Source organism: Rosa rugosa, chromosome 3 (genome assembly GCF_958449725.1).
Source record: "Rosa rugosa chromosome 3, drRosRugo1.1, whole genome shotgun sequence".
In the NCBI taxonomy this organism is placed as follows: Eukaryota; Viridiplantae; Streptophyta; class Magnoliopsida; order Rosales; family Rosaceae; genus Rosa; species Rosa rugosa.
This window is the reverse complement of record NC_084822.1, coordinates 42,429,392-42,492,568: the sequence shown is the minus strand read 5'-3', so window position 1 is coordinate 42,492,568 and position 63,177 is coordinate 42,429,392. Positions and strand designations below refer to the sequence as shown.

General features: G+C 38.2%; 3 protein-coding genes and 3 long non-coding RNA genes across 17 annotated transcripts; 4 read left to right on the top strand and 2 right to left on the bottom strand.

The window, feature by feature from the left end:
* Window positions 1-4,893: 4,893 nt before the first annotated feature.
* Window positions 4,894-8,291, bottom strand: LOC133739944 (uncharacterized). Of its 10 annotated transcripts, none has more exons than XR_009860908.1 (6): window positions 7,710-8,291; window positions 7,422-7,522; window positions 7,055-7,262; window positions 6,816-6,904; window positions 5,666-5,725; window positions 5,200-5,566 (listed from the first exon to the last, which is right to left on the bottom strand). XR_009860908.1 is itself a non-coding variant. In XM_062167767.1 (5 exons), the coding sequence occupies exons 3-5, from the start codon at window positions 7,166-7,168 to the stop codon at window positions 5,075-5,077; spliced, it is 315 nt and encodes a 104-aa protein (XP_062023751.1). In that variant the 5' UTR covers window positions 7,169-7,262; window positions 7,422-7,522; window positions 7,710-8,291; the 3' UTR covers window positions 4,894-5,074. The 10 variants fall into 10 exon arrangements, 1 of the variants encoding a protein (XP_062023751.1); XR_009860911.1 differs by having other exon boundaries at window positions 6,816-6,872; XR_009860912.1 differs by lacking the exons at window positions 5,200-5,566; window positions 5,666-5,725 and adding an exon at window positions 4,894-5,186 and having other exon boundaries at window positions 6,816-6,872.
* Window positions 8,292-11,864: 3,573 nt separating this feature from the next.
* LOC133740768 (laccase-14-like) lies at window positions 11,865-14,990 on the top strand. Its single transcript, XM_062168720.1, has 7 exons — window positions 11,865-12,012; window positions 12,165-12,319; window positions 12,423-12,673; window positions 12,779-12,910; window positions 13,444-14,068; window positions 14,193-14,542; window positions 14,645-14,990. The coding sequence occupies exons 1-7, from the start codon at window positions 11,908-11,910 to the stop codon at window positions 14,788-14,790; spliced, it is 1,764 nt and encodes a 587-aa protein (XP_062024704.1). The 5' UTR covers window positions 11,865-11,907; the 3' UTR covers window positions 14,791-14,990.
* Window positions 14,991-16,153: 1,163 nt separating this feature from the next.
* LOC133741369 (uncharacterized) lies at window positions 16,154-25,600 on the top strand. Of its 2 annotated transcripts, none has more exons than XR_009861853.1 (4): window positions 16,154-16,919; window positions 17,078-17,125; window positions 17,519-18,183; window positions 25,366-25,600. It is a non-coding gene; the product is annotated as an uncharacterized LOC133741369 (long non-coding RNA). The 2 variants fall into 2 exon arrangements; XR_009861854.1 differs by lacking the exon at window positions 25,366-25,600 and adding an exon at window positions 25,265-25,348.
* A 1,806-nt stretch (window positions 25,601-27,406) lies between these two features.
* LOC133740839 (uncharacterized) lies at window positions 27,407-31,377 on the top strand. 2 transcript variants are annotated; one of them, XR_009861458.1, is made up of 5 exons: window positions 27,407-27,509; window positions 27,906-27,992; window positions 28,225-28,327; window positions 30,893-30,948; window positions 31,161-31,377. It is a non-coding gene; the product is annotated as an uncharacterized LOC133740839 (long non-coding RNA). The 2 variants fall into 2 exon arrangements; XR_009861457.1 differs by lacking the exon at window positions 28,225-28,327.
* A 3,481-nt stretch (window positions 31,378-34,858) lies between these two features.
* LOC133735756 (uncharacterized) lies at window positions 34,859-36,665 on the top strand. The gene is made up of 3 exons (XR_009859253.1): window positions 34,859-35,212; window positions 35,294-35,480; window positions 36,374-36,665. It is a non-coding gene; the product is annotated as an uncharacterized LOC133735756 (long non-coding RNA).
* A 3,944-nt stretch (window positions 36,666-40,609) lies between these two features.
* On the bottom strand, window positions 40,610-42,421 carry LOC133740441 (hyoscyamine 6-dioxygenase-like). Its single transcript, XM_062168401.1, has 4 exons — window positions 42,066-42,421; window positions 41,662-41,915; window positions 41,251-41,569; window positions 40,610-41,161 (listed from the first exon to the last, which is right to left on the bottom strand). Exons 1-4 carry the CDS (start codon window positions 42,273-42,275, stop codon window positions 40,913-40,915), a joined length of 1,032 nt encoding a protein of 343 aa, XP_062024385.1. The 5' UTR covers window positions 42,276-42,421; the 3' UTR covers window positions 40,610-40,912.
* Between the last annotated feature and the right edge of the window lie 20,756 nt (window positions 42,422-63,177).

Sequence of the window (63,177 nt, the reverse complement as noted above, 5' to 3'; positions counted from 1 at the left end):
TGGCGGAACTAAAAAGTTGTCATTAGAGGGGCCAAACGAATTAACAATTACAAAGTTTTTTCATCTGTGATGTTTTATATTAGAAAATAAATTGATTAATCATAACTCTTAGAACAAAAAAGGAAATTAACTAAAAAATGGGAGTAAAGTGATATGTTTTAAAAATATTTAATGCCATTGATTTTGAAATTCTAAATATTATGGTTTCTAACCTCATTTAATTACAATTTATTTAAGAAAAAAATTAAATTAGATAGTTTCTAACTTTATTCTCTTATTAAACTGGGAGGCCATGTATAGAAATTTGTTGTGTTTATCTAACTATTTATTCGTAAATAGAATAATATAAGGAAAAAATGACTATTTTTTTCTTCTTCTAATATAATAGGGATGTGTATTAAGTGATTAGGAGTGTGTATTTAAAATTTCTTTTATATATATATATATATATATATATATATATATATATATATATATGCTTAAAAAAAAGATAGTAAAAGAAAAAAGACGCATAATTGCAATTTGTAGAAGACGACGTTGAGGCCAATGAAATCAAATCCGTGACTCCATGAGGCCTCAAAATTTCTTCTTTTTCTTTTGTATTTGTAAGTTAAACACCCCAAGCTTTCCTCTTTCTCCATCACTTTGGGATTAGAAAAGAAGCTAACCAAAAGTTTTGCTCTCACTTTCACTAATATGGGCAAAAATGAAACATTGGCTGCTGAAACATGAATTTTTAATTCCCCTCTGATTCTATCAAAGACAAACGGTAACATTTCTTCCTTTTATGTCTATTTAAGCCATTGACAGACTCTCATAGTCGCATAGAAGCAATCTTTTTCTTCCTCTTACTCAATTCTGAATTTCACCATTTGTTCTAATTTTGTAATCATAATTCAGATAGTTGATAAAATTTTAACAAACCGTCAAGGTCTGAAGTCCAAAATTTTGTGGTTAGAAAATCAAGTTCTAATGTTCTTTATTGGCATTGTTACTTTTTATTTTGTTTATATAATCTACTATGTTTTAGTTTGAACTTTGCTTTGCTGACATTTTTTTTTTCAATGGACAAAATTATTAGGAATGTCTCTCTAAATTTTGTCTTAGGCCTCACTTTGTCACGGGACGGCCCTGGTTTTAGATACTTTTAATTGAATCGGGAATATATTCTGCCAGCTCCAACCTTGATTAATAAAATCTCAGGTAAATTTATATATTGGACTAAAAAATAATTTAGCAATTGGTATGGTGAAAAAGCTCAAACCCTAATAAATTCTTAGATAAAGAGATTAACATTTTTTTTTTTTTTGAGAAAGAAAAGACATTTTATTTCAGAATAACATCATTACATAAAACAAGAATGATTGGTGGTGGACATAAGTTCCCCACTCTCCTCGCTAAGACCAACCTCAGTTACGGGTCCGTCATCCACGACGACATCCATGAGCCAAACGGGCCCAACCCCTAACCAAACTAACCGCCCCTCAACTCGAGCTACATCATAAGACCACTTTCGAGAGTCACGATAAATCTCTGCAACCAACATTACAACTAGTCACTTCCCCTTCATCAACACAGTGTCCCAAACTAACCAGACCACGTGCAAGAGCAAGTCACTACCACATTGACAACAAGAAAACACCGAGAGTAAAGCATGAAGTCCCCGAAAATAACGTCATATCAACGATACTTGATCCATACTAACCCAGGAGACAAAGTACATCCTCACAGCCAACCTTAAGAAGAAAGATACTCCCTTCAACACCATGACCTAAAACTGCCAGACCATGTGCAGGAGCTTCTCCCCATTATTTTGACCACAAAAAGGTAAATTGAATTCCTGGGAATAACACTACACACCCACCATACCAAGACTCCAAAACCCTAGCTCCAAAGAGTAAAGACTTATTAGACTAAGCCAAAAACCTAAACCAAAAACTAACTTAATTAGCATTAAAAAACAAAGAAAAACCACTAGAATCCACAGAACTGCAGAGGTGAACCACCGCCGAACTACCAGGATCAGTCACTGCCAGATTGGCACCGGTATCAATAACCACAGTGCTCCTCTTCCTTGTCATCAGGTGACCGACCGGCAGGCCACCACCGCAGGCCCATGTCTTCGAGCTCCACAAGCCGAAAGTGCCTGAACCATACAACAAACCACACCAACTCTATCACCAATAAATCGATGAAAGAATCACCGTGCCTTGCCTCCACCATGCCCACCAGCTTGAAAGCCCATATCCACCACAACTGCCGCCTCCATCTAGCTACCCACCGTAGAGTAGAAGTCAGCACCATACGATCCATGGCATGTTGTCGCCATGATCTGGCCTCTGACCACTTTCTCCACGCCGACCGCCACCCGTCCATCTTCCACACCGATGACACCGGCCACCTAAGAGAAGCGAAGAAGCGTACCTAGCCTTGACCAGCAAAACGGAGAACAAAGTAGGACCCCAAAGATCCCAAGATCCCGTCCGGCAACACCCGCAACTCGTCGATGAGGCAGGGAGCCATGGCTGATGCGGGGGTGCTGCCGGACCGGCTGAAAATTTTCGTTAACTCTCTCCAAAACCTAGTTCTCTCCTGACAGATCAAGATTTGGGGAAAAAACAGACCCTTTTGGTTTCTTACAACTAGGTTTTGATATAATCTCAAAGGGTTTTTTAGATAAAGAGATTACTCTATATTCTCGCACGTCGGAAATATTACTCTATAGTCTCGCACGTCGGCCTCTCGTATGTGATGGGATTTATAGCAACAACATCACAAGTGATGAAGCCGCCTATGTCAGTGGAGAAGACATGAATCGTCACTTTGAGTGGCATAAAAAATCATGGCTTGTCAGAAAATTAAAGTTGTCCAATATATGACACACTATGGTATATTAGAAAATTTGTTGACTATATGATACAATAAGCGTGTTCAATGAGTTTTCTGAGTTGCGTGACTGCGTCCAAAGGACAAGGCAAGCGTTTACTCTAATAACCCAAAAGTCTGCGGGCTCTTAGAGCAAGTTTACATGTTGGGTCACTGGGTTAGACATCGTTCATTGTTTTTTTTTATGCTTGTTTCCACTCATTGGGTCTGGATCACTAGATCAGTTTCTAAACTAACCTGGGTCACTCTTGGTCAGTTTTCTAACCTACAAACTGACCAAGTGACCCAGACCCAACGGGTGGAAACAACATAAAAAAACAATGAACAATATCTTATCAGTGACCCAATGATTGAGTTACCTTGACTCAATGACCCAACGGGTGAACTTACTCTTAACTAGCATTAGAAATAAGGATAGGTGGATGTTCATCTTTAACTATTTCGGTTCTAAATACTGTGATGATGATGTAAAATAATGTACGTTTGTGGTTTTAAATACTTTCAATTGAATCAAGACTCTATTCGGTAGCTAGCTCAAATCCTAATGGTGAACTTATATTTTCCCAACACGAAATATAACTCCACATTTTCATGCATGCCCTCATATGTAGCGGGAAGTGGACAACTTGTACCAGTGATATGAAGCAAATGTAGCCATGAACCTTCACAAATGTGAGGTAACTCGCTCAGATAAGATAATAACATTGGGATATCAAACCTAAAATAATTGGTGAATATTTTATATATAAACTCCTAGGAATTGTAAACTTATACTTCTCAAAGCAATTCCTTCTCATAATATAAATTTTGGAGCATCTTACTGTATCTTTTTTTTTGGTGAATACATCTTACTGTATCTTAATAACGATCAACGATGAGTAAAATATTTTCTCTTGAAAAGGAAAAAGAAAAACCCTCACCGAAGGCTCAAATAATATGCAGAAAGCTTTGTACTGATCCGGTCAACAGTGGATTGGTTATCGTTATCAGTATTCAAAAACTTTGTACTGCAGATTACCGCATTCACGTTTTGTGGGAGAAAAAAAAAAAAACAATTATATTGCACAGGCCACATGGCCGCATGTTACTGTTTGGAAGCACGTGTTTATTAATATTAATTTAGCCAAAAAGATGGACGCTTAATTTGGCTTATGTTTTGGCTAGTTTAAAGAACTTGTTTGTCATTGGCCAGAAGAAAATAAAAAAATAACTTGTTTGTCAGTGTTAGAAGCTGGATTCCGGATTTGGTGACAAAAGTAATTTCTAAGAAGATAATTTCAGAAAATTACTAAACCAATTTTCGCGCATGCTTTTTTTCATTTGTTATGCAGTGCATATTATAGTTATATGCCCCACGTTCTTTGTCTGCTCATTAATTCATTAGTTTCCCGAGGTCAGCAAATTGACTCAGAGTGATCCAGGTTAGTTTCTAAATTGATCGACTCAGTGACCTAGATCCAGTAAGTGGAAACAAACATAAAACACTACCAGAAAAATGGTCTTTTACGGCCCGCAAAGAGCGCCGTAAAAGACATTTTACGGCACACAAAAATGCGCCGTAAATGGACATGCCGTAAAAGACAAAACTCTTTTACGGCGTTTTTCCGAAATGCCGTAAAAGACCTCACCAGAACGCCGTGAAAGACATAAAAGAGCGCCGTGAAAGAGTTTTAGAAATTCTTAATTTCGATTTTCAAATACAAAGAGCGCCGTAAATGACCAAATATGTGCGCCGTAATTGATATCAAAAGTATGCCGTGATTGATCTCAAAAGCATGCCGTGAAAGACAACAATGAACGCCGTAAAAGGGTTTAGAGATTTTTTATTTCATTTTGAAATAACAAAGCACGCCGTAATTGATGTTAGAAGCACGCCGTAATTGTAATTTGAGGCACGCCGTAAATGTGGTTGTAGGATATATTTACAGCATGTAATATTTGCACCGATTTTTTTTTCCTGTAAATTTTGTGATACCATTTCAAAATCTATATAAATCTATCAAAATCTATATAAATCTATACAATTTATTGAGATGAAAAGCGAGATAACAAACTGCAATATCACATTACAAAATGTGAATTAATATGCCAACAACAATATTGTATAAAAACAACTTAATTAAACCAACAATTTATCATTACCGTCCTAAAATGTAAAACATTCTAGATTAACAAAGAGCATCCTAGATCAAAATCTTGAATCACTATAGCAATAGCATTGAAGACCCTTCCAAAGACGAACAACCAGAAGTTCATCATCACTGGATAGCTGGCTTTTCAACCCCATGATTGACAATGCTCTGAAATAAAAAAGCAGACGAATTAGTAAAAATAAATTGGAAGCAAATAACCTCCAGGAAATAACATACTCTAAGCATTAATCAACATGTACTTTAAAATCCATGTAAATACTCTAAGCATTAATCAACATGTACTTTGAAATCTGCAGGAGAGCAAAAAATCACCCTCAAAAGAACCAACAAGCAACTCAACAGAAGTTTAACGGCAGCAACTAAATAACAGAAATAAAAAAGTTGACATCAGCTACACAAGGCAGATTCCAAACATTCAAGACATGAAAGGTTCTTTTTTTTCGTTCATAAAGTGACACGGGGGGAAAATCCTATGCACCGAATGCCTCACATAGCCGGCGGGCCTTGTCACAATGGTGATGCAAGACCTATACCAGATGTAAAAAAGATGAGTAAAAAATAGACATCCATTGGAAAAAAGAAGACTGTATTCAGTGGAATACTATGCCTAGACAAGAAATACTTACCAATTTAAATCATGGAACTTTTATAAGAATGCAAGGGCTCCGTTTAAGAACCAGAAAGAACTAAGAAGCAAAGACTAAGCATCAAATTCTTTGTAAACAGATAACAATGAGAGCTGGAAATTCATAAAAGTAAATCAAAGAACTCAGACTCAAATTGAAAGACATAATCAATTCAATAAACAGAGCAGAGGAGAAACTATACCTTTGGATGGGAAGAGTTTGAGAGAATGATATGAACAAGTAGAGAGAGACTTTGGGAAAGGAAGAGATTAAGAAAGAAGTTAAATCGTCTGATCAAGATAAATCCTTGAGTAGTGGATAAGAGGAGAGATGGTGATGGACTGAAATGATAGGAATTGGCAAATACCGAGGAGGAGTTGCGCGCAGAGAGTGAAAATAAGAAGAGTAGGAGCTGTTGCATAAAGAGAACAGCAAATGACATATGATTCTTCCAACTCCATCAAAATCCATGCCATCTCAAGCTAAACCAATTTTTCCATTCCAATTGATTATCTACCAAGTACTTCTAAAGAAAGAAAGGGTCTGACTTAGAGTGAAACGATAGAATGAGCAAATAAAATGGATTGGGCAGAATTTTCTTACAATTTCAAATATATTAAGGAAGTTGGAATAAAAGAAAATATCCTTCAGTTATACGACTGAAAGGAAAGTAATCATAATTAAAAATAGTAATATATAAAAACAATATCATATATAAGAAATCATAATATATCTTTGAAACTTGGGTCTCCACAATGAAATTATTAACTTCAACAAAATAGAATACAGAACTTTATGTAAAAAACTAAAACAATCTTTATGAATGACAAGATCGAGTAAATAATACAACTACAATGAAATCATTTTTCTTAATGAACTGGAAGAAACCTACAAATTGGCAGACTGAATACCAGTAGGCCCCTGCTTAAATATAAGAAAGAAGACCACCTACAAATTAGCAGATGGGGAAAGCCAAAATAACAACTTCAATAACTCTCTTAAAAGTGAAATTATTGTAGAGTGAGACAATTGGTAAACCCTGCAAATTCCACACTCATTGTCTGCATGACTCATATACTATAAAAGTATAAACCACACTGTTTCAAACATGCCAACCGCTAGTCCTCTAAAGCTAAATGTACAAATTTACCTAAAAACATCAGCAGCTGCCTGAGAATCAGCACCCATTGCAAGTCCAAGATCGGACCTTCTCACCAGAACCAAGAGAAATATAAGCACCTAGAATATGATCACACAAAAAAAAAAAAACAGCCATATGATCCATAGGATAGAATCCATACAAATTAAATTGGGTCTAAATTTCCTTTCAAATGGGTGATTATAAAAACAAAAACAAAAAAAGAAAGATTGGTAATTTATAGGACTCACTATCTTCCCCTGCTTGAACCATTCATCAGAAGGGCTTGGTCCATATGAATACTTTCCTGTCAAAAACTTACCCACTTCCTCAGTTACTAGTACTGAAAAACTTGGAAAGGCCATTTAGCAAATAAAAGAGGTAGTGGAAAAGAGAATAGACACCTCCACTGAAAGAGAAGCCATCACCCACTTGATAATCAACATCTATGTAATAATCCTACCACAAAAACATGGTAACAAATCAATCAGATGTACGATCACATATCTTAAGGACCCCAAACGCTTGACCACCTCCAAATAACTAAACATATAGACCAATCAGAAACCCTAACCTATGAAATCAAACCAAACCAAAAGCGAAAGGGAAGGTACTCACCAGCCCCGAGTTGAGTTTGATAGACGGCCCGAGAGCACCGTCAGCGAACAGAAGTCATATCTCCACCGCAGCTTTCTCTATTGCAAAAACTACTTCAACCCCTAAAACCCAAACAAATACAACAAAATTAATCCAAAAACTGAACCACAGAGATAGAGATAGGGAAGCGGCGATGAGATAAAACCTCAAAATCCCTAAAAACCACCAAGTTTGAAGCTTTTGATTGAAAAATTAGATAAGGTAAATACAAACAGAGAAAGAAAGAGAAAGAGATAGCGGCCGGAGTACCTGAGAGAGGACGGAGAGAGAAGCAATTGATGCATACACGTCTGGCGTTGGAAGCCTCGAAGGGCCGCGCATAGCAAAGAAGAGAGAGAGAGACCCCAACTGAATTTGGGAGAGACATATTCACTCACCTAATGACAGGATTATTGGCTTCGGCCTTTAGATCGATGGGATGGCATCGAGCGAGGATGAAGAGAAGAAGAGGAAACGAGACGAGAGATGGAGAGTCTGAAGAGATCCGGGTTTGGCCTGAGTTTTTATCTTTTAAAAAAAAAATGTCAGAGTAAAAAGGTTTGGTGGGAAATTAGAATTTAGCTAAAAATGGCTGAGCGGGATTGTTAAGAAACACATCATTTACGGCACACGTGAAAAGCACGCCGTAAAAGATAAAAAATTAGTCTTTTACAGCGCACAAAAAAAGTATGTCGTAAATGTAATATGTCATTTACGGCGCACATGAAAAGCACGCCGTAAAAGACAAAAAATGGACGTCTTTTACGGCGCACAAAAAAACATGCCGTAAATGACCGTCTTTTACGGCGCACACGATATGCACGCCGTAATTTGCGCGTCGTAAAAGACAAGTTTTCTAGTAGTGAAAAAACAATGAACAGTATCTGACCTGATGACCTAGTGACCCAACTAGTGAACTTGCTTTTAATTAGATTTAGAAATGAGGATAGGTGGATATTCATCTTTACTGTAGTAATGCTGAGCGACAACTTATCGTCATTTCGAAAATTTGAGCGGCCTTAGCCTCAACAACATATTAAATGTCGGCAATGGGTACTTCACATATTTGCTTTGCATGTTTTTTGAATTCTTTTTTTTTTTAAGGACTGTTGGTCATGTTTCTCTTTTGTATTTCTCTTTTTCGTTTACTAAGGCCAAAAGAAAAGTAACTAGGCATTCATATAATTGCTAGAAATATATAACATTTTCAGTTAGCTCATTGATTTTAGACTGAAGTCAGCTTACAATAGAAATCTCTATAATTCTTTTCTAATGTATTGCTTAATTGTACTGAATAGCTTTGATAGGTACGTGTACAGTGTACTTCATATCTTCCCTTGTACTGCAACAATGTTTGTATATATATGCAACTCATCTACACCAGTATAATCCAATCAACGATTAATTCAACGGTGATAAACTCCTCTCTCTTTCGAAAGCAGCGTCTGAGCTCTCGATCAGTTAATTACTGTCCCAATCCCATCATAATTTTACTTCACTTTCAAGGTTATGGGATGGATCGGTTAGGTACCTCATTTGCAAGGACTGCTAGTGGTTAACATTTGCTGTCAATTACAGGTACGTACCTCACCACATATTTATGCTAGCTGATGAAGATCATAAATATCAATCACTTTTCTTTACAGCGAGATTTACGTGGATGCAAAGCTAAAATATGTAAGTTCCGTGACATGATCGAGAATTCAAAATCTAAATTTAGTAATCAAATTAAGTGATATTTTTTAAACTCAATGATGACTTGTCTTTTTAAGTTTTTTGCTTGTATTATATATGTACTAGCATTTCTTCACACATGCTCTGTATGTGCAATTATTATTTTTTTTTTCTGAAAATAAAAAAGAAAACGGTTATCGTAGAGAAGAGATAATAGGAGAGAAAAGTGGTTGTGGGTTATATTTTTATTTATTTTTTTAATAAAAATATATTTTGTAAATGTCATAACTGTCCTTATGATTTAATTAATTCTCAAAGTTTATTAATTTTTTAGGGTCATTTCTGTCAAAATTTTAGATTTTGGCTAACAAACCCTCTTCTCTTAATAATAGTATAGATTATGCAAATTATTACCACGTGCAAGGAAATGGGGATGTGAATTCTGACTTTAACTATATATTTATTTACTTCTGAAAAAAAATATTTATTTATTTATTTATATTTTTGGTGGTAGCGTCGACCTCATCTCTCTACGACCTAAAACAGTTGAACAGTGTCGACCTCATGTCTCTTCGACCTAAGAGACATTGCTTCCAATACCAGCATCACCATTTTGTCCTTGACGATCGATCAGTACGCAGTTAGGACACGAAAAAATAACAAGAAACAAGAATTAAGCAATAATTGGTCCTTAAAAGATAATTAGCGATCTCATGCATTGATGGCATGAAAATTAAAAACTATCAACGTGATACATATGCATGAGATTAACAAATAGAGACTGGGTAAGTTTATCCTGGAATCCTGGTGCTTAATTAATGTTCTGATCTAAGATTTCACATATCAAGATTTTTCGGAGGACGGCCGGCTCCTACAGTAAATGCACAAAGAAGACCTAGCTACCATTTTGCTTTGGCGGAACGCAACGTAAAGCCCCATCTACTAATTGTTCTTCTGGCTGTGAGTTCTCTTGTGTATTGATTTATGTAATATTGTAAGGTATTTTTTCCTTTAATAGAGAATAAATTCTGTAGTAATGTGATAATGTAATAATGTAAGTTTATAGTTTTAAATACTTTCAATTGAATCAAGACTATATTCTGCTAGCTAGCTCAAATTCTAACGGTGAAGTTATATTTTTCCGACTCGAAATATAACTCCACAGTTTCATGCATCCCCTCATATGTGGCGAGAAATAGACAACTTGTACCGACAATATGGAGCAAAACTGTTAGATCACAAATGAGGTAACTCGCTCAGATAAGATAATAACATAATTAGGATATCAAACCTCAACAATTGGCGAATATTTTATAAACTCCTAGGACTTTTAAACTTATATTTCTCAAAGTAATACATTCTCATAGTATAAATTTTTTGGACCATCTTACTATATCTTAATAACGTATCTTAATAACGTATCTTAATAACAATGAGTATAATCTTTTCTCTTGAAAAGGAAAAAAGAAAACCCTCTCCGAAGGCTCAAATAATATGCAGAAAGCTTTGTGCTGATCCCCGTAAACAGTGGATTGGTTAACGTACGTTGTCAGTAACTTAATATTCAAAAACTCTATTCTGCAATATACAGCATTCACGTTTTGTGGGGGAACAAAAAAAGAATACAAAACAATTATATTGCACATGGCCTCATGTTACTGTTTGGAAGCACGTGTTTTCTTTGACAAATAAAAAATGGATGTGTTTTCTCTTTGCTATTTATTTAGCCAAAAAGATGGACGCTTAATTTGGCTCATGTTTTGGCTAGTTTAAAGAACTTGTTTGTCATTGACCAGAAGAAAATAAAAAAAGAACTTGTTTTTCAGTGTTACAACAACTCCAACAGTTTCTTCATATATATATATATATATATATATATATATATATATATATATATTTTTTTTTTTTTTTGATCAGGTTAGTTGTTAGTAACTCACACACCCATGCAGTGGTATCCCAGCGCCAGGACACCTGCACCGACATTGCGGCAAAAGCCTGACAAAGCCAGACTAATCCACTGCACCGCAGACGCACGAACCCAAAGGGTCCCTCAAATCTGTTGGCCACGGGATGGAGCTGGGATTCGAACGCTAGACCTGAGGGTTCCAGACTAGGCCATTCGACCAACACACCACACCACGTGGTTAGTTTCTTCATATTTTGATTTTTCTTTATTTTAGAGAAAAATTAGTCTCTTTTGCTCCAACAGATTATCTATAATTATCCTCATTTTAAGGATAGTGAGGAAAGAGAAAACCAAATTTTATAAGTGTACAGCAATTTCTAAAATTTTAAGAAAAAAATATAGAGATTTTAGAGATTGCTGTAAAATAAGGAATCTGTTGGAGTTGGAGAAGAAAAAGAGGCTAAAGCTTTGATTTTTGCTTCTCTATAATATAAAAATTGTAGGGAAGCTGTTAAAGTTGCTCTTAGAAACTGGATTCAGGATTTTTTGAGAAAATTTAGCGATAACGATTAAAGGGTATAGGACAAAAGTTTATAAGAAGATAATTTTAAAAAATTACTAAACCAATTTTCATGCATGCTTTTTTTCATTTGTTATGCAATGCATATTATAGTTATATGCCTCACGTTCTTGGTTTTCTGCTCATTAATTAATTAGTTCCCGAGGAATTTTTCTTTTATAATTTGAAATTGTGATACGCATGCAAGCATGTGTTTGAAGTCTATAAATAGCGAGCTCACGAGCTAGTTCAAAATCACAGAAGGAAAGAAAGAAAGAAAGAAAAAGAGCAATATTATCGCTTGTGTACGTGATAATAATTCTGGAGGTATGGGAGTGAAACAGTCGATGAATTTTGGGTTGTTATGGTTTTTATGTTTGCAGGGAGGACTGCTTCTTTGCATTATGGCTCAAACTGATAACTTCCTCTTTATTGTAAGTTTTTTTCGATTACATTCTCTTTGTGGTAAGTTTATAGTAAGCTTAATTAAGTTCATTTGCGCGCATTTCATGCATGCATGCATAAGTTAGCGGCTTTCACTTTGTTGATGGCTGAGTTAGTTCGTGCATCATGACATCACGTACAGGTGGACGAGGCGAAGATTCCAAGACTGTGCCAGCCGGCGCAGATCTTGCTTACTGTAAATGGAACGTTTCCTGGCCCCAATATTACAGTTACTAGAGGAGCTACCGTAAATGTTACTGTGCAAAATAAGGGACCCTATCCTATCACCATCCACTGGTAATCATTCAATAACTAACGATACATAGCTAGTTCTATAAATCTATAATGATACATGTGCATCTTTTGTGTTATCTTATAATACATAGCCATTTATATGTAGGCATGGAGTGAAGCAACTCCGAAATCCATGGTCAGATGGTCCCGAGTACATTACACAAAATCCGATTCCACCATATGAAGGAAGCTTCAACTATACCCTTAGATTTTCAGATGAAGAAGGAACTTTATGGTGGCATGCTCATAGTGATTGGTCTCGTGCCTCCGTACACGGCGCCATCATTGTATTGCCGGCTCCAACTAAGAAGTACCCTTTTGAGCCTCAGCCTGATCATAATCGAACAATTATTCTTGGTATATATCTTTATTAGCTTATTGTACTTCTTTTAATTATGTATGCTATGATTTATTAGCCGGGTGTTGAAAACTAATTTGTGTCGGCACTTACTTTGAATTAAGGATCATGGTTCAAATATGATAGAAACTTGACGCAACAGTATCTGGACTCCCTAATCTCGGGAGGTGATGTTGATCCAGCAGATTCTTACACAATCAACGGTTATCCAGGACAACCTGGAGCTTCTTGTGACGGTACGTTCAAAACTCCAAAGTAGAATGCTCATAATGCTTTTGTCATACTTAATTATGTATCCCTTTATTTTTAATTAAATAGAATTAGGCGAGTGCATCATCACAAATTTCCAGTTAATGGAACTTAGGAAGAGCACCAATGCCGTCCATTTATTATGATGACGAAACATCCAAAAGAATGGTGACAATCATCCCTGGTCAGCTACTGACCAGGGGAACGGGATCGTGGTGACATAAATCCTTACACCTCTCAGACAAAACTGTCGAAAAGAAGAAGTAATAATCCCAGTAGAAACAGAAGGAGAAACCAATTAAAGGAGATTGTCTAGCTCCGAACTAGAGAAGAAATATGATCTCCATTGTCAAAGATAAAGACAGCCACGTTTAATAAATTGCAAATTAATTACATGCTTGAAAAAGTTAAGCACAATGGTCATTAATTACTGTCCATGATTACATACTAATATTTAACTCATAGAAATAGTTAGTTAATGCATGTGTTTTACGGTTTTACCTATATACGATGCGTGCAGACATAGACATATTGCAAGTTGATAGCGGAAAAACGTATCATCTCCGCATAATCAATGCGGTGATGGAGGAGGAAATGTTCTTTGCAATTTCCGGTCACACATTCACGGTTGTCGGACTCGACGGTGCATATCTCACTCCGATACCCACAAACCACATCATGATAACTCCTGGCCAAACAATGGACATATTGCTCACTGCGAATCAGTCTTCGGGTAATTACTATATGGGTGCAAGTGCTTTTGTCCACGCCGGACGTTCTGACCCCATCGACTTGCCGGTAACAAGAGCAATTATTAATTACAGCGACTATACTGGCTCTGTAATTCAGGATGATCTTGTTGGCCAGCTTCTTCCAACTGATATAAAAAATGTGAGTTATGCAAACGAATTCACCGACAGAATCAGGGGATTGACAGGCAACCCAGATTACCCGATTACGGTCCCCACTGTTATCAATAAGAACTTCCTCATCACAATTTCTGTGAATTCAGTTGCTTGTATATTTCAACCTAGCAATTGCACGGGGCCACCATACATTGATGGTACGGGCGGGATGCACACTGCATCCTTAAACAACCAACGTTTCGTCACCAAAGAAATCAATATACTGCAGGCATATCGCTGGTACGTATACCTACTTACGTGTGCGGTATGATTGATCTAGCTTGCTAGTTTAGCTTAACATATTGTGGAATATATCTGTGTTATATTATATGACGTACTAATCCATGCGCGGATGAACATGCAGCAAACTAGAAGATGTCTACACCGAGGATTTCCCAGCCACACCACCCAAGCCATTTGACTACAATGCAGCTGATACGGGTGATAATGAAGCAGTTCCAACTGTAGGTACGAAGGTGATGACTGTTAACTATGGAGATGCAGTTGAAATAGTTTTTCAAGGAACCAACGTTGGGAACGCAGAGAACCATCCGATGCATATTCATGGATATAACTTCTATCTGGTTGCTAATGGTTCTGGAAATTTCGGTTCTTCATCTGTAGAGTATAGGTTGGACAATCCAGCTCAAGCCAATACCTTTGGAGTCCCTAAGAATGGATGGCTCGCTGTTAGATTCCAGGCTAACAATCCTGGTATGTATATACATATAGTTATATAAATTAAACTAATTTCCAGAGTACACAAAAATAGATGTACAATCTAAAAAGATAACACGTCATAACTTATTTTTTCAGGAGTGTGGTTTCTACATTGCCATTTGGAAAGGCATGCTACCTGGGGTATGGCCGGAGTTCTCATCGTGAAGAATACAACTACTGACGTGGACCAGACTCTTACGGATCCCCCAGCAGGCTACCCTCCTTGTCCGCTCCTTAATTAACTCCTAATTTATTGTTAATTAGGAGGGCAATTGGTCAGGGCCTATCAAATAAAATGTTTTGTTTTTGCTTTAGTTATGTTGTTGGTGAAAACGAACTCAAGTTCCAGTCCATATCGATCAAGAAGCTGGCTACAATGGAAAATTTAAGTACTGTATGGTCCGACCATGCATGGTAGTTTGTAATCCTCCAATGTAAAACTATAATTGATCAATGTGTTTTTACTTTTTACCTAGATTATTGTCTTTATTAAACTAGTTTTCCTTCCATGAAAAACGACTACTACATCGGAAACTTCAAGTCTTCAACGCCATCCTTTATTTTATTTTTTTAGGCAAACATTATAAATGGTCCCATGATTTTGAGTCATGACTGCGTTTGCTCCTATGATTTAAAAATATCTAATTTTAGTCCTGTGATTTGATATATAAACTAATCTTAGTCTAATTATAACATACTGTTTAACATTGTTAGTGAGGCCCTCACGTGCGCGTCACATGCCAGATTAATTTTGTCTTTTGTCTTTAAACCACAATCACTTATTCCTTGTATACGACTACACGTTCCATCTCTCTGTCTTCCAGATGCTGAAGGACCTCAGTAACCTTGTTTACGTGTCCATAGTCCAGCATTCTCTGCTAGCAGTGGAGACAAAATATATGCTACAACTCAGCAAACTTCAGAGTTCAACATTGAGGATATGGTAATGCCTGAAAGTGTAGTTTCCAGTTTCATGGAGGCTATCCCTGCTCCTGAAATAATAGAGAACTTTGTTGGACGTACTACTGTCTGCTTTTGATGCCTCTGTGGGACTACTGTCTGCTATTGATGCCATCTTCCATCAGCCGCAGTTTAGTAAATCAAGTGAAGATGTAAGCATTTGCAACAAAACATAAAGGAGAAAATTAGATATAAACCAAAAAAAATCTGAGGCTGTATTAGAAAAAACTCATCCATATAACATATGGTGCATATAACATATGACATTCAACCAGTCTTATAGTATTATCAGAGCCACAAACAAGGCAACCGCCTTAAGCGGTTAAGCCTCACTTGAGTAAAAGCCTCACTTTAAAATAAGTCTTTGTATATATTATTTAAAGCCTAACAAAATTGTCCAGCTTTAACTAGTGCATACTGTTTATTAAAAAAAAAAAAAAACTAGTGCATACTGTATTTGTTTGAACTTAACTAATTTATATTAGGTCTCCCTTTACAGGTTATGTTATTCTTATTTTCATAGTTGAGACCCAAAATTATTTGGTATAAGACTTTATTCGTAAAATAGTAAGGATACACTAAAAAAAAAAAACACAGGTTATTATTTTCGTCTCGCTTGCCATCGAGAAGGCCCTAAGTATTATCAAATAAATTTCAAATAGTTGTTCTGTCTTTGCCTCCTCAGAAGTGTTTGGTAACCCAACTTATCATTAGCTTTTTCCAGAAGCTGCTACGCCTTCCGTCGAAAAGCAGAAGCGGCCTCACCCCCTCCTTTTAGAAGCCAGAAGCTGGGAGATCACTGTGGCACTGGTGACTGTAAATTAATGAAATTTCGATAATACCAGGCTCTACCCTCCCTTGGTTGAAGCAATTACTCGATTGCCATGAAACCCTCTTCTCTTTGATTGATATCTAGACGCCGCATCAATCTCTCTCCCTCTGACGCCTCCTCACCTGCCTCTCATCAGGATTTCGGGTTGGAAATCGAAGGCTGCGTTTGGGGGGGGGGGGGGGGGGGGGTTCTTTTTAGCTCCCCTGCTTATAAGCACAAGACCTTTGGTAACCCAGCTTCTTGTCTGCTTTTTCAAGAAGCAGTGGCTTCTTTCGACAACTGAAGCCGCCTCACCCCTGCTTTTAATGAGTCTTTTGAAATACTAATGGGTACGTACCCTCATGGATTAAGAGTAATTACGGCCCAATACCATTCGTGAAAACGCTGCTCTTCCATTCGCGTCTTCTCCCTCATCTCTGCCGCTCTCCTTCATAGACGTCGATCAAAACCCCAGGATGGTTGTCGGAGTAAGTAGAGAAGGAAGGAAAACCCGAGAAAAAGGATTAGTATTGGTTCAGAATCAGAGAAGGAAGACTGGAAGATAGAGACGCGATGGACTGACGTCATTTTGATTTTCTGGTGAGTTCTCTTCTTCTCCATTTCGCGCCGGAGCCATGCAAACGGCGCCGTTCTTGACCTAATAGAATGTTGAGTTTGGGGATTCTACTGCTTTAATCTATTGCCATTGATTTTAGTTCTTTCATCTAAAGCTGTGGAATTGTTTAATTTCGTTTCAGGTTGAGTGTTTTTGACCATGTCTTGGTGCACGATTGAGTCTGACCCAGGTAAAATTCTTCAGAAATTCATCAAATTTTACGTTTTGCACAGTTATTATGTGCTTTGAATATTTCTGTAAAATTTGATTTGGGACAGTATGATTGGGTGAGATTTTACCTTGAATATATGATTAAGTTTGGATTGCAATGACAACCGAAAAGAGGAAATAGTTATTGAACTACCTGAGTTTTGAAGTCTAGGTATAATAGCTATTGAATCAATATTGGAAGGCCACCGAATTTTTGATGTTATGGCTAGTATGGAACAGAGTTTTTTAGTATAAAGAGTTGAAATTTTGAGGAGAAGCATTAGCTTTGGAACGTAGAGTGAGAGTGGAAAGATTTGAGTAGTGGTTAAGAGGGAAAGATGTTTGAAACTCAAGGTTGTGCTTTGCATTTCAGGGGTCTTTACTGAGCTTATTTAGCAGACGCAAGTAAAAGGTGTGCAGGTATGGGTTCTTTGATGCCTCTGTTGTAGGTCCTTCTCTTGCTGCTGTGATCATAATTTGTTGCCAGTCCAATGGTACTGATGTGTGTGTCTTCTCTCATTTGACTAAGTTCAACTTATTTATATAGCTATGCAACTAGACAAGCACAATCCAAATGTGTTGGTTATGAACACTTTAAGATGTTGTAGGCAATCTGATAATTCTGGCAAAAATGAAGGTTATTTTATATCTTTTGTCCTTAAATCATATCCAGACATCTAGTATGATGTTATGTTTATGTCTTATTTGGAATTGGAACCTTTAATTTCTCATATGTTCTGCATTGATGTGGGTCATGGCCACCTTCAACTTTTATGCTTATGTTCAGTCCCTTTTTCGGCAATGGGAGGTCCTTTATTTTTCCTTTTGCTTCATTCTCTCATTTAATGCGAGGTTCCGTCCAAATTTTATTGATATGGTGGTGAGTACTATTGCTTCATTCTCTCATTTAATCAGCATTTAGGACCTGAGTTTGGTGGTGAAGCATGTTAGTTATCTTCAATTTAGAGGAAAGAACTAACACCTAGTACTGGTTTTGATTTACTATCAAGATCAGAGGAGAAAGTGAAGCTTCTAAAGGTAAAGAGTAACACATTAGTGATAGCTGAATTTATAAGCTATTGATTTTCCTTATTCACACTTAAGATTGTCAATTGTAGCAAGGGTAAACAAGGGTCTTTCCCGCAGAGGACTAAGGTTATAACTACTCAAAACAATGTCACAAAAGTGACCACTGTTCCTAGCGAACAGCAGTCGAAAACCTAATTAAAAACCTAATCTAAACTACTCAGAAAATTACGAAAATTTACAGAGATACACTACACACACAGGGCGTCTCGCACACAAAATTTGGTATTATTCGGATATCGTTTACTATATAAAATAATTACAAAAATATAGAGGACAGAAAGTAACGAAAACAGATTTTAAGATGGTTTGAAAACAATATGATAAAGATAGTTAGGGAAGATGCATCCACCCCGGACAATCACACACAAGATAATTTGTTCAATCCTAATTCAATTAATCTAGATGAAGATGCTCAGGTTGGCTCGGTACGCTTGAACACAACCTATTACCCTTTCTTACTTCGTACGCTAGGCAGGAAGTGCTCTACACCTAGACTATTCCCAAGCAATGCAACCTAAAGGTACGCTTATTAGATTAAACATGCAGAGATCATTAAGGTCTAAAAGAGTTTGAGACATCACTAGGCATCGCAATAAACTTAGCGCCTTGCTAAACCTAGGACTTAGTTTACTTGATAGTGAAAACTAACAATTGCTTCTCTAGAAGGTTTGAGGAATCCAACTATTGATCCAGGCATCAAACAATCAAAGCGGTAGAACCCTAACATGCATACTAAGCGTGCACTCAAAGCATACAAGCAAGAATTCATCAATGGAAAAGCAGTAAACAAAAGTCTCATCTTGAATTAAAAGAAAATAAAATCAAAGGTCAAATCATCTTGTAGTTCATGTCTAGGGGCTTCAAGCAGCCCCCTAACTAATAAAAACTAGTTAAACATAGAAGAAACAAAACAAACTAAAGAAGGGGAGGCAGAGAGAGCGAGAGAGAGAGAGCTGCTGCAGAATCATCTCCTTTTATATGGTTAGAGGTTGCCTCCATCTTTCTTGTTGTGTAGGAAATCCAAAACTTAAAAGAATTAGGGTTAGCGTGCTTAGGTGGAGTTTTCCTATTGGCTCTTGAACTTGATGACTCATTCCAACCATTCACATCATGCCATTTGTCTATATTGAGCTGATATATGAAGCACAAACTCGTCCTCGGGCTTTTCGGTGTGATTTGGGCTTCGAAACATAAATTCCCGTCCAACCTCAGATTCACGCGCAGCCTGACCTTCTTGTACTAAATCGGTCATAACTTTCTCTAGAAAAATGATATTGACGAACCGTAAAAAGATCTGGAAACTAGACATCCGAGGCTTTCTATAAATATAAAGATCATCATCTGGATCGTTCTGAGCTGGTCTCAGTGCTCTGTCGAAGTTAACTGATCTGCACAAGCAGATTTCCCGATTTTGCCTTTCAATCCCTCTTTTACTTCTTTTCTCCTTCTTTACTCCAAGATACCTATAAAACAAATAAACAACGTAAATAACTAGAAAATATACTAAACTAACAAAGAAAGTATAGAGATTAACGCTATTAATATCACATAATTATGCTCCTATCAAATACCCCCACACTTAAGCTTTGCTAGTCCCTAGCAAACAGAGAACTAACTAGACAAAAGACACGGACCTAATATCTTCCAAACATCTCAGATAATTTATAATCCCACCGGTATGGTCAACAAGATTCACACAACCACATGTCAGAATTCATAACCTCACTTAAAAGTTAATTTATTTTGATAACCATAGTGCTAAAGTTATAATACATGAACAATCAAACTAGTGCAACAAAGGAGAACCAACTTATTCATGTGTCAAACTAGCGTCAACTCAATTTCTCACAAAGATGCTCTCAATTTCTTTTCACTCATGATTTTCTGACTTGATGTATAAGCATATATTTCACTCAAGTTATATGTGAGAGGAATGATGTAATAAGACAAACAAATAGCTCACATATGATAACAAGAAAGAAAGGCTTTTTCTGAATTTTTTTTTTTTTTTTTTACATATGATCCCATGATTGGAATGCCAAAACTCGGACGAAAGGCCAGTGACACCATATGCTCACCCCTCCACACAAGTCTCCACAAATCGAATGCACAACTTCAAAGATCAAAAAGGTCTTTATTCAAGGTTACAATGGGGCCAAGGGTTAAGGTTAAATGAAAGAAAGGATAGGAAATTCAAAGATCCTAAGAACCTAGTGGAGCACTAGAAGAACATAAGAGATAAAAGAATCTTGAAACTCTTCAAGGTAATCAATTTTCGAACACATGAAGCACGCAATTTTTTTTTTCAAGGCCAGATGTCATCTTTTTGGGCCTTTGCTTCATTATAACCTCAACAGCTACAACATGAATGTATCAAATCCAAGGAAGTATTTTGCTTTTTGATTCTTTTGATTTTTCTTTTTCGGCTATCACATATTTTTTTTCTGTTTTTTTTTTTTTTTTCAACAGCCATAACCACATACTCTTTTTTTTTTCTCTTCCTTGGATCGATGTACAATGAACTCCCCCACACTTGCTTACAAAAGTACCTTGAACATACATATATCTCTAAAAATATTTGCTCCACTAATTCCTTAGAATAGGGTAAGGATAAATCTATACTAAGCTTAGGGTTAAGGAATTTGTGGGTGATGAAACAAAAAGGCTTAATTAGGCTCAAGGGGGTTAACTAGGGGATTGCACATCTTGTGTGCATAAAAGGGACACAGGTTAATTTGGCTATGGTGGTAATCCTAGTGCCTTTATCCCTTCCCATCCATCATGCAATTCAACCATACGCTTCAAGAGGCTTTGGGGCAAGTTCTAGCATTTGTCCTTATAAAATATGCAAGTCGAATCCGAATCTCAACCAAGATGAATAAAAGATGAGATCATGCAAAATCCTCGTCAAGAAAATAAGATGATTCTATACTAAGCACTCAGAAAAGAAATAGCACATATACAGGCTCAAAAGCTCACAAGGGTTTAAATCAAGTTTAACCTGTCATAGCATGCATCCATCAATTCTCAAGTGTTACATTAATCCAACCATCAATGTATATAAATCAAGCACAATAATCATCAAAATCTATTAACAATTATTTGAAATCAAGAATCCAACACGTGCCTGCAATCCTTTTGTGACCAACATATAAATCCGAAAGTTCATGCTCATCATAGAGTTGGAAGACTCCTAAGACTCAAAGAAAAATAAAACCTAAAACTAGACTCTTTTTTTATTTTTTTTATTTTTTATTTTTTAAACAAAGAATGACTCAAAAACAAATTGACAAATTTGTATTTCCCTCCCCCACACTTAAACTAGACATTGTCCTCAATGTATGGCAATATAACGCACAATGCACAAGGAAAGCATAGAGAAAGAAAATCCAAAAGAGGGCAAGTAGGAAGATAAGAAAGGTTATAGAAAAGCTCCCCCTTGTAGACCTCCAGCTGCTCACAACCTTTGGAGAGGACTGAAATTAGACACCATCTGCAAGGCACAAGGCCTTGACTTCCACAATGGAAGCTCCGTGCTATATGGACTCCAAAAGGTCGCAAATTTGCGCAGGTCCCTGTTTTGCTGGACTGACCTTTCGGTACTCAAAGTGGAACTGGGAACGCAGCAGAACTCCGAATCCAGTTCTGTAAAATCGTACAGAAACTAGACTCAGAGAGCTTTCGATGCATATATGGCACGTCTCCTGGTTCCATCGGAGCTAAAAACGGCAGCCGTTCAAAGTGAACTGATCCGCGAGGCAGAAAAACTGTTTTGCTCAAAAGTGATTTTCCTCAAACTTTCCTCAACTATATGACCTGCACACAAATCAAAAGCATAAAAACGAACAAATATGAAGCAAAGATTGAGAAGAAGAGGAATAAAGAGAGCGTCTCTTATGATTAGAAGTTTTGAATGCCGCAATCTTCTTCCTCCATTAATTGGGTTGCCTCCCAAGAAGCGCTTGGTTTAACGTCTTCAGCCTGACATAGCAACTCTTCATCAAGAGTAATCAGGAGGTTTAGGTCTTGGTGCCACCAAATGCTTTACTCTCTTTAGTGATGTTTCATGATCTCTTGACAGCAACTTGGGTACTTTAGGAGCAATGGAAAGATATGATTGGATGCTCTTCTTTTTATTTCTCTTCTTCCATTGTCTTCTTCTCTTCTTAAATCTACGAAGCATGGATAGAAGGATCTCCTCATTAGATTTCAGATGCTCACAGATCACCATCTCCACATGATCGACAAAGGCAAGAGCGCTGTGGAGAGAAAGAACATGCGTAGAGATTGAATGTGGCAAGGAATAATCAGGTGGTCTACCAGGTGCTAGAAGTAGAGGCCTAAATGTAGGAGCTTTGATGGTCTCCTTCTCTAAGCAATCACCTATGTCATCCTTGTAATTTTCTTGAACCTCATGATGTATTGTGATTGCTTCCGGCATGTGGAGCGCATTGTCATTAAACTCAATTTGAAGTTCCTCATTGAAAGAATCCTCATCATCACTATATGCACAAGCTTCAAGCTCGGTTGTGTATCGTACTGCATAATCCTCACAAGTCACGACCTTGAGTTTCTCTTCATGGGACTCATCCAAATCCAAGCTTTCATCCTCATCAAATATTAATTCAAGTGGTGCATCATGAGGTTGAAGCAAGGTTGTAGCTGTAGGGGGCTCCCATAGAGTTGTCATAGGTGTAGGAGGGTGCTCTTGCGGTACCATGGTCTCTAAAATCTCATCAACTACCGGCCAATCATCATCCTCATTCGTAGAAGCTTCTTGACTTGGTTCTTGCTCCTTTGAATCTTCATTCAAGCATGCCAAAATTGTCTCCACATGTTGCCCAATGTTCTCAACAGATTCGTTAATATTCTGCCTACAAGTTTTCATGTCTTGGATACAAGAATCCACAATCTGCGAAAAGGAAGAAACATTTTTAGTCATAGAAGCAACTAAATCTTCAAGAGAGTCACCTTGAGGTGTTGGCGTTTGATAATCATGGTATGATAATGAAGAAGCTTCAAAATCATTAAAGGATCCTTGTTGGACATTTGAGTAGTCGTTCCACTCAAAGTATGGAGGATAATTCCATGCCGGATTATATGGAGGCGCATATTGATCATTCCACTGCCCTTGGTTCGCTTGATATCCTCCAAACATGCTACTTTGATCAAAGTAACTTTGATATTGCATGTTTGGACATGTCTCCGTTGAATGCCCAACCAGGGAGCACATGGAACATGCTTCATAATCTCGATGCCACATCTGAAACAAAGAAAATAAAAATAAAAATAAATTAGTAAGATACAAAAACAATCAAAAACAGAAAACAAAAACACAAGTAATTAAAACACAATAGTCCCCGGCGACACGGCGCCAAAAATTGATAGCTGAATTTATAAGCTATTGATTTTCCTTATTCACACTTAAGATTGTCAATTGTAGCAAGGGTAAACAAGGGTCTTTCCCGCAGAGGACTAAGGTTATAACTACTCAAAACAATGTCACAAAAGTGACCACTGTTCCTAGCGAACAGCAGTCGAAAACCTAATTAAAAACCTAATCTAAACTACTCAGAAAATTACGAAAATTTACAGAGATACACTACACACACAGGGCGTCTCGCACACAAAATTTGGTATTATTCGGATATCGTTTACTATATAAAATAATTACAAAAATATAGAGGACAGAAAGTAACGAAAACAGATTTTAAGATGGTTTGAAAACAATATGATAAAGATAGTTAGGGAAGATGCATCCACCCCGGACAATCACACACAAGATAATTTGTTCAATCCTAATTCAATTAATCTAGATGAAGATGCTCAGGTTGGCTCGGTACGCTTGAACACAACCTATTACCCTTTCTTACTTCGTACGCTAGGCAGGAAGTGCTCTACACCTAGACTATTCCCAAGCAATGCAACCTAAAGGTACGCTTATTAGATTAAACATGCAGAGATCATTAAGGTCTAAAAGAGTTTGAGACATCACTAGGCATCGCAATAAACTTAGCGCCTTGCTAAACCTAGGACTTAGTTTACTTGATAGTGAAAACTAACAATTGCTTCTCTAGAAGGTTTGAGGAATCCAACTATTGATCCAGGCATCAAACAATCAAAGCGGTAGAACCCTAACATGCATACTAAGCGTGCACTCAAAGCATACAAGCAAGAATTCATCAATGGAAAAGCAGTAAACAAAAGTCTCATCTTGAATTAAAAGAAAATAAAATCAAAGGTCAAATCATCTTGTAGTTCATGTCTAGGGGCTTCAAGCAGCCCCCTAACTAATAAAAACTAGTTAAACATAGAAGAAACAAAACAAACTAAAGAAGGGGAGGCAGAGAGAGCGAGAGAGAGAGAGCTGCTGCAGAATCATCTCCTTTTATATGGTTAGAGGTTGCCTCCATCTTTCTTGTTGTGTAGGAAATCCAAAACTTAAAAGAATTAGGGTTAGCGTGCTTAGGTGGAGTTTTCCTATTGGCTCTTGAACTTGATGACTCATTCCAACCATTCACATCATGCCATTTGTCTATATTGAGCTGATATATGAAGCACAAACTCGTCCTCGGGCTTTTCGGTGTGATTTGGGCTTCGAAACATAAATTCCCGTCCAACCTCAGATTCACGCGCAGCCTGACCTTCTTGTACTAAATCGGTCATAACTTTCTCTAGAAAAATGATATTGACGAACCGTAAAAAGATCTGGAAACTAGACATCCGAGGCTTTCTATAAATATAAAGATCATCATCTGGATCGTTCTGAGCTGGTCTCAGTGCTCTGTCGAAGTTAACTGATCTGCACAAGCAGATTTCCCGATTTTGCCTTTCAATCCCTCTTTTACTTCTTTTCTCCTTCTTTACTCCAAGATACCTATAAAACAAATAAACAACGTAAATAACTAGAAAATATACTAAACTAACAAAGAAAGTATAGAGATTAACGCTATTAATATCACATAATTATGCTCCTAGTACTGGTTTTGATTTACTATCAAGATCAGAGGAGAAAGTGAAGCTTCTAAAGGTAAAGAGTAACACATTAGGTTGTTATTAGCTTTTGTTTGGTGGTTGGCTATTGGCTTACTGTGTGGTTCTTATGATTGTTGGTATTTCTATCTTTTGTAGAGTGCTTGGACTAAAGCTGAACAAGAGGAAGAGAGGCAAGCTATGGGATTCTCATGTTAAAGTAGATTAAGTGATAAGAAAGTTTCTGCAGTTGATCAACTTAATGATCGTTGTGAATTTTTTTTGTTTGTTTCTTTTGTATTATAATACTTTGGGTGTATAAAACTTGGATTGGATGCATGAATTTAAAGCCGTCATGTGGTCGAATTGATTGACAGATTTTCTTCGTAGTTCATTAGCAATCTTCCAAGTTCAGTTGATTATATTGAATACTTTACCTTCTAGACATCCCCATAATTTTAACTATATAGTAATATTTAAAATTATTCAATAATAATCATATAATCACCATGGTTTATAAAAAGAGTGCTTGACCCAAAGCACCAAAATAAGCCAAATTTATCTTACTTACTCCAGCAACAAATTTTTATTTTCACTAACCCAATTTATAGTATAATGACAAATATACCCTCAGCCTAATTAAACAATCTCAAACTATGCCACTCTCTCATCTCTCTCCCCTCTCTCTGTGCAAAATCACTGGCCACTCACTCACACTCTCTCTCTCTCTCACAGAAATAGTTCCTCATGTCATCAGAATCGAAGGCAGCCCAGTCATGTCATCGGAATAGCTCGCTAAGGCAGTGGGACTGACGGACGTCGTAGATCGTGACCTTGTTGGGCGGGCAGAACGGGTCGGGTCCGCCGTTGAGGACTACGAAGTAGTGGCAGTGGAAGAGCATCTGGACTAATCCGACGCCGTGTCGTGGATCGGAGGGGTCGCAGTGCCAGCGGCGGAAGGGGTCGCAGGTGTAGACGCGGAAGCCGGAGTCGGTGGCGGCAGAGAAGCAGGTGTGGTCCTAGTTGAAAGCCAGATGGAGGAGAGTGGTGGGGGATTGGGTCGGGTTTGGGGTTTCTGGTCCGTGCTTTGCTCCGGATCGGAGCTCACGAAAATGTTGTTCTGCCTTTTTTTTTTTTTTTTTAAGGTAAAATGGGGCAGAAGGCCCAAAAAGAGAGAAAAAAAGTTTTATCCGGGGGGTAATACAGGACTATTGGGGGGCAATAGACGTTTTTAAATTAATATAATCTTTTCATTTTTTTCTTTAATCAAAGTTTTAACTGTCTAATTTTAGGAATATTAGTTCCCATTCCGGCTACCAAAAGTTCTATTGAGGGGCAATAGGCGTCTATTGGGGGGCAATAGACGTTTTGAATTGATGTAATCTCCTCTTTTTTTCTTTAATCAAAGTTTTATTTGTCTAAATTTAAGGAGATTAGTTCTCATTCTGGCGACTGAAAGTCCTATTGGAGGGTAATAAACGTCTATTGGGGGGCAATACATGGCTGATAGACGTCTATTAAGGGGCAATAGACGTCTATTGGGGGGCAATAGACCTCTATTGCCCTTCTATTGCGGGGCAATAGATGTCTATTGGGGGCAATAAACCTTTCCGGTGAGATTTTCAGAAAATTCCGGTGGGCGGCAGCCGGTGACCAGAATCCGGCGGCCAATGACAGGATTCTGGCCACCGGTGATCGGTGACTGGATTCCGGCGACCGGTGACGGGGTTCCGGTGAAGTCTCTATGGTTTCTCTCTCTTTCATTATCTCTCTCTCTCTAAGTAATAAAGGGGTGAGGGTAAAATGGTATTAAAAAAAATTTAAAAACAAAAAAAAAAATCTTAATGGAGTATTAGGGAAGACCTCCTTAGAGTGTTTTGGGTAAGAGGGAATTAAAAAAACTTAATGTGGTAAGTGGAAAAAAAATCTCTAAAAATGAGGTAAATGGACAAAAACCCTTATAAAAATTAATAACTACATGGACATAATAAAGATTAAACAGTTAGTTTAAAGGTCAATTGAACTACATTATATTACCAAACAATCAAGGCAAAATAATATTTCATGTCCAAATTAGTCATTCTACAAACATAAAGCACAAGCCAGTTTTGAGTTTACCAAACACTTTCCACTGCTTTTGCCACTAACAGCTCTTATAAAAAGCCAGTTTACCAAACACTCTGCTTTGCTTTTCAGCCACTTATTCTCAGAAATAAGCAGAAGCAAGTTTTTATGAAAAGACCAGCCATACCAAACATAGCCGAAGCCTCAATCAAGCAAGGCTGCTTGGCAATTTGATTCAGGTTAGTTGGGAGATCTAAATGGAAGGAGGAGCATGTCAGTCTCTCTCCCTCTGCTTCGTTTTTATATCTTTAATCAAATTGTTGTTATATTTGTTTTGATTTTCGTAGTTATGGGAATGATTATCAAAATGGTTAATTGAATTTCTATGGGCTGTGATGAACTTGATGCACTTTCAATTGGTCCATTTGTTTGAATTGAATACACAGAGGAAAATTTTAGAATCTTTATGGCTTAAGGAGTAGTATCATACTTGACATGTTTTCACAAGAATGGATTTTGGTTGGTTTCTAGGTTTGAACTTTTATCAAAATGAAGGCCCTTGTTCGGGTCAATGAGAAATTACTGGATGCATCAAGTTTTGAAATCATTCTTCATTGGATTCTGTACTTTTGCAGTTCGGAATTGTCTCTTTGACTGGATGGGGTCTGCTTATTTTTAGTGGATACAAGTTTTTCACCGGAGGCAAAGGCAAGAAGGAAGAGGTATTTTGTGTTCTTTTAAACCTTGAGCATTATGTTTTTTATTTCTTGGTTACAGTTTGGCCTAGGCATCAAATATACAAAGCAAGATTTCATTTCAGAGTTGTTTGGATGTGTATTGTTGTTAATATGAAAGAATGTGTGCAGTGGCTTCTGGTCATAATTTTAAGTTAGTCAAGCACACATGATATGCCTCCCTGTATATAATTGTTTTCATGAATACCCAATTACCTAGGATGCCAGAAGTGGGGGAAAAGGAGTGGAAGGTTGTGAATTGTGAGAGGCTTCTTTTATGCATCAAAAAGTGGGTTCCTGATTCTGAATTTTAATAACTACAGGTAAGAGATCATGATTCTATATGGAGGGGACACTAGAGCTTAGCTACCCAATGAGCAGATAGTTGGACCTGATTGATAGATGAGCATCTTTGTCACCATTTATGTTAAGGACGGAGGAGAAAGTAGTGAATCATTTTTGTCTTTTTTTTTTCCTTTTCTGTTGTTTCTTTCTATTTCTACATCATTTTGAATTTATCTGTTGTTTCCTTTTCTGCCTACGTGCCTATTCCTCCTAGACTCGAGACCTTCTCTTGACCCTCAAGGGAGTCTACTTAAGTAAGAAAAAATTACACTAGTGATCCACCTGATTGGATTGGTAGATTGAAACATGCATCTATTTGGGTTGGTCAAGTCACTGAGAGTGAGCTGGAGGATTTTCAGTGCATATGATTTTCAGAGCTGGAGGAATTTTGTCTAATCAGGATTCCCTAAACATACGTGTATAGTTGAACTTTTTGGGTAGCTTCGTGGATAAATGTAATTATACTATAATCTAAAGCCGAATGTCCTTGACTGTTCATCCCTGTTCATTCAACTGTTCATAAGGATGCGAAATTACGGTATTGCCCTCGGTTTTCCCTGAATTACCATGCCACTATTTCCTCACAATATATAAATAAGCAAAATCCCTCATTTTTGTGTCTTCGGGAAGACTCTATCAAGATCGACGTTCACTGTTTCGCAGCAGCAAACGCAGCCAGCAACATCAACAACAAAATCGATATTTCTTCTGTTCATCCCTGTTCATTCAACTGTTCATAAGTGAAGTGGCGGGTTTGCCCTTCGGAACGCTTTGTTGCCGATTGTTATTACTGAGAGCTTCTATTTGGGAGAGAGAGACTGTGAGAGGAAAGAAGAAGTTATCGATCTTTGTTGCCGAAGAGAGAGAGAGGGAGAGAGAGAAGTGATTGATCTGGATTTGTTTCAGAAGAGGTATCTGCGTCTGAGTCTGTTTTGGGTTGCAATTTTTTTTAATTTTATTATTATTGTTTTTTTTTTATCTCTCAGCACTGTTGTTGGGTTGTGAATGATGATGGGCGATACGATCTTTGATTGATTGTACTTTTGGCTTTTCCTAATTGGGGCTTTTGGATTTTTTCTCCGATTCTTCTCAAACGGAAAATGAAGGGAGCCTTTTCGATAAAATTTGAGAAACCCAGAACCAAAACGTACGTGATTTGTTGATTTCGGAAATCGGGAATTGAATTTTGTTGCGTTTGGGTTGTGATTTTAGGGCCTTAATTTTGTTTGATTAGCTTTGAGGGTTAGGGTTATTGAATTGGGGGTTTCCTTGGGTGATTGAATTTCATTCTCCAATTTCATAATTTTGATTCCGAGTTTGTTGAAAGTTAAATTCAGTAACTCAGTTTGTTGTGTTTATGCTTAATTAAAGAGTTGGTTAATATGAATGATTGAAATGAAATTTCCGAATATACTCATGGATTTTTTCAAGGAAAGGACTGTTGCTTTAGGAAATTGGATAACTGATTTGGGTTTTTGGAGATAAGGTTCTTGACATAAGTAAACTGGTCTGCTTTTAAGACACAAGGAAGAAGAGTTCTGGAAAAGCAAATTGATTTGGTTTCTTTGCATTCATTGTGAAAGTGTGTTGTTTGATCGAATGTTTCCTCTTTTTCAATGCTTTAAGAAGTTAGAATTAGATTCTTTTAATTGTATTGGAGTTTCAGTCATGCTTGGTGAAAAAAAATTCTGAGTTTGTATAAGAGAAAACTGAGAATTGATTATTGGAGCACAAAATTTCATTCCTTCAATTATTTTGTTTTCATTCTTTTCTGGTATTGTTTTATTAATGTGCCTTTCTACTTGGGATTCTATTAGGAACTGTTTGAAATTGTTGTTTAGTTTGTATGAGTTGTTTAAAATTGTAGTTTTGTGTTTCTAAATTTGGTCTATTTTGTATATTAGCATGTAGGTCAAAGTAATTTGGGTTTGAGTTTGTGTTTGAATGAGTATGTATATATTTGTATGGATGTGTTCTATGGAATGAGTGTCTATATATGTGTTATGTTATGTATATATATCTATTTAGCAATCTGCAAGTAATGATTTGATTGTTTGCAGATTGTTCCTATTTGGTATAGGTTGTGGTATTGGTTTTTTTTTTTTTTTTTTTTTTTTTCTAATATTTAGATGATATAGCTTTTTGTGTCATGAGTTGATTTTGTAGTTTTAAAACAAAATTTGTGTTGTGATGTATACATGTACAGATTAAAGCACTGTATTAATTCAGCCTTTTCCCTTGCTCTTGCAGAGATAACTGAGATCTTTAGGTGGGTAACAAGACTTCACAGATTGGTTGGAGCTAATTTCAATTTAACATTGGTTGACTTAGTGACAAACCAATTTCAAGCACCACTTGATTATTCTTTTCCTCCCAATTGTTCATATCAATAGAGCTTTACATACAAAATTATTAACAACAACAAATCCCGCAGCATCGCGCGGGGACTTTTGCTAGTGTAATTTACATAAGGAAGCTGCTTCTGTGTATGCAAAAGAATGTTGACGCATTAAGCTGATGGAGGATAACCACTGGTCTTTCAGGTTCATCAGTGTTATAATCTTCTCCAGTTGATCAAAAGAGGAAGATATTTCTGTACGTGAGATATGCATGCATAAGTTTGTTATTTCTCTCTCTTACAGGCAGCTTTTTGTTTGTGAACTTGTTGTTTTGATGGAGTTGTTTATGATGCAAAGATATATCTGCAAACTTATTGTCTGCAAATCTTTTTGAAATGCATTCTATACTGCTCTCTATTTGTATCACAGGCAATAGGACTAATGAAAGTGCAATATTTTCCCTCTTCTGTAGGTCAAGGAGCCTATTCTTCAATACACAAAGCGCCAAAAATCTCAAGCCCTCTGAAAAAATTTCGGAATTTGCCAATGTCGCCTACCATGGGCTGCCTTTTCTTTGCTACCATTAAAACTTGGATTAGTAAGGTGACTAGTTATAACAACATGCTGTAAGCATTTGAACGAGATGTATTAGAAGTCTAATGTGCCAATCAGAAATCAATTGTTATGATATTTTTGGTGGTTACTTGATATCAATCTTCTTGTTTTTTTGGTTAAATAGAACTTGCATTAGATGAAACACATATTACAAAAGTAATACAGAGAAAATAGGAGTCCTAGGCCCAAAAACTCAATAGACAACCCATACCTAAAACTAAAGCCGAAGCCCAAAAGCCAAAAATACCAAAAGAACCAAGACCTAACACCAAACTCTTCACTTCAACGCCTCTGCTGGCCGCCATGGTGATACTGCGACCAAACTGAACCCGACAGAATCTTGACATCCAAAGGCCAAGTAAACTCTCCACCATCATTCTCCACACCTAAATTGCAAGCACAGGAAGAACAACAAGAACAAAACAAAGAACTTAGTAAAGGTAGTCGTGGAGGTGGATACCACCATGCATCACAACACCACTGGTCCAGCGATGTCCACAATCTTCGGTGGTTTGCCGGTACTGCTGCAATATTCATGTGTGAAGTTAAGTGAACAGGTCTCTGTCGAGACATCAAGGGTTGACTGTGAAGATGAGGTTGTGGAAAAAGAGAAAATTCGGATGAAGATGAGAGGGTGAGGTGTTTGAGATGGAGGAGATTGTGAGATTTGATAGTAGATCTGGAAATTTGATGAACAATTGGGCAAGAACAAGGAAAGATAGAAAGAGAAAGAGACATAAACAGATCTAAAGCTGAGACCAAGCTCAGGAAACTCACCACAAAATGGTGGAGACGTGTAATGCCCCGTACCTTAAAAAATTTTACTAGTTACATTTTACCGTGGTTGACCGAAGAGGGACTTTTTCTTTAGTCCGGTAAATTAGGAAATTTCTTTGAGAATGTTGTAGTATACGAAAAATCGAGTTCATGGACATGTAGTTTGTTTAAATCGGAGTTTCTACGGAAAAATTCCACCCCCCCCTTCTGCTCTTTTTCTTCTCTTCGAACCCGGAACCCATTTCCGGTGAAACCACCTCCGCCGGCCTAATCACCGGCCATTAGAGGATCCTCTCTTCCTCCTATTGCATCTAAGGTAAGATTTCTGGATTGGGTAGCTTTGATTTGTGGCAAAACGATGAGGGATTTTCAGAAAATGGAGAAATCGGAGGTTGCTTCGATCTCCGGTTTTCCAGCGGTTTCGGTCGGATTTCTTTGGGGTTTTGGTGGCTGGTACGATGCTAACCTTCATCCCTAATCCCTTGCAGCTTATTTTGGCCGGTGGAGGAAGAATCTAGGTGGAGGAATTACGGGGAACAGTGGTGTGAACAGTAGCAGCCGAGTTCTTGATTTTGGAATTGAATTTCCGGCCATTTCTACTTGGAATTGGTTGTTGTTGCAGGTATATGAATTTTTGGGCTTGTTGTGGAGATTGTGTAGGTGAATTTTGGTGGCCGGATTTGGGTGTTGGAGGGGTGGCGCATGAAGCCACGCGCCGTTGCTGTTGGTGGTGGTGAGGAGGCTCTGTCAGCCCCTCCAAAATCCTTAATTTAATTTTTGAGTTATGTTTTAGGCTTGAGGTTGTTTGGTTTGAGATTTCTTGGAAATTTGATGTTGGTTAAGGTTGTTTTGAATATTATGGTTTATAATTTTATGGGTGGAATCTCTTGGTTAAATGCTATTAGTGATATTGCAAAATTGAATATTTTTGTTGAGAATTGGAGATGGGAATGTGGAGATTTTGGAAAAGGAAATTATGTTATATTTTGGTGGTTAATTATGATTAAGGAATTGAAATTAAATTGATTGAGTTATCGAAACGATCCTTGTGAAGATTAAAGATTAAGCGAGGGCATTGAGTAGTTATGGAATGCCGAGTTTGAGAATTTAAATCATAAATTGAAGAGAGGGAATTTTAGAGGAAATTTTGTGAATAACAAGTAATATTTTCCGAAGGATTAAGCTTTGTTTCTTAGATTAAGTCCTTATTGAGGTTATTTATATCCTGCCAATTATTACAGGACGTACTGAGCCTCGAGCGAGGAGGACACGGGTAGACAGCAGGATTAGCTGTGAGATTCACTAGCTGTGAGATTCACTAGTGAGATTCACTAGTGAGTGGACTTTTATTTTATTTAAATAATGCATGCAGCATGGTATTAAGTTTTTATTGGAATACTATTTGAGTAAATGTGATTTTTTTTGTGGAAAGAAAAGAATTTACAGAAAGGAGTTGGCAAGGAGGCTATTTACAGCGCATGCGGACATTACCTAGTCGGCAGTCCCTTCTAGGTAATAGTCTGGTCGGCAGTCCCTTCCAGACTACATCTCGGTCGGCAGTCCCTTCCAGGTGACATGAGGTAGTTAGTTGGCAGTCCCTTCTAACTACCTGTGGTTAGTCGGCAGTCCCTTCTAACCACCGCCTCCTAAATCCGGTCGGCAGTCCCTTCCGATGCGTCATCTGGGCGTCAGTCCCCTCCAGATGACATGAGATGACTAGACAGCAGTCCTCTCTAGTCATCAAACGAGGTTTCTTAAAAAAGGATATTTCAAAAAAAAAAGAAGGATTTAATTGGAAACGTTGTGAAATCTCGCTTCATGTCGGTTTTGTTAACAAGAGAAATGGGGAAGCATTCAATTAATTGTTTCATAATTTGTCTCAGTTTTGTCAACTCACTCTAACGGTTTTTAAATGTTTTCCCCTGGGCCCTTTGGTTTCAAATGCCCAGATTTCAGATTGGCCGAGATCGCGTCCAGGAACTTAAGGCATAGGAATCAGCGCTTCCGTTTTGACTGTAGGTTAATACTTAACCTACCTTGTATGATATCGGCTTAGTTATGTAGATCTGCTCTGATAACCATTTTAATTTGGAGAATATTAATGCTTGAGAATCTATTATCGTATTGAAGTTAAGGTTGAATTCGTACTTCCTGAATGTAACTTATACACGTGGAATGTAAATATTGGATTGTGCATGTGAGTAGGAGCTTAATATTAATCATGTCCAGGTTTTGTGAACTTTTGGGTAGCCTATTTTAGGGGAGGTTCTGTCGATTTTTCGGTAGGATTTCACCTGAAGTGGGCCCCACAGGCTCGTATCTGGGTTTCAGGGTGAAACTTGGGTCGGGTCCTGTCAAGACGCACCACAGAGGGTGGAGAAACCGGAGACTTGCCGACTCTCAAAATGGCAGAGGAGAGAAGAGGGGTTTTTGAGTTTCTAAGGTATCAATCAGAAATCAATTGTTATTAATGTTACTAATATATTTGTATAAATTATTTTTAAAATTGTCCAATATTAATCATGTGATCACCATGATTTATAAAAATTAAAGGGCCAATGATAAAAGAGGTCATTTTGAAGTGTCTTATTATAATTCAGGATACACAAATGTCCCCATGATAATTAAGGTCACCTCTTCACAACCTACCACTAGAGTTACATTTAATTACAAAAACTGCCACCTACATGTCTCTCTCTCCCTCAAGCCCGTCTGAACCTTTATCAACTGCTCTCTCTCTCTCTCTCTTCTTCTTCTTCTTCTTCTCCTCCACACAGACACATACCTTGAAAGAGTGTGAATGTCAAAGAATGACGCGTCGTTAGGATCGGTGTACGAGTTCTTGAAGCGGTGCCGACTCGCCGGTAATCGGATCACTCCAAATCGTTCAGGTCGATCCGGCGTCGTACGACTCCTCTTCGTCTCTTGACGTACTCGTCATGATCGGAGAGCACGACGTTGAAATAGAACCCCTCGTTGCGCTCGAAAAATCTGAGGCCGATGAAGGCGTGCTTGTCGGTGCCGTCCTCGATCTTAAGGACGAAGTAGCTCGACGAGTCGAGCACGGTCTCGATGGAGGTCGCTGGAGTTTGGATCCTCAAGTCGGATCTCGCACTGGTCGATTGATTTGTGGTATCAAGTTAGTGATGCGATTTCGTTTGTGAATTTTGTTCTTGCGGTAGTGAATTTTGATTTGATTTGATTGTATTACAGTGATCGCGGTGGTGAAGATGTTGACAAAGTTTGAGACGAAGAGTAATAAGAGTGAAGGGAGTACTGCGCTTCCATACTAAGATGCCGTGGATCCTCGCGAGTCTGCACAGTGGTGTGATCCAGCTATGGGACGGACCTCTTCGCGGTGTTCATTTCCACAAATCTCAGCCTCTCTTTGTGTTTGGAGGTACAAATTTCATATGTGCATGTGTATTTTCGGTTTCGTTGGCATTTGTTATATGCAATTGTTTTTTATGATTGCAGTATCTGGTTTTGGTTTGTTGTCGTTGCAAATCGTATAGATCTAGGTTGAAGGAAACTGTAATTAGAAAAAATAGTGGAAGGGGAATTTTGAATTGGATGCCAGGAGAATGTGAAATTTACATAAACTGAGCTGAATAGCAGTAGTGGAATGATGAAGTAATGAATTATTAATGTTCCAATTGATAGAGCATGTAGAGTGGCTTATCAAATTGAGACTATAATTTTTGTGTTGGTACTTGTTTTCAATTTTATCTGGAAATAGCCATACTTGGAAATGTAACACCTTCAAAAATATTTAAAAAATTATTAAAGAAATATTCTAGTTGCAGCAAGAGACAATGAAGAATTAATGCTTCTGTACGATGCCACCATTTTGTGAATGGGTTATACATAAAATACAATCAGATTTCAGATTTCATATGATGTTTGTATTACATGTAAGCAATTTTGGTTTTTATTTTTTATTTTTTTCCTTAACACCTTATGATTGATCTAGAAATGGAGCAAGTTTTATTTTCACATTTATTGTAATGCTGGGCTTTTAGCTTAACTACTTTCAGATCCAGTAAGATTTGTTTTTGAAAACTTTATGTTATTAGAGTTTAGAAATAGCTTACCAATGAAACTAAACTGATTTAGTATGAGTATTGTTGGCAAACAAGCTCCCTTTCCTTGACTAGTTGATACCCATGTTACTCTTGCACAAATTGATTTACCCTTGGGGATAGGGGATTCTGTATTTTGTTTCTATAGAAGATCATTAACTTGTAGATGGTATAGTTCAGGTTTTAATTAATTTGTGTTGGGTTTTTGCAGGCGACGATTACAAGATTAAAGTTTGTAACTACAAGCTGCATATATGTCTTTTTCCTCTTCTCTGGCATCTAATTATATTCGTCCCGTGCAATCTCACTTTTTTATGCTTGAAGCTTTGTTGAATGATTTGTACAATGATGCAAGTTTTATAATGGTCTATGCTCCATATGCTCTATGCACTTTAGTGATTCTCATTAAGGTTTATGAATACCATTCTTTTTAAGGCAATGATTTCTTATTCTTGGTCCCCATATGGAGGATTTCTTAATCTTTACAAGCAACATGCCTTTTAAGTTACTGATGATATCCTTCTTCTAGGTTATGTCACTGTAATACACGTCACTGACTAAGTCATTGGCCAAGTCACTGTTAACCTCAAGTCACTTTTTTTTTTTTTCAACCACATAAAATGAACACAAAGACATGATACTGGTTCATGCTTAAGAAAAAGTATAACATAATAATTAGCAAACTCTGTTTACAGCTTAAGTATAGCTAAAGTTGCTCCATATTCTCTCTGATAAAAATTACTTCATTCATGCAGTTGCCTCATATATGTGAGACTAAATTCCCTGAGAACCGATAGGATTATGCACATTAGGAATGTGAAGAAGGCAGCTGGTATGCCTGTTAGGTCCAATTTCCAGATGATGGAGTATTTAATTGTCCTCGTGGCTTTGTGTAACAAGAAAGAATGTAATGTTGAGATGAGAAAGTTGCATGTACATCACTTGGAATTTTTCAGTCAATGCAATGTGAAATTATAGATACTGTTTATAGACTAATTTTTCAGTAACTGTTATACACGTCACTGATTAAGTCATTGGTTAGCGACATGGTCAGTTACTTAGTTAGTGACATGTGATTAACAGTGACTTGGCTACTGACAGTTACTTGGTTAGTGACATGGTCAGTTACTTAGTTAATGACATGTGATTAACAGTGACTTGGCTACTGACAATTACTTGGTTAGTGACATGGTCAGTTACTTAGTTAGTGACATGGTCAGTTACTTAGTTAGTGACATGTGATTAACAGTGACTTGACTATTAACTTGTGACTTGGCTACTGAAAGTTACTTGGTCAGTGACATCGTCAGTTACTTAGTTAGTGACATGTGATTAACAGTGACTTGGCTACTGACAGTTACTTGGTTAGTAACATGGTCAGTTACTTTGTTAGTGACATGTGATTAACAGTGACTTGGCTACTGACAGTTACTTGGTTAGTGACATGGTCAGTTACTTTGTTAGTGACATGTGATTAACAGTGACTTGGCTACTGACAGTTACTTGGTTAGTAACATGGTCAGTTACTTTGTTAGTGACATGTGATTAACAGTGACTTGGCTACTGACAGTTACTTGGTTAGTGACATGGTCAGTTACTTAGTTAGTGACATGTGATTAACAGTGACATGAATATGTTACTGTCCATGTCTCTGTATCAATTACTGGCCAAGTCATTGGCTAAGTCACTGTCAATCTCTAGCCAAGTCACTGACCAAACCAACTCCCTAGTTTGTGAGGTCACTGCCCAAGTTATTGTTAACCTCAAGTCATTGGCTATGTCATTGGCCAAGTTATTGGCCATGTCACAGTCATAAACATGTCACTGTCAATCGTTGTCCAAGTCACTGTTAACCTCAAGTCACAGGCAAAGTCACTGACCATGTCAATGACAACGTCAGTGACATGATCAGTTACATGTTCAATTACTTGGTCAGTTACATACATTGTAAGTGACATGGTCAGTTACATGATCAGTTACATGGACAGTTACTTGGAGACCATTCAAGGCCATTCTCCTTGAATAAACTAAGTGAGTTAAAAACTGCACAAATGGAAATAGGGGAGCTAGCTGCAAGTGACAGAATAGTAACATAAACTTCAATCTTAGATTAAAAAAGCAGTGTAATCTAATAATGACTATAAAGCAAAATAACGTTTTGTCTCACCAAGCCACTGGTTACCACAAGTAATTTCTTTAGGAAAACTAAATGTGAAAAAAAAAAAAAAGGAAGCTCAAGCCAGAAATCATTCCACTACAGCTCCCCGTCGTTCTTTGAATCTCTCCCCAAAATTTCAACGAGCTCGGTGTCGAATATCAGTGTGGCACCACCTGTAATGTTCAAACAACCACAATCTAAGTTGGGAAAACTAAATATGAAAAACCAAAAAAGGAAGCTCAAGCTAGGAATCATTCAACTACGTACAGCTCCCATCAATAATTTTCATCTTAACTAAATATGGTTTTGCATCTTAACTATTTTCATCAATTATTGTCAAATGTTCTCCAACCATTTTATTTCCTTTACACATATACTCATTGCCCAAACAGGAGTCTATACACGAGAATCTCAAAAATGGAAGTAATCTTATTACCTAGGATTCAACTTGCGCTTCTCGCTAATGCACATAGCCCATATGTGTAGTAATTTTCAACTTGCGCTTCTCGCTAATGCACATTCCCACAATTCCTTGGTCCCATCCTGCAAAGAAGGATGTTTTGCACCAAAAATCATGGCATCACATGCTGCATATTGCATCAAACTAGTCCTCATTTTAATTGCATGAAAGTGATATTCAAGAGTCAATCATGTTGAAAGCACTTTATAATAGAATGTCGAGGACACAGAACAAGACCCAAAAGCAAGTTAATCAACAAAAGAAGTCAAAGATATCCAGGGTTGTGAAGAAATTCTCATATAAAAAAATTAAAAAAAAACATCATAGCTGCAACAATCCAATACCTAAGAAACTTAAAACTCAACCAAGCATATGTCAGAAATGTTGCATTGCTTCAAGCAATCCAAAGCCAAAGGTGATCTTTAAAACTAACTTCACTTGACATAGGGAAGGATTCTACTTGATAATGCGGCCGATGGTGAGCCTAGTGAAGTGAAAAATTTTGGTCCCATTTTGTTTTTGCATTCTCGATCGACACAAGAAAGCTAATAGTTCCTTTCTAATTGCTAGGTGCCTCTTTTCCACAGGGAACAGATTTTCTAAGAGCTCTATAGCATCGTTTTCTAGAGAAATTTATGTTTGAGAAGGCCTATGAAGCAAATAGTGGATGTAAAAAAAACCGGTGCGTGATCTAGAACTTCAGGTTTTATTGGGACAGTGCCTACAGTAATTAATACAAAAACATAGAACAAACGGGTCCAAATCTAAGATCACAACTGGAGTAATAATACCGAACATGCTTAAACAAATTACCATATGCAGCAACACCATAACTACAATTCAAAAAAACTCAACCACACAGTAGATCCAGACACACCATAATTGAACCAGCAGCTACTTTTTAGAATATTAATCATTCTCAATTATTATGTCAAATGCATCTGAGAAACAACCCATGCACAAATTTAAAAAAACATGGTCTATGAATAGCTCGAGATGCACGAAGCCATAATCAAAGAATTTGATGCTAAAAGAAAAAAAAATGAACTACTGCACAGTTCACTTAAACGCTTCAAATCAGCAATCTTCTACCTAAAATTCGATCTTCATGGATCAAATCCATTGTATACACAAATTGAATTACTGAGAAAACAAGTGCAAAAACGAAAGTGTGGAAGCTTCATACTGAATTACCTATAGCTCATACTAAATTATCAAATCCTTTAAGAAACAGAAGAAGAAAAAGAAGCATAAACAGTCGTTTCATCCAAAACTAAATTCCAGAATTCACGAAGCCATGAACAATTGCCAAATTTCTAATCCGATAAACCGGTTCTCTACTCTGATTCAGTGAATTACCTCCGAAACCCAAACCGCACTGCTTCTGAAACCTAAACTGCACCGTTTCGGGGCATCGAATAAGTCCGCGAGGTCGACGGCGAGGTTCTGAGGGAGAACGTCGGAGAAGAACTTGGAGAGCGCGGCGGTGATCGGCAACTGTTCAATTTGGACTTGGAGGACGGGATCAAGGCGTAGGTTTTGGAGGACATCGGAGGTAGAGAGGTTGCGGTTTAGTATATTAAGGTTATAAACATGTATACTTTAAGGGCAGAATTGAAATCAAAAAAATTAAAAACTGACCTTTTTTAACATCACCTCATTATTCATAAGGATTAAATTAATATTATTAACAATTCATTATGGACATTTTTATCAAGTGGGAAACTAGGTGACCCTTTTATCATTTTACACTCTAATATGACATTTTCCATAATTTCCCTAAAATTAAAAGTTAAAAAAAAAATTATAAGGACATAATAAAGATTAAAAATGATAACAAGAGCATTTGAACAACATTGTATTATCAAACAATCAAGGCAAAATAAATTTTCATGCCAAAATTGGTTATTTCACAAACAAAAAACACAAGCCAGTTTGAGTTTACCAAACACTTTGCCACCGCTTTTGCCATTGACAGCACTTATAAAAAGTCAGTTTACCAAACACTCAGCTGCTTTGTTTTTCAGCCACTTATTCTAAAAAATAAACATAAGCTAGATTTTCTTAAAAGCACAGCCATACCAAACACACCATTATTCAATAAAGCAATAACACCATCATCATCAACAGTGCTAAGATTCAATTTTAAAGGGTTCAAGCACAACTTCGGTTTTCCCCTGTTTCCTAAAGTAGTTGGCACGAAACTCTTCATATCGGAAGCCTTTATAGAGTCGGGGATTGCTTGCATTAATAAGAGCTGCTGCAGGTTCTATATAGCAGTCAGGGGAGGGTGTAATGAAAAATCCAATCGTCGTCCGAACAGTACTTGAATTCGTCACCACTCGATGTTCAGCACACTTGAGCTTTCCATTACTAATGATCTGCATCACAAGAAGACCAAAAGTTTAGTGACAGAAGAAGAGTGATTGATGTTTATGATTTTGAGCATTGAAACTGGTGATGTACATACCCGTAATTGATAGCCTATGTTAACCACCAGTCCATTTGAAATAGGTTCCACTCCAATCCATTCCCCATCCTTGAGAACTTGAAGGCCACTTACATCCCCTTGAAGTAAAATTGTGATGAGCTGTGGGTCAGAGTGTTTAGTTATTCCTAGTGTCAAACTTGGGTCAGGACAAGGTGGATAGTGATTAACAAAGATGTCAGTCTCTTTGCTAAGTTCATCATTGAAATACTCTGATCCTATCCCAAGTCCTTCACCGATCAACTCCAAAATGTCCAAAGCCACTTTCTTCACTTGGGTGAAACATTTGCTAACATGCTCTCTGAAATACCATAGATAAAGATTGCTGAAATTACAGATTGAATATCTAGTTACTCAATAATTTGACATGTATGTGATGTAGCAGGCCCTTACCGATATTTAATCGGTTTCCGAGGCCAAATTGGCATGAATTTTTCTAAAGGTTCACAAGGGTGTCGGAGGAAATCGCGCCAAAGATGAACTTCCTCCCAATCATAATTAACACTGCTATGTACGAGCTTGCAGACTTTGTTGGGGTCATCAGAGTAGATGCTTGCCCTCTTTTCCTCTAGAGGCAACTCAAAGAACTCCTTGAACACATCCATTGTGTCATTCATTAAAGCTTCTGGTATGCCATGGTTGATTACCTACACAATAATTTTTAATAACATACAGAATTAGATGATGATCATGATCATGATGATGTAGGAGTAAGCAAATGAAAGTTGCAGCTAGCAAGAAAAGCTAGAAATCTTGGCGACCAAGAAAAGAAAGAAAAGTCAGACAATTAAATTGACCTGAAAGAAACCGAATTCTTGGCTAGCCTCAAGTATTTGCTGGATCACAAGAGCTCGATCATGACTCTGTGATCCTAGATCAATCACTGGAATGTCGTTGGATATTGAAGGAGCAACGCTAAACTTCCCTGGTCTTGCATCAGGTGGGAATATGTATGTCTCAGGCAAGGGTTGAGCAGCACTGTACCAGTTTGGAACAAGCTTCTCCATTTTCTTTGCTTTGCTTCCACCTTGATCAATCTGACCTTGAGATGAATATTGAAGAGAAAAGCCAGTTCATATATTATAAAGAAGAATATCTTGATTTATGATGGAGCAGTGGGCGGTAAAGGACGAAAGGGCCAGTCTAAGAAGCATCACCTTTACTCTATCACAGTGTTAAAATAAGATGGAAACACAATCATGATGGATGGACCTCACCAGTCACCATTCACCGCCACAAGAGTCATATCAAATCGTTCTACTCTATTCCTTCTTTTTATATTATATGTATACAGATATATACAAAATATATATTATAAGCAGAAATTTGTGGGCAACTAAAACTTATATGATTTAAAAGCAAGTCTACCCAGTCTCTCTGAGCCATAAAATATATATATATATATATATATATATATATATATATATATAAATTTTTTTTTTCTTTCAGTGTTTACTAATAGCACTATGATCAATCTATACCAGCATGAACACATGACCAATGATGTAGATGCACACAAGGAACACAATCCCCAACATACAGCCAAGAATACCGATCAGAAAGTACAAGCATGCCTATCCTTCACATATGCCAAGAACATTGATCAGAAAGTATAAGCGTGCCTATCCTTCACATATGCTGCCAAGACTCACATTGTACAGTACTATGCCTTCACATGTGAAAGTATCTCAAAATGTCTACACCAATCTAGAATTCTCTAGGGGTTAAGCCCGTATGCCCAAAAACTCATGGTATTTTGCCCATTTGATCCAACATCTATGTATTTTGCCCAATTACACAACTTTTAGGGGAAAAGACTCATAAGGGTAGTCCTTTCTAAAGTAGTGCCTAGTATATCCTATGCTGACTTTTGGGTTCAAAATTCACTTTTTCTTAGAAAACCCTGTTCCAACTTTTGAGAAAAACAAAACTAGCCTTCAACATGCCTAAGTTTCACCTAACGGCTTCCTGCCTAACGGTTACTTTAACAGGCGGAATCACTGCTGCTTGTTTCTATCCTAAGCTGTGACAAAGTTTACTAAGCTAAAGGAAATCTGAGCCTAAAGAGAGTATATGATATTGGCAGATCACAATTAGTAAAACAACAGATAACGGATAACTTTGTTGAAATAAAAATTTGATGAAGTGGGTGAACACACTGAAATTATTTATATAAACATAATCACATGCTAAGAATTCAGAGCCTCATTCTCAGGTAAACAGCTAAAAAGCTGTTTAGCTATCCATGAGAATGATTACAGTACTTACTTGTAATGAAGCACACTTCACACTAGACAGGAAAGAAAGATCACACTGCTACTTCTTGAGAGAAGACTCTTCTGCTCAAGTTCTTAAGCTATCTTACAGGTTGTGGAAGTTTTTGATGTGTGGGGCTTTTTCGATGCCCTTACAAATGAAATGCAAGCTCCTTATATAGAGAGCGGACTCCAAACTTAAATTCAAAACATCAAATATACAGTTCAACTCCGTGATTTCCTGCTTTCCTGAGTGCTCCTGTTGGTGGAGGTCGGACAAGGAAAAGGCAGGTTCCTTTTTGGGTGAAATGTTTTTCACCTTTCCTTTTTGAAAAGCAAAAGTAGCTTTTGGGAAGAGTCCAAAAGTACTTTCGGTGTTTTCTACACCTGCTGCTTCACATGTTCTCGTCTGTTTCAGAATTATGGCCTAAGACAAAGGAGTTGTTGTCAGCTTGGGCCATTCTATCCGTTGTGGCATTATCTTCATACATCTTGTAGTGGTTGTCATTTTCAAGACGTTCTATCCACTGCATGCATGCCATCGTTGAGTCTATCTCTTTTCTGGTGAGAGATAGAAACAGGTCACTGCTGACTACGTCAGGATGATCATAGGCAGTGATAATAGTTTTTTCTCCTGCTGCCAGGAAGGTATTGTTGATATCTTCAAAGATGATCTTCTTCATATATTTTAGGGCCATGGCTTTCATCCATGGGATGCTTGAATTTGGTTTTCCGTTGTACCCAACACAGGCAGGTTGTAGATATTTTCTTTGAATAATTCTCACATAATGATATGGAGAAATGTATTCAACCTCGCCGTTTGCCTTTCTAATCCATTCTGGAGGAGTGGATCTGAACTTCAGTCGAAGTGTACAGTCATTTTTTCTGATATTTTTGACTATGTTGACAATGATGGGCGGCAATCCTTTTAGATCATCATTTGTTTTGCTCCATAGATTATGGACAAAACCATTTTCAACAAGCCAAAGCTTGTGTTCTTGAGGATGTTCACTCTGAACATTAACCAAGTATCTTCCAACGTATGATCCTGAGACAATGAAGAGGGTTGGAGGAACAAGGTCTTCTGAATTGTGTCTTCCTATCAGATTGTGGAAATCATGCCAATCTGATTCATTGAGTGCCATGATAGGGACCCTAGCACTTTCTGGATGTTCAAGGAAGTTAATTTTTTCTTTCTTAACAGCACTCTGCTGTATTTCTTCGAACTGTGGTCTTGCATTCTCGTATAGTTCTTCAGCTAATGCAAAGAGAGCTGGAAACATTAGACCACTGCTTCTTTCCTGAAAGGCAAATAAAAGATTATCCAGAATTGCCTTCTGGTGGTAAGCTAATCTCCTGCCAGTTCTGAACACAGGAGTATCGAACGTTCGAAGTTCATAATTGAAAACATTTATTACTCCAGTTGGAGTGGGTTTGCTTTTTGGCAAAGCAACAGCCGTCAACGGTCTTGATGAGCCTTTACCGTCTGCCATTTGAGACGGGCTAGTCAATCCTTTACCCTGGGATTGATCAGTTGTGGCTAAGCCTTTTGAACTTAGCAGGAACCTCTTGAGGATTTTTTCTTTGGGATCCTCATTGGTTTCATGTTCTTTCCCAGCTCTTCTGCTTCTGGGATTGCGACCTTCGTCGTCGTCATCATTTCTGAACATGGCTAATTCCCTTGTTAAGGCGTCTGGAAGATAGTTCTTATTTCCTGCAATTAATTCAACAACATAATCATATTGGTTAAGGAATAATTGCCAGTTAGCTAGTCTTCCTCTATCAGCAGCTTTATCAAGTTTGAAGTTTTTGAAATTCTTTACTCTGGCACAATCGGTGCGGACAGTAAAGGGTTTTCCAAGGAAAGCTGGAGAATTTAAAATAGTTTTTTTGACAGCCAAAATTTCTTTTTCCCCTGTGGGATAATTCAGTTCTGCAGGGCTGAACTTGCCACTACAAAATTTACAGATCTTTTCAATGTTAGTTCCAGGCGCTTTCGCCAGAACAACACCGGACCAGTAATTATCACTCGCATCTGTCTGGAGGATAATCTCATCATTCTCTTCTGGTTGTTGAAGAGGAGGGAGGTTTTTGCAGAGATTTTTTATCTGCTTCACAGTTTTTTCATCATCTTCTGTGAAGTTCCATTTTCTTTTGGAACTTGTTTTAGGTGATAACATTGCTGTTAACCCTGATATTTTTGGGATGAAATCTCTTCCATAATTTATGACACCAAGGAATCTCTCTAGACTTTTGGCATCAGGAATTCTATCTGGGAATTTCCAGATTTTCTCAAGGATGTGAGGTTGGAGTTTTATCACTCCATTCTTGATATTTATTCCTAGGAAATCAACTTCATCAAGGATAAAGAAGATTTTATTTTCACCTAGGATAATTCCATGCTGAACTATCAGCTTTACAACCTCATGGAGGTGTTTCATGTGTTCTTCTCTGTTTTTGGAGAAGACAAGAATGTCATCTATGTAGACGACGCAGAACTCCGCAACATGTTTAAAGATATTATCCATTTTTCTCTGGAAGATGGAGGGAGCTTGCTTCAGACCAAAAGGCATTACTAACCATTCGTAATGTCCTTGAGGTGTTCCAAATGCAGTGAGAGGCACACTCTCAGGATGCATCTTGACCTGCCAGAAACCCGACTTTGCATCGAATTTCGAAAAGACTTTCGCTCCTCTGAGCTGGTTGATCAGCACTCTTACTTGAGCAATTTGATAACCGTCTTTGACAGTCTTTTTGTTGACATCTCTGTAGTCAATCACCATTCTAGCTTTTCCTCTTAGATTTTCTGCATGATTTCTCACGTAGAATGCTGGAGCATGATGAGGGCTAGTGGAAGGTTGAATTAATCTCTTGTTCAGGAGATCTTCAATATCTTTTCTGAATTCTTTTTGGTCTTCCTCTTTGTATTGAGGAATGGCTTTGACATGACAGATAGCATTCATGTCATGCAATCTTAATTCACAGACCACTGGGTCTTTTTCCCAAAACTTCTGAGGATCTACATCGATGTTCTGCTCGAGTAGTTTCTTGATTCTTTCAAGAGTGGGAATTTTCTGAGACTCAAGCTTATTCTGAAAGTGCTTGAGGTTATGCTCATGAATGAAACTAGCTTCTTCTTCTTCACTAGTTTCTGCTTCTTCTTCTTCTTCGTCAGAAGATTCTTCAACAAGTAATTCTTCTTGTTGTTTGATTTGGAGTATGGGTTCAAATCTGGGTTTGTATGTAAGATCACCACTATTCTGTTGCGATCTCTGATATTGGGTAGTGAAGTTTGGTCCTACCACACTTTTGGCGTGAGTAAGCCTATCTGCCCAGAACACCCGTTCTCCTTTTCTGAAGCCTATTGCTTCTTCATCCTGAATAAATCGCTGTTGGAGAATGAAATCATTACCCAACAAGAAATCTGCGCCTTGGCCTTCAGATTGCCAGACGTTATGGATGATAAATGTTCCTCCACCAATGGTGATATGAACATTTTTTGCTACTTTATTCATGGTGAGATGGCTTCCATCAAAAGTAACACCAGTAGCTGTTTTCTTTTCTTCTTTCCAGAGTTTTTCTGGAATTGCAAATCTCTTTGCAACTGTAAATCCTGATCCATTATCTACAAAGGCATGTAGATGATATTTTTTATGATCAGGGAATTTTAGTCCAATCTCTATGTAGTTGCTGTATCTGCTTGTAGAGACGACTTTCGATTGCTGAAACTCATTTTCTTGAGCTTGTTCCTTTGGAATGAACGGTTTACATTCTTCCGGAACATTGTTCTGAGTGGGAGATTTATCAAAACTAGAAGGTTTTGTATCATCCCAGTCTGTAGGAATTATCTCTTTGCTATCTGGATTACTGAACCATGACGGAGGGTCATATCGGACTTTATAGTCAAACTTGCCAGAAGGTTGGCCAAGTAGATCCCATGTTTCAGTAACTGTTATAGCTGCTTCTTGCTTTTCTAAGAGATGAACAGTTTCTGGTGGTTTCACCAGTTCTATATTTTCTGGTATTTCAACCAGTTCAAAGTTGTCATCGAGTTTTTCTTCGATGATGTCTTCCTTTTTCGAGGAAGATGGTTCCATGATTTCCTGGAACAAAGTTTCTACTTCTTTCTCTTTTTTCTCAGAGAAATATTCTTCATATTCTTGTTCAACCAGTTGGCTGACAAGTCCATTCTTGGTTTTTCTTCGTGCTTCAGCTATGAAGCATTCTTTGTGATAAGTCTTTTTTGACTCTTCACAAAACATAGGGAGACCATTCTTTTCGTGACATAAGCAGTAGTCGCAAACGAATGTACCAGGGTTCACCTGATAAGAAGACATTAAGGATTCTGTCTTGCTTTCTTCCCAGTTTTTGATTCTCAAAACATTCATTTGTCTGGATTCGAAGTACTCTACTTCAGAATCTGTCTCAGACTCAGATGAATCTTCTTCTTCAGACCAGGCAGAGTAAACTGACCTGTCGTCTTCTTCATCATCAGAATAGGCTATTTCGTAGCCTTTCATATTTGCTGACTCTACTATATGCTCATATTCGTCAAAGAGAGCCTTAGTAGATCTTTTACCCTTTTCCGGGCATTCATTGGCATAGTGCCCTTCAGCTTTACATAACCAACATATGCAAGCTTTCTTGCTTGGTTGTTTATGTTGATGAGTATTCTTCTTTTTCTTGAAGAATTTCTTTTCAGGATTTTTCTCCTGTTGTTTCTTGTAATTGGAACTTTTCTTGAATTTCCAATTCTTCCTTTGATTACTCTTTTTGAATTTTTTAGAGTAATGTTTCTTTTTTCTGTAGAACTTGGATTCATGACATCCCCAGTTGGTTGGCATATCCAGTATTCCGTAACAGAAATTTTCAACTCCTTTGAGTTGTTTCTTGGCCATCTTAGCTCTAAGATTGGCTTTGCATTGTTCTTTCAGTAATTGCCGGATTCTGTCGGCAATTCCTCCAACTGAAAACCTTTCAATTGGTTTTTCTGCTATGCTTTCTCGCACAGCTGTTCTCCATGGTTCAGGGAGTTTCCTGTGCAACAGGTTGACTAGATCAGTGCTTTCTAGTTCACCAATTGTACAGTAATATTCTTGAAATTCATTCAAGTATTCTTCAAAATATCTCATGTCACAAATTTTGAGAGCATAGATATTTGATTTGGCCGTTTCTCTGGCCTTTTCACTCATATTTGCAGAATCTCCACAGAACTGATCGTACAGGGGTACTGCAAAATCATACGGAGATTTTGAAGCTTTGATATCTTCAAGCCATTCTTTTCCTCTGGCCGTTTCTTTGAAAGAGAAATAATATTTCTTTGCTACTCCTGTGAGAGTAGTTTCAAAGTACATCTGAAGATCAGGAGCTTCAAATTTTCCAAAGGTGAGAGCAGATGCCATCATCAGGCTGTCTACCCATTGGTCAAGAGTTTTTCTCTTGTCTAGAGTTTTATCCAGATCTAACCAGATACCAAAATTGGTAATTGGTACTCTGGGTATCTTGTCCTCTGGGACAAATCTTTGAGAATTTCTTTCTCCATTTCTGCCCGTAGGGGCTTTCTGTATAGGGAGTTTTACCTTTCCCTTTTCTCTGGTGATGGAAGTTTTGGAGCTTTCTCCTTCTTCCATTTCAACATCCTGGTAGGGAAGGAGTTTTCTTTCCTTTCCTGGATTGAAATTTTTCATTTCTTCGATTAGTTTTTCTAATCTTTCTGGATTTTCACAGAATTCTGCTTCTTCATATAGATCATAGAGCTTTTGTGCTCCAAGCATATTGACTGGTCTGTTTAGATCAGCTTCAAGGTCTTCTTCAGTAATTGGATCTTCAATAGTGGATTTTGTGCCACTAGTACTAGCTTCTCTAGTGCTGTAGCTTCTTCTGAGAAGATTTTTGTTTATCCTGATATTCTCAGGACAGACATCACTTTTTCTGTGATTGTCAAAATTTAGACTGATTTCTCCAGTCTTTCTGCTTTCATAAATTTTAGCTTTTGCACTTTCTGCTGGTAGCTTCGGACCAGATAATTTCCATTCAATAGGAAACGTTACTTCATCCCAAGTAACCTTATGGATCTGTTGTGAATGGTTCTTCTGACTGGTGAGGAATCCAGTAGTAAGACCAGGGATGTTTGATATCCTTGTCTTTGGCTCTACTGTAGTACTCATCAGTTTATAGTATATCCTGTATACTATTGCCAATTCTTGCATATCTTTTTTCATAGCTATGCCGTCTGTCTTGACTCTCAGTCTGAGACAGTGAGCTGCATCTTTCAAGCTGGTAGAGAAGTTGGGGAAGCAGTTGAAATATGCTACTTGGTTGCACAGAGATGCTTCAAGGGTTCCCAAGAGACTAGCTTGAAAATCTTCCAGTCTATTGTCTTGTAAGACACATAGAACTGAACAGTTTATGCCTTCACGAGCTAGAAGCTTTATGCCTACTTGGACTGCTCCAATATGCATAAATTGATATTTGTTTGTTCTGGCTCTGGCGACTTCATCTGGAGTGATCATCAGTAGATCTGTTTCTCCTGTTGTAGAGGGGGTTGTAAATTCCAGCAATTTGAAATGATGGCTGTCCATCAGGTCAAATGTTCCCCTTTTGTATATTTGTTTGAAATCTAGCTTTGGAATTGAGGCGTTTTTTACCTCATGCTCGATTTCATTGTATTCAAATTCTTCAGAATTTAGGAGTTGTACTCCTTTCTTTTTCCCGAAGATGCTCATCATATTGACATTTCGAGTTTCTTTCGGGTTTTCATACCGAATACTAGTAGAACTAGTTGAGGGATCCAGAAAAATCAAGTTTGGAACAGGATTCTCTGGTCTTTCTAATGGTTTGAATCCATTAGCTTTCTTTTTTACTGTAGGCACTTTCTTGTCCTTCAGTATAGTTTTCATAGAATCCAGCGTTTTTTGCTGTTCGGTGATTTTTTTACTAACACTTGTTAGCTTTTCTTCTTCCGTTTTTGGAAGATCTTTGATATAATCCAGTTTGTTTTCCAGTTTTTCTAACTGGTGGATTATAACAGGAATTTTTTCTAGATGTTCTTGATATCTAGATATTTCTTGCTGCAGGATCTGATATTTTTCATCAGAAGATTTTAATAGAGAATTCAGTCTCTCTATTATTAAATCAGACATTGTCCCCATTGGGGATTCCCCTGCTGAGCTATTTTACAAGCTCTGATACCAGTGATTTGCGGATCTAACCAATGCTCAGGTAGTCAAGAGGTTTTTGTTCCTCTTCAAGTACATATAAAAGATTATCAATATCTTCTTCTAATTTATAGATCCTGGTTTGGAGTCTATAAATAATATCCCAATAGTTGGGAGTTTCTCTGTTAAGACGTTCTCTATAGTCTTTCAATTTTTCCAACTTTTCTCTTTCTTTTTTCAATTCTTTGCTAGTGCTTTTACAAATAGCATTTAATTCAAGTCTGTCAACGATCAAAATTATAAATAGTAAAACTAACTGTTTATCTTCGAGATCGAGGATGAAATTTAGCTGCAATTATAATTTAGACAAATAAATTCAAGATGGGCCCACCACGTTTCATCAAAGGAAAATAATAGTAAAAGCAATAAGAGAGAGGGGTACTTATGGGATAAACATTCAGTGAAAGGAATAGTTGAGAGAAAAAGAGAAAACTTTTGTGTGAATGGGGTTTAAAATAAGTTGGTGGAGTGTATGGGGTGGTATTTGGTATTTTCTGGGTAAGTGGTCATTATCCCAATTCTCTATAGCTTGTATAAATATATGTAACTATTCATTGTAATTTGAGCCAACTGAAATACAATACAATTTCTCTATCAATTTACCTTTCCAACTCTAACTCTATTTCTTTATGGTATCAGAGCACTAGCCTAACGACACTGATCCAAAAACCCAACACTCTCCCTCACGTCCTCAACCATGGTTAACCCAGTTCCCAATGCCTCCAATTCTTCCCCCTTACCATCAGATCCTTCCTCGATTTCCCCAACTCATGTCTCCAACTTTTTCCCACTCAAACTCACCAAAGATAACTATTTGCTCTGGAAAGATGTGCTCACCCTAGTTCTACAGCATTATGACATGTTCAGCTTTGTTGATGGCTCAGAGCCATGTCCACCTCCTCTACTCAATAACCAGGTTAATCCAGCTCATACCCAATGGCTCAAGAAGGACAGGACCTGTCACATTTGGCTCATTTCTTCTTTATCCGAGCAAGTCCTCTCTTTGACCGTTGGATCTACCACTGCACGAGCTGTTTGGGTAACCCTTGAGAGGAGATTTGCAGCCATTACCAGATCTCATGTCCTCCAACTGAAGAGGCGTATTCAAACTCTCCGAAAGGGCACACGTTCCATCACTGACTACCTCCAACAAGTCAAAGTCATGAGTGACTCTTTGGCCGCTGCTGGTGCACCACTTGATGACACAGACCTTGTTGCTCACATCCTCCAAGGACTTCCCTATGAGTATGAGTCTTTCAGCACCTCTATTCGTGTGCGTGCAGAACCAGTGTCAGCTGATGAGCTTCATGGCCTTCTACTTAGCCATGAAATCGACCTGGAGCAACAAAACACTCAGAACCACAACTTTCAGCCCATCCCACCCACTCAAGCCTTTGTTGCCACTACTTCTACCAAACCATGCCTCAATTCCCGTGGTCCCTACTCTCACTTTCGTCGCAACCCTCGCCCACGACCTCTCCCTCCATTTGCTCCACCCCGCTATGACTCTGAAAATCCCGCTCTTCCTCTACTACCCACCCCTCCTTTTCCACCAAATCCCAACCTCCAAAACCGCTCCGGCCCTCGCTGTCAGATCTGTGGACTGAACAACCACAGAGCTCCTGAGTGTTTTCATCGTTGGAACCATTCCTATCAAGGTCGCGCTCCTCCAGCTCGCTTCTCTTCTCAGCGCTCCTCTTCCAATAGCTCCACCCGCAATAACCACTCTGCCCTCTTCACTGAAGGTCTTGTCAGCGATCCAAATGACGAGTCCAGCTCTCTCTGGTACCTTGACAGCGGTGCCACTAATCACATCACTGCTGATCTGAACAACCTTAATGTGCACAATCGCTACAATGGTTCCTCCTCTGTCACCACTGCCAATGGCCAAGGTTTGCAAATACACAATACTGGTTCCTCTATTTTCTCTACCCCTGACTCCAATTCTCAATTTCAATTAAACAATATCCTTCATGTTCCTCACATCTCTCATAACCTTCTTTCTGCTAATCAATTTGTATCTGACAACAATTGTCAAGTGACAATAACTCCCACTCATTGTTTTGTTAAGGATCTCCTGGGGAACCTACTGTTTCAAGCCCCTACTGATGGACGTTTATACCCCATTCGTCTCAAGAAACCCAAGTCTCCACCGGTTGCATTGCTCACTTCCGCTCCTTCTTCCTTGTGGCACCAGCGTCTAGGACACCCGTCTACTCATACACTACAACGCCTCCATTCCAGTCATCTAATTAAATTCCTAGGCTCTAGTGGTTCTTTTTGTTCATCTTGTCAATTAGGTCGAAAGACCAAGTTACCTTTTGTTCAATCAAGTTGTACAACAACTTTTGCTTTGCAATTAATCCATTCTGACATTTGGGGTCCTTCTCCTATTCCATCAGTTACTGGCTACAAATATTATGTTGTGTTTATTGACGATTGGTCCAGATTTACGTGGTTGTTTCCATTAAAATGCAAATCTGATGTGTTTGGCACATTTCAAAAGTTCAAGCTCTTAGTTGAAAACCAATTCAGCACCAAAATAAAGACCTTACGATCTGACAATGGGGGTGAATACAAGAGTTTGGCATTTCAAAATTTTCTCTCCCAAAATGGGATTGCCCAACAATTCTCCTGTCCTCACACTCCGGAGCAAAACGGAATGGCAGAACGTAAGCACCGTCATGTTATTGAGCTCACACGCACATTGTTTGCCCAATCCGGTCTCTCACTTAACTACTGGGCTGAGGTTGTTCTCACCTCAGTCTATCTCATCAATAGACTCCCATCTTTTTCCCTTCAATTTCTTTCCCCATTCCATAAGCTTTTTAATCGCCCACCTGATTATAACTTCCTCAAAACATATGGGTGTGCCTGTTACCCATGGTTAAAGCCCTACTCAACCCACAAACTTGATTTCAGAAGTTGTCATTGCATCTTTATTGGGTATGGGACCAATGAAAAAGGCTATAGATGCCTTGACACGAAAACCGGGAAAGTCTACATCTCACGCCATGTTACCTTTGATGAAAGCTCTTTTCCACTTAAAACTCTAACTCCTACATCCTCACCCACACTACACGCTCTGTCTTTTCCTTCATTACTCCCATTACCACCTGCACACTTCACCCCAACCCCGCATTTGCCTCAGTCACCACCACCACCATCTCCTAATTCACATCCACCAACTCCACCACCTCCTTCCCCTACACCGCCTCCTCCTCCACCATCACCTCCACCCCAACTACATCGCAGACCACGCCAACAACATGGTCCTCCTTCACACCCTATGCAAACTCGCTCTAAAAACAACATCTTCAAACCCAAGGTCCTCACCACCAAATACCCATTTACCAGTGCCTTCTTAGCGTCCAAATCTCACTTCCCTACACCTCAAACCTATCACCAAGCTTCTAAGGACCCTAAATGGGTCAAAGCTATGCAAGAGGAAATGGCCGCACTGCATCAAACGGGAACTTGGCAACTTGTTCCCCCACACCCTTCTCAAAACGTAGTGGGCTGCAAATGGGTCTTCCGAACCAAACAACGAGCAGACGGCACCATAGAACGCCATAAAGCTCGATTGGTAGCCAAAGGATTTCACCAACAAGCCGGCCTTGACTACCAAGAGACATTCAGTCCTGTTGCAACCTCCACCACCATTCGTGTTCTATTATCTTTAGCCGTGCAACATGATTGGCCAATCTCTCAATTAGATGTCTCTAATGCATTTCTTCATGGCCATCTCCAAGAGGATGTCTTCATGACTCAACCTCAAGGCTTTGAAGACAAAGCCAGACCTCACTACGTGTGCAAACTCAAAAAATCACTATATGGGCTTAAACAAGCCCCACGGGCTTGGTATGAGGAATTGCATCAGTGCTTACTCTCACTCGGCTTCATTGCCTCTTCAGCTGACCCCTCTCTCTTTGTCAAATCTGATGGGTGCCTCACATACCTCCTTGTTTATGTCGATGATATTATCTTGACTGGTAACTCTCCCTCATATTGCACTCACCTCATCAATCAACTCAGTCAACAATTCTCAATGAAAGACTTAGGTCCTCTTCACTTCTTTCTTGGCCTTGAGGTAACACGCAACTCTGACTGCCTCTATCTTTCCCAGGCCAAATATATCCATGATCTGCTCTCCAAACATAATATGTTGGATGCCAAGCCTACTTCCACTCCTGAAAGCAGCGTTAAACTTGATACAGTCACTGGTCACCCTCTCACCGACCCATCCACTTATAGGTCTATGGTTGGGGCACTCCAATACCTCACCTGGACTCGCCCCAACATATCTCATGCTGTCAATCAGGTGTGTCAACACATGCACTCCCCTCGATCTCCTCATCTTGTAGCAGTAAAGCGAATTTTTCGCTACTTAAAGGGGACACCAGACCTTGGCATCAAATTCACCAAGGGACCCTCTCGTCTTACAATCTTTACCGATGCTGATTGGGCCGGTTGTCCTATCAATCGTCGTTCCACTTCTGGTCATTGTGTATTTCTTGGTAACAATCTCATCACTTGGCGTTCCAAGAAACAATCATCGATCTCCCGATCATCTACGGAAGCAGAGTACCGTGCCCTTGCTAATGCTGTAGTAGAGGTCCTTTGGTTGTGTTATCTCTTTTGCGACCTTCATATCTTCCTTCCTCATGCACCACTCTTCCACTGTGATAATATGTCTGCCATAGCTCTTGCTGCAAACCCCATTCTTCACCACCGTACAAAGCACATAGACACTGATTTTCACTTTATCAGAGAACCTGTGGCCAACAAATCTATTCGTCTCTCTCATGTTTCCTCTGCTCTCAATCTTGCTGATGTGTTTACCAAGAGCCTCTCTAAACAGCAGTTCTACCTTCTCATCTCCAAGCTGATTTCCCGGATACCGTTCATCAGCTTGCGGGGGGATAATAGCACTATGATCAATCTATACCAGCATGAACACATGACCAATGATGTAGATGCACACAAGGAACTCAATCCCCAACATACAGCCAAGAATACCGATCAGAAAGTACAAGCATGCCTATCCTTCACATATGCCAAGAACATTGATCAGAAAGTATAAGCGTGCCTATCCTTCACATATGCTGCCAAGACTCACATTGTACAGTACTATGCCTTCACATGTGAAAGTATCTCAAATGGTCTACACCAATCTAGAATTCTCTATAGCTTGTATAAATATATGTAACTATTCATTGTAATTTGAGCCAACTGAAATACAATACAATTTCTCTATCAATTTACCTTTCCAGCTCTAACTCTATTTCTTTATTTACTTCTATCCGTTGGATTAAGTCTGTGGAACAAATGATGAGCAAACATATATGTTTTGACCCGGCCGTTTCTCTCTATTAGGATTTCTCGTAGAACCTTTTCTTTGACAAAAATTTTCCAAATTTGACCTAGAATCTCATGGCAAATAACTCTGCTAGCCTCATGGCGACCTTCAACGGCTCCGCCTGTGTGTCTCTTGGCTCAGCGGGGATGGCAACGTTGCAGGACAACCATTGATATATGGGTGGTCGCTTGCTTAGACCAAAGGCTAGGTTTCCTGTCTTCAAGGGCACCATTCCTTCAATCTGGTGTATCAAATACGAGCTCACAATTCAGGATGTCGGTGAACGTTTTTTGTTCCAATTTGATCGTGAAGCCGATCGGAACCGCACTCTCCATGGTGGACCTTGGTTCTATAAGAATACCATGCTCGTGGTTGGCGATTATGACGGGGTTGGCTCGGTGTAGGCTGTCCCTTTGTGGAAGATGGAGACATGGGTGGCGGTTAAAGGGCTGCCGGTGGCACTCAGAAACAAGGTGGCTCTAACCCTAATTGGCTTAGCTATTGGTCAAGTGATCCGCTTCGATCAACCGGCACTCCGTTGTAAGGAGGAGGAGGAGCAGCAAATTCGTTTAACTTTTGACACTTGTCGTCAGATTCGTACATGGATGCTTTTTGAATTCTCTCCCTCAATTGAACGTGAGATTACTTTGATCTATGAGAAGGTTAAGGGCTTTTGTAGGGACTGTGGTCTTTTTGAGCATGATGCAGTGGGCTGTGATGGTTTTTTAGTGAAGGAGAAGGAAGACTTGCAGCGAAGGCCATCGGCTGCAGGTATGGCAGGTTTGTCGCTGGAGGTGCCTCACATGGACTCGGGGTCTGGGTTTGCTTCACCGAGTGATCTACTGGTGCTTAGTGAAGGGAATAGTGCTGGAATGGAGTTGGTTGTTGTTGGGTCACAAATTACTTATGCGTTTGTGCCCCAAACTATATAAATTGATTTGTCTTTCATGCTATTTCATCATCTTTAATCCATTTTCTTTTATTTATAGGAAACCATGCATTGAGAAGAAAATGATCAAATGAGCCTTGAAATGCAGAGATTTAAAGCTAGAAGAAGAAGACATGAAAATTAGAAGAAAATTGCAAAACGACTTTTCCAGTGACTTTCTGGCGAGCCGCCACTCATGGAAAACCTCTAATCCAACCAAGGAGGACCATGATGGTGGGAATTTTATACCATTTGAAACTCAAATTTCTCCCCACACATTGTCTTTTGGAGCTTTGCATGCATTTTGGGACCATGGTGTAAGAGCATCTCTTCCATCTTTTGTCTCCTAACATAGCTGATTTTGAAGACCCAAGATACCTTATCTTCATTATCTCTTGAACCATTCATCCATTCTCACTTCACTTTAGCTCCATCTTCTCTCTACAACTCCACCTCCCTTAAATCTAAACTCCAAACTCCATCTCCACCACTTCCACCACCCATCAATTCCCCAATCACCTCAACACTACAAACCATCACTAGCTACTCAAGGATTCATCATATCTACACCATTAAGGAGTTTGAGGAGCAAGAAAGAGGAGACAACCACCACAACATCACACCATGACATGGGAGAACCATCTCCACCACCATCAATAGTCAGTTCTCACTCTTTATCTCTCTCTAATTACTTAATTTCTTGTAGTATGTTAAAGCCTGTTTATTTAGTAATGAGTAAGTAGTGAACTTGTTGGGGCTAGGATTGAAAGCCCTAGCCAACCCTGCTTGTAATTGATATTTTGTTTATGATTTGATGAAATTCATGTTGTCACATTCACATGCTAAATCAAAAGTTGAATGCATTTACTTAGACCTAATCAATTTAAGTTAATGTATTTGCCATGACATGAAGTTTTTGCTAAGAGATTGATTACCTTTAGGGAAAAGAAAGATGAAAACACACCATGTGTGCATGTGAGTGTAGTGAGCTAAAATCACCTAGAGATAGAATTAGTTTGCTTGCTTGATTATCTAAACTCTAAACTTTATATATTTAGGGGCAAAGGATTGAGACCTATCCGGTAATTGAATTTGTCCCTAGATAGTTAAATCTAGACTTATCCTATTAGAGTTAATAAAATCAAAGGAGTTTAGACCTTAGCAGTCTTATCCGGATGCTAAGAGGGTAATTGGACAATAGGTTTAGCATCATTCCAATATGATTCACTATGCCAATAATAGCTTCAGACGACAGATATCACTATGCCAATGATATGCAAATTATCTGTAGTGTATCCAGCTGTCATCTCTTACGGCATCATACGACAGACATCGTTCGTCGTCTCACCTTCCTTCACACAACAGATGCAATTTAAGAAACTGTCGTCTGAAGTTCCCAACTTTGAAGAATTGGTGACCTTCTGTCGTTTGTAACAAGAAGAAACAACAGATAAATGTTGTTGGAAGATAAAAAGAAACAACAGATAAATGTTGTTGGAAAATAGAAAGAAACAACAGATAAATGTTTTGGGAAATAATCTTGGACAACAGATTTAGACATACATCTGTGGTTATAATGCCACTTAGACAACATCTATGTGATGAGTTCTGTCGTCTGATTGCAACTTCTGTTGTTTGTTATTGATGTTGACTTCACTTTTCTGTTGTTTGATATTGATTTTGATTTCACTTTTCTGTTGTTTAAAAGTAAGAAGAAACAACAGATTATAGTTTGGTTCAGTTGTTCCTATATACATTGAGACAACATATATTGTTAAACCTGTGTTGGATTTTAACCATATCAACATCATTCATAAATAACAATCACCAAAGCCATTAAAATTAGTCATCAAAATGAAGCCATATTTGTCATTGTCTCGACCAAAATACATGAATACATATAGTGATCAATCCCATCAGTTCCCTAATACTAAACTAGGTTCAAGTATGATCGATGAAGGCACAAAAAAACTAGCTAGGTTTAAGTATAATCCTATAGTGACTAGTTCTATCTATAGGGACAAAAGAAGTTCCTTAAAATTATTCATCTACCATATATATATATATATATATGGAACTGACATGGCGATCTGCAAGCTGTTCTCTCCCAGTAAAATCGACATGAAATAGTCAAAGCAATCTGCATCACACATCAAAAGGGAGACATAAGTGAACTGGAATGTTAAGGCATGAACAGCTTAGCTTTGGAAATTTATTAAAAATTCATTTATATAGCCATGAACTTGAAATTTTGCAAACTCATAGTAAACATGTTAAGGTAGAACACACTGAAATTTCATACAATTCGGAGTTCGGAAAGTAAGGAAAAAGATTAACACAATCTGACTGAACTGCAGAAGTTATATAAAAAAATCTCAGCAGTATGGTCAACTTAGAAAATTCACCAAAAATTCATTGTAAGTCCAATGGACATGAAATCAGTTTTGAAACAACCATTTCAAATGCATAATTCAATATACATAAAAATCAGAGGTTAAATGATTCAAATAGGATTTCAAATCTCAACAGAAAATCAGAGGATACATTCAAAATGCTGGAACTTTCCCAAATGCAGACCAAATTTGGAAAAATCACTGAAAATTCACTTTGCTTCGGAATAAGATGAAACTTTCCAGATCCTTTGTTAACTAACAGAAAAGAAACATATCAAAATTTCAGGATATTTGAAGATCAGTTAGTAGGGTAAAACAAATACCAAAGAGAGCTGTGCTGCAGGGCAGTTTCTGCAGAATTCCAAAAGAAGTTAGCACCTATCCATGACTTCTTGGATCAACAACTTATGGAATACAAGTTATGAGTATCCTAATATCTCTCTCTCTCTCTCACACACACACACACAGGGCAGTTTCTGCAACAGGCTTTGAACTTTTCTCAGATGTTAATCATCAAGGATAACAATCAATTTTGAAAATATATGCAGACATCAAAATCAAAGGGCATCATAAGAGGCAATCTGATGTTTATACGATGAAGAGAAATTCTCCTTCATACCATCCCATTATTCAAGATCCACAACATAAATTACACTAAAAAGAAACTCAGCTGAAGTCAGCCACAACTAAAGCCAATTGGACTTGAAACATGATAAAGCAATTTGTAAAGCTATGCTTACATGGACTCATCATCTGGGTGGCCAACAACCAGCAATGCAGTTCTCTTCTTGGCACTACCACTTGATATCAACAACACATTATACTAAACCAATAGTAAAAAAAAAAAAACACTCTGTAAAATACAAACGCTCGTGCAGAACATCATCCAAGATAGCGCCCTTGGAAGGTGAGTATGAACCATGGAGAATTTTGAACAGAGAAGCTATCCATATTACAATCACAGAACACCCCTCCCCCGCCTTCTACTTCCTCTCATCCCAGCCCAAATCTGCCAACGAACCCACACTCAACCTCGTTCACGGTCCTCTCCCCTGCGTAGCAATCCCGAGGATCCATCGATGGCAGACCCTGAGCCTTTTGTCCGCCTCACAAACCGCTATAAAGATGAAGACAAGACCTTGCTTATAAGTTATAACTCATACAAACATGATTGCAATTTCCAATGGCCAAGCTAAGTAATTAAATTGATCAAAATAGAGGGAACTCAAAGTCTCAAAAACCTTGGAGTCTAGAATTGAAAACATGCATCACAGACTCGCTCCAAAGCAATATGATGTAGACATCTCAAACCTTTGTCAATTTACACGACCCACATTGTGATATAGACATACTTTGATATATATTTAAAGCCAAAAGTAGAATTGCTACAAAGAAAAAGAAGCTTGTAAAAATAAAATATATTGACAGTAGACAGAAAAAGGCATAGCCACACTTGCACCCATTTTGGATCTGAAGATCCACAATCTGCATAGGACTTGTTCGCAGATTGATGCAGCAAAAACTCCAGCCTTTTGTGCGGACCTGTTCAGAATTGAAAAAGATACAATATGCTCTTATCATAATGTGACAGAGATTTAAGACTAACAAGATCAATCAAAATAAATAAATAAATAAAACAATTGTATATTGGATAGACTGGACTACTTGGATGAACAGAGCTCATTGTTTATGTATTAATTCAAATGGTACATGATAACTAGCTAATCAACCATCGGTGAGGCATTTTAACAAACAGTTGCTGTACACAACTTAGCACCTATTTGACGATAAGCTATATGAGAAGAACTAAGCAAACTACACTCTACCCATTGTCAGTATGCAAATGAATAACTCGTAATTGACAGAAAGTAGAGATTTTTGTAAGAGAAGGGATATTCCAGTCCACAAAAATGAGTCCGAACATATAAATTGTATAGAGTTTATAGAACCACAAACATGACTTAGCAATAACGAAAAGCAAGCAAAGTAAAAGAAGAAGTGAACAACGTACCTAAGTAGATCTCTCCGAAGGATCCACTACTGTTCTTCCAGCCCTGTAATATGTTACGTCCATTTGTTACTCATACTCAAGGTGTTGTCTTCTGGGTATAGTGAGCAGAGACGGCTTCAGAGCTGGAGACAGTACAACGACAACGAATCGTAGTCCAGCTCAAAACAATTTGAAGAACACCCATAAAGTTTAAGCAAATTTTATTCAAAGGTTATAGCTAATAAACACCCAAATCGAATTCAAGAATAAACCAATAAGGTAATCCAAAAACCCAGTACCAGATCCCTAAACCTGAGTAAAATTCAATTCCATTTCAGTCACTTCCAACCTGTAAATCAACAAATCCCTAATGCCCCAATCTAATTTCAAAGAAGATTAGCAAAACCCCCAAATCAATATCCCAACAAAACCCTAAAATCCAAAACGAATCGAAGTTGAAACCCTAAGAGGAAGAACGAGCTTACCATGCAATTAACAATACTGAATACTTCAGACTCCAGCTCTTGAAATCGAAGAACTCCAGTTCTGGGAAAACCTAGTTCGGGGAGTGCAAAGGAATCTTCTGTCTTTTCTGATGGAGAGGAATCAAGGGAATCTAGGTTGGGTTGCTGGTAATGGATGGGATGTTGCTAGGTTGTTCCTCTGGGTTGCCTAGGGTTGCTGCTGGGTCGAGAGAGAGCTAGGCGCGAGAAGGTGTTTTTGATTTTTTGACCAAGTGTGGGAAAAACACGGACATGTTAAGGCAAATTGATGATAAGTTTACATGGTAACAAAACATAATTTTTGGACACACAAGGTGAAGTAATTTCCCCGTTTCATTCAGACAACATAAATCTGTCGTCTTATTTTTTCAATTGAAAGTGAGAATTTCTCAGTTTATTCATACGACAGTTATCTGTCGTCTGAATTTTTCAAAGCAAGAAAAACTAAAACAGTATGGATTCTCATGCTATTCAGACAACAGAATTAATTTATATGTAGTCTGAAGAAGTTTAAAAAATTCAGACGACAGAAAACAAGAATTCTGTCGTCTGAAGTGTGTCGTCTGAAGGCATTATTGGCATAGTGATTATTGCATAAAGGGAGGTTAGTGATAGACAATCCAAACCTTAACTCCCATCCATTATTCTACAACCTTAGCTTAACTAGTCTTAGTTTACTTTCCTTACATTTAGTTTAGTCAATCAGCCAATCACTCAAACAAACAAACATTCACTATCCATTTGTGCATAACATCATTCACTTCCTACAACTTGTAATGAGTTTTGGTTTTGTGAACTTGTAAATTGTGTGCATTCTTTCTAGTTTTCCTTAGGTTTTCCTTAGCTAGGAAAGGATTTGTCAATCCTCGTGGGTTCGAAATCCTTACTTAATCCCCATATTCTATGACTTGGCAATTATACTTGAGGGTGGCTTCAATGCTAACATTTGTGCCTTAAAAGTGCGCAACGCTCAGAGCGTTATGCATAGGGTTGTGGAAGTCCACGCGTCGCTGGGAGGTGAAGGGTCGTCTGCATCCAAGAAGTTTGGAGCTTATATCTGTACTGAACAGGTCCTTGCCAGTATAGGTGATGTGAGCTTCTTCAAGAATTGGGCATCTTTGGTGCCACTCAATCCGGTGAACAAGACGCTGCCATTGCAGATTATTCCGGTTGCCAAGAAGGTTGAGAAGAAATCTGATCCGGTGTTTGCTGCACTAGTGGGTACAAAGCAAAGAGCGTCCTTTGAGCTCACCAAGACTGGTAA

What these genes read in the sequence shown, in the direction of transcription:
- LOC133739944 (XM_062167767.1), bottom strand. Translation starts at nt 7,168, where the DNA reads ATGGCCTTTCCAAGTTTTTCAGTACTAGTAACTGAGGAAGTGGGTAAG. An exon ending in GGTTCAAGCAGGGGAAGATA is followed by an intron (nt 6,905 to 7,054) that starts GTGAGTCCTATA and finishes ATCATATTCTAG; the next exon opens with GTGCTTATATTTCTCTTGGT. An exon ending in GCAGCTGCTGATGTTTTTAG is followed by an intron (nt 5,187 to 6,815) that starts GTAAATTTGTAC and finishes TTTTTATTTCAG; the next exon opens with AGCATTGTCAATCATGGGGT.
- LOC133740768 (XM_062168720.1), top strand. Translation starts at nt 11,908, where the DNA reads ATGGGAGTGAAACAGTCGATGAATTTTGGGTTGTTATGGTTTTTATGT. An exon ending in CTGATAACTTCCTCTTTATT is followed by an intron (nt 12,013 to 12,164) that starts GTAAGTTTTTTT and finishes CATCACGTACAG; the next exon opens with GTGGACGAGGCGAAGATTCC. An exon ending in ATTCCAGGCTAACAATCCTG is followed by an intron (nt 14,543 to 14,644) that starts GTATGTATATAC and finishes TTATTTTTTCAG; the next exon opens with GAGTGTGGTTTCTACATTGC.
- LOC133740441 (XM_062168401.1), bottom strand. Translation starts at nt 42,275, where the DNA reads ATGGAGAAGCTTGTTCCAAACTGGTACAGTGCTGCTCAACCCTTGCCT. An exon ending in AAGAATTCGGTTTCTTTCAG is followed by an intron (nt 41,916 to 42,065) that starts GTCAATTTAATT and finishes ATTATTGTGTAG; the next exon opens with GTAATCAACCATGGCATACC. An exon ending in CGGAAACCGATTAAATATCG is followed by an intron (nt 41,570 to 41,661) that starts GTAAGGGCCTGC and finishes ATGGTATTTCAG; the next exon opens with AGAGCATGTTAGCAAATGTT.